Source organism: Miniopterus natalensis, chromosome 2 (genome assembly GCF_054644295.1).
Source record: "Miniopterus natalensis isolate mMinNat1 chromosome 2, mMinNat1.hap1, whole genome shotgun sequence".
Classification (NCBI taxonomy): domain Eukaryota; kingdom Metazoa; phylum Chordata; class Mammalia; order Chiroptera; family Miniopteridae; genus Miniopterus; species Miniopterus natalensis.
The window spans coordinates 101,557,572-101,628,829 of record NC_142082.1 but is presented as its reverse complement, the minus strand read 5'-3'; the positions used below and the strand labels follow the sequence as shown (position 1 = coordinate 101,628,829).

The window sequence follows — 71,258 nt, the reverse complement described above, 5'->3', positions numbered from 1 at the left end:
GAAATCATATGGTACTTGTCTTTCTCTGACTGGCTTATTTCCCTAAGCATAATACTGTTCAGTTCCCTCTAAGCTGTCCCAAAGGATAAGTGATCCTTCTTTTTTACAGCTGCATAGTATTCTATGGTATAAATGTGCCACAGCTTTTTTATCCACTCATCTACTGATGTGCACTTGAGAAGAATGTATATTCTGCAGCTTTGGGGTGGAATGTTCTGTAAATGTCAATTAATTCTATCTGATCTAGTGGAAACATTTAGGGTCACTGTTTCCTTATCAGTGGGGTGTTAAAGTCCCCTAGTATGACTGTCTTGCTGTCGATCTCTCCCTTAAAGTCCTCTAGAAGTTCTTTTTATAAATTTAGGTGCTCCTATATTGGGTGCATATATGTTTATCAGGGTTATATCCTCTTGCTGGATCAACCCTTTTAGTATTATGTAGTGACCTTTCTGTTCTCTAGTTATGGTCTTCATTTTGAAGTCTACTTTGTCCGATATGAGTATTGCTACCCCAGCTTTTTTTTTCTTTTTCATTTCCATGGAAATTTTTTTCCATCCCTTCACTCTCATCCTGTGTGAGTCTTTTGTTCTGAGGTGGGTCTCTTGTAGACAGCATATATTTGGGTCATGTTTTCTTATCCATTCAGCCACCCTATGTCTTTTTATTGGAGCTTTTAATCCATTTACGTTTAAGGTTATTATTGCTAGATACTTATCTATTGCCATTTTAATTCTTTATGCCTATGTTTCTCTTTCTCTCAATTTCTACTTTTTATTACAGCAGTTCCTTTAACATTTCCTGCAATGCTGGTTTGGTGGTGATATACTCCTTTAGCCTTTTTTTTTGTCTGGGAAGCTCTTTATTTCACCATCTATCTTGAATGACAGTCTTGCTGGATAGAGTAGTCTTGGTTTCAGATCCTTGTTTTGCATTATCTTGAATGCTTCATGCCATTCCCCTCTGGACTGTAGAGTTTATGATGAGAAGTCAGCTGACAGCCCTATGGGAGCTTCTTTGTAGGTAACAGATCACTTTTCTCTAGCTGCCTTTAAGATTCTCTCTTTGTCTTGAATTCTTGGCATTTTAATTATGATGTGTCTGGGTGTGGGCCTTTTTGGGTTCTTCTTGCTTGGGACTCTCTGTACCTCCTGAACTTGTGTGACTTTTTCCTTGACCAGGTTAGGGAAGTTTTCTGCCATTATTTCTTCAAACAGGTTCTCTAACCCTTGATTACTTTCGACCTCTTCTGGCACCTCTATAATGCGAATATTGTTATGTTTCATATTGTCCCACAGCTCCCTTGGACTGTCCTTCTGTTTTTTAATTGTTTTTTCTTTTTGGATCTCTGATTGAATGATTTTTTCTACCCTGTCTTCTAATTCAATTATCCGATCCTCAGCTTCCTCTAATCTGCTGTTTATTCCTTCCAACATATTCTTTATTTCTGCTATGTCATTCTTCATTTCCTTCTTAGTTTCCATATCTTTTTTCATGCTGTTGAGCATCCTTACAATCAGTATTCTGAACTCTATATCTGATAGATTGCTTATCTCCATTTCATTTAGCTCTTTTTCTGGAGACTTCTCTTATTCTTTCATTTGGGGCTTGTTTTTTTGTCTCCCCATTTTGGCTGCCTGTTTGGGTTTGTTTCTATATATTAGATAGATCTGCTAGGACTCTCAGTCTTTTTGGATGGTCTCTGGTGCAAGCCAATGTCAGAGGCAGTTTGTGACAAGCTGTGAGTACCCTGGTTTTTGCTATCAACAACCCTCAGTTTGAAGTCTCCTCTGCTGGAGCTGGGTGTGGTTGAACAGGACCCAGAAGAACACCAAAGTCTGCTTTTCCAAGGCCCTGGTCCAGAAGCAGATCAGGCAAAGACTCAAAGCACTCTGAGGTGTGCCTCAGGCTGTAGGCTGATTAATCTCAATCTCTTAATGTACCTCAGGCTGAAGAAACGCCACAGGGGTGGGGCAGCTGGTTGTTATCAGTCTCTTAATGAGCCTCAGGCTGTAGAAACTCCTCTGGGTATGGTGAGAGGTTTTCCAGCAGGTTGGGGCAATTGCCCCCCCCTCCGCCCCCAGGCAAAAGCAGCAAATCATCTGCCTGAGAAAGATGACCTCTACAGTATAGGGGAATCGCTAGGCACAGGAATCCAGATGAGTGCCTTCTGATCTCAATCTCCAGAGCCTGCAACCCTAGGTTCTCCTCACACAGCTCCAGTCCACTGTGCCCTCCCTCTGCTGAAGCCCAAGGTGAGTAGCTGCACATGAAACTTTGTACATTGGCCCTTTAAGAGGGGCCTGCAATTCCAGCTGCCTCTCCCTGGCAGACAGAAACCCAGCTGCTTTTCACAGCCAGATGTTATGTGGGCACCTTTCTCAGTTCTGGTGCTCGTGGCTGGGAAGCCCAGCCTGGAGTTTAGGCCCCAGAGTCCTCAGTGGGAACCCCCCCACAGCTGAGATATCCCTCTAGACCTTCAGCTGCTGCCTGTGGGAGCCCAGCCAGCCCTCTCATGCCTCCACACTTCCTACCAGTCTCTATGCAGTCCCCACTTTTACTCCTTGGTTGTGAGGGTGCTCTCCAGCTTGTCTTCAGTTGCAGTTGATTATTCAGGATGGTTTTTCTATATTTTAGTTGTAATTCCAGTTTGGTCTCAGAAAAGTATCTGTGTAGTTCCCACTCAGTCCGCTGCCATCTTTAATCTCAGTAAATGCTATTAACCTTATGAGCACTATAGCTAAAATCACCTCCAAACTACACATAGATAGCATCTGCTACAGAATGATGACAACTAAAACTGCCATCATTGAGCAACGTGCTATTTGGAAAACACTTCAAAAGCTAAAACTGAGTGATTCATTGAACCCAAATTAGAGTATCAGTTATAAATGTTCTTTTGGAAGGATATTAAAATAATTAGGCCAGTTGAATTACAATGTTCAAATATATATTTACTTTAAAGATTTTTAAAATTTAAAATAATAAAATATAGCTCTGGCTGGTGTGGCTCAGTTAGTTGGAGCACCATCCCATACACTGAAAGTTCGGGGGTTCAATTCTGGGCCTGGGCACATACCCAGGTGTGGGCTGTTGGGGTACACACAGGAGGCAGCCAATATATGTTTCTCACATTGATGTTTCTCATTCCCTCTCTCTCTCCTTTCCTTTCTCTAATATCAATAAACATATCCTTGGGTAAAGATAAATAAATAAGTAAATAAATAAATAAATAAACTATACACTATTTAAAAAATAAATCAATAAAAACAGAGCCTAGCAGCCATTTATAAACAGGGGCCTCTTGTGCAAGCTACACTTCAGGGAGAAGCCTGCACTGAACTGCCTGCAGCCTGCACCGTGTTCCTGCCATCTGAGCCAACACTCATAAAGGAGTTCCTGGAATCATATTCAACCAGCAGGGCTGAGACTCTCCCCATCCAATTGGAACTATGTATCTATCATCATTAACATCTTCACTGACCAAGTAGATCGGCTCCATTCCTACCAATCATGACAGTGCTTTTGGGACCAAACTGTGGGATTTGAAGTCCTCATTTGCAATGAAGAAGCACCAATCAGGGACCAGGAGCAGGGACTTCTCTCTCTATAAGTCAGCTCCACTGGCTCAGAGAGTGCACTTTCCTTTTCCATTGAACAACGAAGACTGCATTTCCCCAGCTGGATAGGAAACACCAAAGATGTCTCATTGGACCAGAGCAGAGCAGACTGAAGCAGAGCAGAGCAGGGGGAGTGGACCAGAGCAGAGCAGAGCTATTTAACCCGAGAGGGACCTTGCCCCAGGGCTGCCTTGCCCCAGGGCCACCTCACAGTCATGCTGTCCCATCACACGCTGCATCATAATTGAGCTGTAACACTACTGAGCCATGCTGTTTCACAGTTGTGCTGAATCACAATAGAGCTGTCTGCATTGAATAAATTTTTCTTCATTGGAAATTCCTGTTGGCATTGAATTGGCACCAACAGCCAGATGTGTCAGCCAGTTGACACATCTATCCAATGCTTTCAGAAAAGATGGTAGAAACATGAAGTTTCAATTTTTTTAAAAACATATCTTTATTGATTTCAGAGAGAGGAAAGGAGGGGGAGAAAGAGAGATAGAAACATCAATGATGAGAGAGTCATTGATTGGCTGCCTAGCCCGCAACCCGGGCATGTGCCCTGACCAGGAATCGAACCCCGATCTCCTGGATCCCAGGTCGATGCTCAATTGCTGAGCCATGCCTGGCCAGGCTGAAGTTTCAATCTTGCTATGAATGTCCTTATGGATGCCTTCTTATGCACAGGTGCAAGTTGTTGTAAGGGTACATTCCAGTGGAATTGCTGGGTTATAAGATATGTGAATGTTCAGCTATTAAGATATTACAAATTGAATCTAAAGTGATTACACAGTGGTACCTTGGTTTTCGAACGTCTTTGTTGATGTACATTTCGGTTTACGAATGCCATAAACCCGGCAGTAAATGCTTCAGTTTCCAAACACGCCTCAGAAGTCGAACATGCCACACGGCTTCTGCTGAGGACAAGATCCTGAGGCCTCACTGTCGGCTGTGGATCCCTTGGTTTTCGAACGTTTCAGAACTGGAACGGTCTTCCTGAATGGATCACATTCAAAAACCGAGGTCCCACTGTATATTTTATCATCCCATCAGCAGTAAGAGTTTCTATTGATCTGTGAGACTTGTGATTATAGAACTTAATTTTAGCCAATTTAATGGGTTTTATGTGGTATTTCATTATTGCCCTAACTTGCACTTTCTATATTACTAATGAAGTTGAGCAATTTTTCATGTTTATTCACCAATTATGTTTCTTCTTCCTGTGAAATATCTGTTTTCATGTGTTCGGGCAGGTTTTCCATTGGCTGTCTTGTTTTTTTCTGCCTTTTTTTTTTTTATAGGCATAATCTGAATACTACTTTCTTTGTCAGCTGTATGTGTTGCAAATATTTCTCTGTTTGTAGAATGTTTCTGCATTTTCTTGTTGGTGTCTCTTGATAAACAGAAGTTCTGAGTTATGACTTTGTCAGATGTATCAGTATTTCCACTTAGAGCTGTGTCTTGGTTAAGTCCTTCCTTATGCATACTTAAAAAAGATAGTCTCCTATTTCTAAATGCTTAAAGTTCTTACCTTTATGCATTTTAGTGTTTAATCCTTCTGGATTAGGTATCATAAGCCCACTCTTCAGGGCTGATTTACATGTGGAAATGATACCCACAAATTCCTCCCAGCAAAACTTGCCTGGGTATGCTCTGTGGTTTATGAAGCCCTCCTCTTACACATATTTTGAGTTTGTCATTTCCTTGCAGGCCACGGACGGTAGAAACACGGGGACCCACACAGTCATAGTTACTTCAATCCAGCCTTCCAGAGTAAATCAGTCTCTCAGTTCCCGGTTCTCACAGATATAAGGGCAGTAAAATACTTTTGAACATAAAAGGAAATGATAACCCTAAGGGCTTAATAAAGCCACCCCCCATCCCCGAAAGTATACTTTCTAGCCTCCATATTATGTGACTGCATTTTTTATAACCATTAAAAGGACTTTTTTGCCTCCCACAGCCCAAGACTAGGGAAGGAAGGAAGGCTAAAGGGAAGAGGGTGTCCCAGGCCCTGATGTCTTGAAGAAACAGGAGGCCAGGGAGGTGGTAAATCCCATTTGAGAAAAGGCCCAAGAATTTTGGCAATGGACAGGACATCCAGCCCCAAAGGGACCTTACCCGCTTTGTCAAATGTTCTCGCTACATTTGGCCACAGAGGCAAAGGGTTATTCTCTGTAGGCCTCTGAAAGTGCCTCCTGCCATTGCCCAGTTCCCCCAGGCCTTGGACCCCACACAGCCACTCAGCTGCTTGCACTGGGCCCCAGGGCAGACCAGAGAGGAAACCAGAGCAGCAGCAGAGATAGCTGGCCCTGGCTGAGACAAAAGCTGGGGGCAAGGGGAAGCCTTCACCAAGAGGCCGCCTGTGCTTCGAGCTGGGTTAACATGTCACCACGCTGGTGGTGGCTGTGCACGGTGTGGGTCCCAGCGAGCCGGTTGTCCTCCTGCTGCCCTGTGCCGTAGGAGGGGGTTCCCTGCTGCATTATCAAGGGGGAGGCCAGGCTGGGCATCCAGGCCACTTGAAGACTGGCCCCACCATTGACTTCACACAGGTTAACTCGGAAGACAGGATCTCTGGCTGAGCTGGTGGGAGCCACCCCACCAATCACAAGGGCAGGTGTGATGAGATCTGCGGCCCTGGAGGGGCAGCGTCCTGGGTCCAAAGTCAGTGGCTCGCGTTGCCGAGCCGGAAAAGGCCAAGACTAAAGAACTGGCCACTAAGATGGGCTATGTCTGCGCTGTTGAGTTTTCTGTACATAAAAGTAATAAAAATTCTCCTTAAAAAGAAAAAGAAAAAGGAATTTCTATTAATACAACTTTAGCTACTCCTATTAGTCAAATAACACAAAACACCATTTAATGATCCTGAATTTTAAGACGACAACAATTACAAGCCAAAGACACAAATAAGTTGAAAGTGGAAAGTTGGAAAAAGATTCTATTGTAATTAATAAAAGATATCTGGGTAGCTATACTAATATTAGATAAAATAGACTTTAAGAAAAATATTGTTACAAGAGACAAAGAAAGACATTATATACATTATTGATAAAAGGATCAAACGATCAGGAAGCTATAATAACTATATCTAATAAAAGGGCTACAAATAAAAGAACTTCAAAATATACAAGGAGCTCCAAATATAAAACCTAATAAAATAATTCCAAAATATATGTGGCACCTAATAAAAAATCTAATGAAAGAGCTGAGCATCGATTGACCTATGATTCAGAGGGCACATGCCCGGGTTGTGGGCTTGGTCCCCAGCAGGGGGCGTGCAGTAGGCAGCTGATCAATGACTCTCTCTCATCATTAATGTTTCTGTCTCTCTCTCCCTCTCCCTTCCTCTCTCTGAAATCAATAAAGACTTTTTTAAAAAATTTTTTAAGATTTAAAAAAAAGAGCTCCAAAATATATGAAGCAATAACAGACAATTAAATGGAGAAATAGACAATGCTGCAATTATAGTTAGAGATTTCAATCCACCATTTTCAATAATGGATAGACCAACTAGACAAAAGATCACCAAGGAAATAGAGGACTTGAACAACACTATAAACCAACTAGAACTAACTGACATATGCAGAACACTCCATCCAAAAACAGCAGAATACACATTCTTCTTAAGAGCACATGGAACACTCTCCAGAATAGACTATGTATTCAACCACAAAGCAAGTCTTAATCAATTGAAAAAGGTTGACATCAGACCATAGATAAGTATCTCCTTATCTGGTGATAATGGAATGAAACTAGAAATCAGTAACAGAAGAAAATCTGAAGAATTAAAAAATATATGAAAACTAACAGCACATTCTTTTTTAAAAAGTCTTCACCTCGGAGAGGAAACAAGATGGTGGTGTAGGTAACAACTGCACCCCCCGCCTCCCGCAACCACATCAAAATTACAACTAAAATACAGAACCACCATCACTCAGAGCCTCCTGAAATCTGGCTGAACAGAAGCCCCACAACCAGGGACCTGCAGAAGCGCCGAGACCAGTAGGAGGGGCGGAGACGCGGGTGGATGGGGCTGAATCCTGGAGACTTGGCCGCGGGCCCGCACCTGGTGCTGCTGTTTAAACCCAGGAGGGAATCTCGGGGTGGAGGTTTCCTGGAGGAGTGAGGGGTCCCAGCCCCACATCAAGCCTCCAGCCCAGGGCTCCAGGTCTGGGAAGACACGTCCCCACAACTTCGGGCTGTGAAACCAGCAGGGACTGTCCTGAGGGTCGCGGAGGCTGCGGGAGCCCCAGCAGCTCCTCTTAAAGGGCCCGGCACGGACTCACTCGGATGCGCTCCCTCTGAGCCCCAGCGCTGGGCTGCAGCTTGAAAGGAACCTGGGACACTCGGGGGGGGAACTAACCTGCCTGAAACTGGGGCAAGAGGTGGAGGGGCGGCTTCCTCCCAGACAGAAGAGCTGGCAGAGGCCATTGCTCCTTTGGTGAGTCCTCCCGGCACACAGTGGGCAGGCAGGTGCCATATTTGAATCGCCAGCACCTGACTCACACCTTTGGCCCCGCCCCGTGATTCCCGAAAACCCTGCCCCTCCCTACATGCAGGCTCAACCAAGCCATTTCCAGTGGCTTTTCTGGGCAAGTGGACTCTCCAGCCTTACACTTAGGACTTTCCTAAAATCTCTCAAACAAGCAACAGTGTGCCCCATACATCTTGATAAGTAGCCCCAGGCTTGACACTAGTAGCAGCTTGCATTGTTTCATAGCTGGGCCTCTCCTGAACAATGTCAAGCCCAGCACAAGTAGCAGCCAACTCTGGATTGCTGTGTAGCTCATGCTGGGTGGCCCTGGGCAAGGCACTGGCACAGGCTAACTTTGTACCTCCCTGGAGGCCCCAGAGACAGTGCACCTGGTGGTCAAACTTGACCACACTGGATTACAACCCTTCCACATCCTTGAGTGACACAATCTAGGGGCACACTTGGTGAATACCAAAGCTCCACTGAAGTAAATCCTGCTCCATAGGGGTGTCTCCAGCACAGCAACTCTTTGGCTGTAGTTGCAGCTGGTCCTCACAGCCGATTGGCCGGGGGATCAATTCCTCCCAGTGATGCCAACAGCAACCAAGGCTCAATTACAACAGGTCAGAGCACACAGTCCACATAGGGGAGCACCTAGAAGGCCCAGCTCTGGTGACTGGGGAGGCTAAGCCACTGGACCCTACAGGACACCTACTACACAAAGCCACTCTACAAATTCCAGGAGACATAGCAGCTCTACCTAATACACAGAAACAAACACCTGGAAGCAGCCAAAATGTGGAGGCAAAGAAACATGTCACAAAGGAAAGAGCAGAAGAAATCCCTAGAAGAGGAACTAAATGAAATAGATCCAAGCAAGCTAACAGATACAGAGTTCAGAATTTTGTTTATAAGGATGCTTAACCATATTAGTAAGAGTTTTACAAAAATGACTAAGAAAATCGATGACATAATAAAGTACAATTTGAAATGAAGGCTACACGAACTGAAATGAAGAATAATTTACAGGGAATCAACAGTACAGTACAGGACACTGAGAATCAAATCAGCAATTTGGAACATGAGGAAACAAAAAACACCCAACCAGAAGAGCAAAAAGAAAAAAGAATCCAGAAATATGAAGATAGCATAAGGAGCCTCTAGGACAACTTCAAGAGGCCCAACATTTGTATTATTGGGGTGCCAGAAGGAGAGGAAAGAGAGTAAAAATTGAAAACCTATTTGAAAAAATAATTATAGAAAACTTCCCCTACCTCGGGAAAGAAATAGACTTACAAGTCCAGGAAGCACAAAGAGTCCCAAACAAGAGGAACCCAAAGAGGCCCACAGCAAGACACATCATAATTAAAATGCCAAAGGTTAAAGACAAAGAGAGAATCTTAAAAGCAGCAAGAGAAAAGCAGTTAGTTACTTACAAGGGGGCAGCCATACAACTGTCAGCTGATTTCTCAACAGAGACTTTGCAGGCCAGAAGGGAGTGGCAAGAAATATTCAAAGGGATGAAAAATAAGAAACTATAACTAAGATTGCTCTACCCAGCAAAGCTATCATTTAGAACTGAAGGTCAGATAAAGAGCTTCACAGATAAGAAAAAGCTAAAGGAGTTGATTACCACCAGACTACCACTACAGGAAATGTTGAAGGGTCTCCTTTAAGAAGCTAATGAACAAAAGAATCTGATGAGCTAAATAGATGCAGAGACATTGATACATGTAACAGATGATCATTTTTCAGAGGAAAGAGGGAAGGGGGGTGGAGGGTGGGAAGAGATATACCAAAGAAGTTATAGGCAAATATGCATAACCCATGGACACAGTCAATAATGGAGTGAAGGCCTGGGGAGGGGGTGGGAGTGAGGAGGGGGGGGTCAATTGGGGGAAAAATGGTACACCTGTAATACTTTCAACAATAAAGATAAATTTAAAAAAATTTTTTTTCACCTGAGGATATGTTTATTGATTTTAGAGAAGGGAAAGAAAGAGAGAGAGAAGAGAAAGAGAGAAACATCAATCAGTGTGCCCATCCTGACAGAGGATGGAATCCTTGACCCAGGCATGCTCCCTGACTGGGAATCAAATCCACAACCCTTTGGTACACAAGATGATGCTCCAACCAAACTGAGCCACCCAGTCAGGGCTAAACAACACATTCTTAAACAACAATTAGGTCAATGAAGAAATCACAAGATAAATTAGAAAATATTTGAGATGAATGAAAGTGAAAACACAACACGCCAAAATCTATGGGATGCAGCTAACCAGTGCAAAGAAGAAAACTTACAGCTCTAAATGACTACATTAAGAAAGAAAAAAGATCTCAAATCAATAACCGTACACCTTAACAAACTAGATAAGAGCAAACTAAATCCAAAGTTAGAGGAAGGAAGGAAATAATAATGATTAGAGTGGAGATAAACAAAATTGAGAACAGAAAAACAATTTTAAAAAATCAAGGAAACCAAACGTTGGTTCTTTGAAAAGTCAACAAAATTAAGGAAAAGAAAAATAAAGTAGGTTCAAAGTACTAAAATCAGAACTAAAAGTGGGGGCATTACTACTAACATTACAGAAATGAAAAGTAACACTTAAAAAAAAATACTATAGCCCAGCTGGCGTCGCTCAGTGGTTGAGCGTCGACCTATGATCCAGGAGATCCTGGTTTGATTCCCAGTCAGGGCACATGCCCGGGTTGCAGGCTCAATCCCCAGTGGGGGACGTTCAGGAGACAACCAATCAATGACTCCCTCATCATTGATGTTTCTCTTTCTCTCTCTCTCTCTCTAATCAATAGACTTTTTTTTAAACCATCTTTTTTTTTTTTTTTTTTAAATATATATATCTTTATTGATTTCAGAGAGAGGAAAGGAGAGGGAGAGAGAGATATAGAAACATCAATGATGAGAGAGTCATTGATAGAGCCCACAACCCAGGCATATGCCCTGACCGGGAATCGAACTCCGATTGCCTGGATCCCAGGTCGACGCTCAACCGCTGAGCCACGCCCGGCTGGGCAATAGACTTTAAAAAAAAAAAAAATACTATGAACAATTAAAATCCAACAAAGTAGAGAACCTACAAGAAATGCACAAATTCCTTGAAATGCCCAAAGTACCAAAACTGATTCAAGGAGAAAAAGAAAATCTTTAAAAATCTGTAACAAGTGAAGATATTCAATTAGTGTTCAAAAATTTCCAAGCCCAGCTGGTGTTGCTCAGTGGCTGAGTGTTGATCTAGGAAGCAAGAGGTCACTGTTTGATTCCTGGTCAGGGCACATGCCCAGGTTGTGGGCTCAGTCCCCGGTAGGGGGTGTGCAGGAGGTAGCCAATCGATGATGTTTCTCTCTCATCATCAATGTTTCTCTCTCTATCCCTCTCCCTTCCTCTCTCTCTAAAAATCAATAAAAACTTTTTTTTTTTTAATTGCAAAGAAAAGGCCAGGAACAGATGGTTTCACTGGTGAATTGTACCAAATATTTAAAGAAAAATTGACACCAATCTTTCTTAAAGTCTTCCCAAAAAATAGTACAAAAGAGAACACTTCTGAACCCTTTCTTGAGGTCAGCATTACTTTAATACCAAAGCCAGACAAAAATATTACAAGGAAACGAAACTACAAACCAGTATATTTTATGAATATAGACACAAAAATCCTCAAAATGATAGCAAACATAACCCTGGATTTTCCCCAGGATTGCAAGTGGTCCAACATTTGAAAGTCAATCAATAAAACAGAGCACATTAATATAATGAAAAGGGGGCGGGGAACCCACGATTATCTCAGTTGATTCAGAAAAAAGCATTTAACACAATTCAACGCCCTTTCATGACAAAAGTACTCAACAAACTAGGAATAGAAGACAACTTCCTCAATATGTTAAAGGGCATGTTTGAAAACCCATAGCTAACATACTTAATGATGAAAGTCTGAAAGGTTTCCCCATATGATCAGGAACAAGACAAAAATGCCCATTTTCACTACCTTCTTGTCAACATTGGACTAGAGGTCCTAGCCAGAGCAATAAGGAAGAAAAACAAGGCATCCAAATTGAAAAAGAGCAAGTAAAAGTACTCATAGATGATATAATCTTTTATATTTTATCTCCTAAAGAATCCACAAGGAAAGTTTAGAGCTAATAAATTACTTCAGAAAAGTTGTAGGATACAATGTCAACATACAAAAAATTAGATGTATTTCTATGCACTAACAATGAACCATCTGAAAAGTAAGGAAACAATTCCACTTATAAAACCATCAAAAAGAATAAAATACTTAGGAATAAATTTCACCAAGAAAGTTCAAGACTTGTACACTACAAAACTACAAAACATTGTTGAAATAAATAAAAGAAGACCTAAATAAAAAGAAAGATGTCTAGAAAGATGTGTTCATAGATTGGAATATTGGTAATGGCAATAACCTCCCAAGTGATAAACAGATTCAGTGCAATCTATGTAAAATTCCAACTGCTTTTTACCCCCAGAAATAAACAAGATGATCCTAAAATTTATGTAGAATTCCAAGGGACTCTAAATAACCAAAGAAATCTTGAAAAAACAAGACCAAAGTTGGAGAATTCACATCTTCCTATTTTAACTTACTACAAAGCCACAGCGATCAAAACAGTGTGATACTGGTGTAAGGGTAAATATATAGATTAATGAAAAAGAACTGATAGTCCAAAACTAAACCCATATATTTATAGTCAACTGAATGCGTAAAGGGATGACAAAATCATTTAGTAAGAAAATAGTGCTGGGAAAATTGGATATGCATGTGTAAAATAATGAAGTTGGACCCTTACCTCATACCATATACAAAAATTATCCCTAAATATATCAAAGTTCTAAATGCCCTACGTATAGCTAAAACTATAAAACTCTTAGAAAACAGAGGTAAATCTTCATGACCTTGGATTTGGCAATGGTTTCTTAGATATGAAACAAAAGGCACAAGCGACAAAAGAAAAAACAGATAAATTGAACTTCATCCAAATTAATATTTTTTTACATCTAAGGATACTATTAAGAAAGTGAAAAGAGCCCGGCTGGGCGTGGCTCAGCGGTTGAGCGTCGACCTAGGATCCAGGCGATCAGAGTTCGATTCCCGGTCAGGGCACATGCCCGGGTTGCGGGCTCGATCAATGACTCTCTCATCATTGATGCTTCTATCTCTCTCTCTCCCTCTCCCTTCCTCTCTATGAAATCAATAAAGATATATTTAAAAAAAAAAAAAGAAAGTGAAAAGACAATCCAATAGAATGGTAGGAAATATTTCTAAATCATATACGTGATGAAGATCTAGTATCCAGGGTATATAAAAACCCTTACCATGCAACAACAAAAGACAACCCAAGTTTAAAATAAGCAAAAGACTTGAATAGATATTTCTCCAAATAAGATATACTAATGGCCAATAAACATATGAAAAGATCCTCAACATCATTAGTTTTTGGGAAAATGCAAGCCAAAATGGGAAACACAATAGTTGGCAAGGATATAAAAAATTGGAATACTTGTACATTGCTGGTGAGAATGTAAAATGATGAAGCTCCTGTGGAAAACAGTTTGGTGGTTCCTCAAAAACTTAAAGAATTAACAAGTGCCCCAGCAATTCCACGCCAAGGTGGAATTCCCAAAAGAACTAGAAACAGGAACTTGAACAGATACTTGTATGACAATGTTCATTGCAGCACTATTCATAATAGCCCAGAAGTGGAAACAGCCCAAACGTGCATCAAACTCATGAGTGGATAAACAAAAGTATATCTATACAATGGAATTTCAACCATAAAAAGAACTGAAATTCTTACTCCTGTTGCAACATAGGCAGACCTTGAAAACACCTTAAATTTTTTAAATAGGCTAAAGACACAATTCTTTGATCACTAAAATAAAATGCTACCCACTTAAAATTCTAAAATAGAATTTTTTCCCTTTGAAATGTGGATAAGAAAATAGAAAACAAAAAAGAAAAAAAAGGAAAAGGGAAAAAGAAAAAAACTGTGGATAAGGTAGGTACTGCTAAAAATTCTATAAACCCTTCTCTAAGCTTGTCATAAGAATTAATTAAAGTATTTGAGGGGGAAAAGGCAATGTTGAAATCCATTCCCCTGCTGTCATAAGATTCGGTCAGTCTCCATGGTCTCAGTGGTTACATTGTGCCTCAGTATCATGTCTCACAGTCGCTCAGGGCAAAGGCTTTCCTGGACAAGAGCCAGTGTTTGTTTTAAATAACTTTATTGAGATATAATTTACATTCTACAAAATTAACCCATGTCAGTGGTCTTTACTATATTCACAGAGCTGTGCAGCCATCAGTACAATCTAATTGTTTACCCTTTGCATCATCCCCAAAATAAACCTTTTGCTCAATAGTCGTCAATTCTCTTCTCCCTCTCCCCTCAGTTTTAGGCAACCACTAATCTACTTCCTATCTCTATAGGTTTGCCTGTTCTGGATATTTCATATAAATAGAATCATACAATATGTGGTTTTTGTGTGTGTGTCTAGCTTCTTTCACTGAGCATAATGTTTTTGAAGTTCATTCATATTGTAGCATGTATCAATATTTCACTCATTTTCCCTGTCAAATAGTATTCTATTATATGGATATGCATTTTGTTTATCCATTCACCAGTTGATGGACATTTGAGTGGTTTCCACTTTTTGGCTACTTTGAGTATTGCTATTCTGAATATTCAACATCAAAATATTTGTGTGAACATGTGATTTTATTTTTCCTTGATAAATACTTAGGGATAGAATTGATGGGTCATATGGTTATTTTATATTGAAACTTTCGAGGAACTGCTAAACTATTTTCCAAACTGGCTGTGCTATTTTATATTCTCATCAGCAGTGTATAAGAGTTCCATTTTCTTCATATCCTTGCCAACTCTTGTTAATACCTGTCTTTTTTATTACAGCCACTAGAGCACATGTAAAGCAATATCCCATTGTGGTTTTGATTTGCATTTCCTTAGTTACTACTAATATGAAACAACTTTTGCCCTGACCAGTGTGGCTCAGTGGTTGGAGCATCGGCCCAGTCATGGGTTCACTTTCTGGTCAAGGGCACATACCTGGATTGCAGGTTGGATCCCAGCCCAGGTCAGGACACTTGCGGGAGGTAGCCAATCAATGTGTCTCTTTCACATCAATGTTTCTCTCTCTCTCTCTCTCCTTTCCTCCCTCCTTCCCTTCCACTCTCTAAAATTAAATAGAAAAAATATCTTCAGGTGAGGATTAACAAAAATAAATAAATAAATTAATTAATTAATAATAAATAAACATCTTTTCATATGCTTATTGACCATTTGTATGTCACTTTTTAGAAATATATATTCAAACCATTTGCCCTTGAAATAAATTTGGTCTCTTTGAATAGTTAAGAGTTCTTTATAATCTAGATATAAATTCCTTATTGAATACAAGATTTGCAAATATTTCTCCTATTCTGCAGGGTTTTTTTCACTTTCTGGAAAGTGTTTTTGAAAAGCAAAACTTAATTTTGAAAAGTCTAATGTATTATACTTCCTTTTCTACTGTGCTTTCTGTGTTGTTTCTAAGAAATCATTGCCTAACCAAAGACTGCAAAGACCTTGTTTTGTACTAAAATTTAAAATTTTAGCTCTTATATTTAAGTCAGTGATCCATTTTGAGTTAATTTTTGGGTATGGTGTGAGTTTGTTTTTTGGCTTGGTTTGGTTTGGTGTTTTTTTTCTGCGTACATGCATATTCAACTGCCCCAGAACCATTTTTGAAGACTTCTATTTCTCCATTGAATTTTCTTGGTACCTTTGACAAAAATCAATTGGCCATAAATGTTAGAGTTTATTGGTGGGCTTCTTAATTCTCCTTTGATCTATATTCTATCCTTATGCCAGTATCACAATGTCCTAATTACTAGAACTTTGCATTAAGTTTTAAAATCAGGAAGTGTAGGGCCTCAAACTTTATTCTTCTTTTTCAAAATTGTTGTGACTACTCTGGGTCCCTTGCATTTCCAAAAGAGTTTTAGCTTGTCAATATCTACCCCCCCCCCCAAAAGATGCCAACAGAGATTTTAATAGTTTTTGCATTGAATATGCAGACTATTGGTTTGGGGGTTTTGTTTTTGCTATCGAACAATATTAAGTCTTTCAATCTAAGCATATAAAATGTCCTCCCATTTATTTAGGTCTTCTTTAATTTCTTTCTATAATATTTTGTAGTTTAAGTGTAGAAATCTTATGCTTTTGCTATATTTATTCTAAAGTATGTTATTCTCTTTGGTGCTATGGGGAGATTTTAGGAAAGTCTGAGGCATAAGCCAAGACAGGTCATTCGTTTGGAAAAGCCTCTTGAAAAAGCTTGGGTGGGGCCCCAAGTTGAGTGAGGTGAGGGTCTCAGTGAATCACCAGGGCAGAGCCAACAGTGACAGTCAGTTTGATGGAGATTCAGGCAGGACTCCTGCCTGCAGGCTCTGTGAAGAAAGAACTGAGCAAAGAAACAATGCCCTCTGCCAGCACTTCTGTCTGGGAGAAAGCCACCCCTCCAGCCCTCACGATGCCAGACAATTCATTTCCTCATCATATGTCCCTGGTGCCCTTCAAGCTGCTGCCCCTGCCTTGGATCTCAGGGGGAGTGAGTCTGAGTAAGTCTGTGCATGGGCCCTTTAGAAAGAACACCTGAGACACTGGCAGCCCTCTGTCTCACTTGGCCAAAATCCTCGCTGGTTTTTACAGCCAAAAGTTGTGGGGGCTTCTCTTCCTGGCACTTGAACCCTAGTCTGGGAGTCTTGGTGTGGGACTCAGGGGGCACTCCCACAGCCAAGCTATCCTTCCCAGTCCTGGCCATTGTTGCTCAGTGGTTAGAGTGCTGGCCTACGCACTGAAGGGTCACAGGTTTGATTCCTGGTCAAGGGCACATAACTGGGTTGCAGGTTCAATCCCCAGCCTCAGTCAAAGCTTATGTGGGAGGCAACCAATCGATGTGTCTCTCTCACATTGATGTTTCTCTATCTCTCTTTCTTTTCCACTCTCTCTAAAAAGCAATGGAAAAATATTCTCAAGTGAAGATTTAAAAAGAAAAAAGATATCCCTCTCAATTTTTATCCACCACACATGGGTGTGGGACCAGCCCATCCTACGTCTCCATCTCTTATACCAGTCTCGAATGGGCTTCTTCTATGTATCCTTAGTTGTAGGACTTCTGTTCAGCCAGATTTGAGGTAGTTCTGATGGTTGTTCTGTAGTTTAGTTGTAATTTTGATGTGGTTGTGGGAGGATACAAGTACCACATTTACCTATGCTGCTATCTTGACTGGAAGCCTCCCTCAACTTTGATTTCTTTCTTGATCTCATTGTTAATCCATTTGTTGTTTAGTAACATGTTATTTAGCCTCCGTGTGCTTGTGCATTTTTCAGTTTTTTTTCTTTTAATTCATTTTAGTTTCATGCCATTGTGGTCAGAGAAGATGCTTTACATGATTTCAGTCTTCTTAAATTCATTCAGACATATTTTGTGTCCTAACATCTGATCTATTTTAGAAAATGTTCAATGTACACTTGAAAAGAATGTATATTCTGTTGCTTTGGGATGATATGTTCTGAAGATATCAATTTAATCCCTCTGGCTCAGTGCGTCATTTAAGGCAACTATTTCCTTGTTTTCTGTCTGGAAAATTGATCTATTGATGTCAGTGGGGTGTTAAAATCCTCTACTATGACTGTATTACTGTTGATCTTTCCCTTTATGTTCATCAAGATTTGTTTTATATATTTAGATACTCCCATTTTGGGTACATAAATGTTTACAATGGTTCTATCCTCTTGTTAGCTGATTCCTTTATCATTATGTAATGTCCTTCCTTGTCTCTTATTGTATGCTTTGTTTTAAAGTCTATTTTGTCTGATATAAATATTGCTACCCCAGCTTTTTAATTTTTTTCATTTCCTTTTGCATGAAATATCTTTTTCCATTCCTTAACTTTCAGGCTGTGTTTGTTCCTTTTGTTCTGAGGTGAGTCTCTTGTAGACAGCATATACATGGGTCTTGTTTCCTTTTCCATTCAGCTACTGTATATAATTTGATTGGAGCATTTAAGCCATTTACATTTAAAGTGACTACTGATAGGTATGTATTTATTGCCATTTTATTCTTTTTTTTTTTTTTTTTTTTTTTTAAATCCTCACCCAAGGATCTTTTTTCCATTGCTTTTCAGAGAGAGTGGAAGGGAGGGAATGGGAGAGAGACAGAAACATCGATGTGAGAGAGACACATCAATGTCTCTCCTGAAAGAGACCCAACCGGGACCGGGGATCAAGCCTATAAACGAGGTACGTGCCCTTGGCTGGAATTGAACCCAGGACCCTTCAGTCTGTGGGCTGATGCTCTAACCACTGAGCCAAAGTGGCTAGGACTATTGCCATTTTACTCTTAATACTATGTTCTTCCTTTCTTTCTTCCTTCTTAAAGAATTCCCTTTAACATTTTTTGTAATACTGGTTTGGTGGTGATGAACTCCTTTAGCTTTTTCTTGTCTGGGAAGCTCTTTATTTCTCCTTTAATTTTAAGTGATAGCCTTGCTGGGTATAGTAGTCTTGGTTGAAAAGTCCTTGCTTTTCATCACTTTGAATATTTCTTGCCAATCTATTCCGTCCTGCAAAGTTTCTGTTGAGAAATCAGCTGACAGTCTTATGGGAGCTCCTTTGTAGACATCTAACTATCTTTCTCTTGCTGCTTTTAAGATTCTATTTTTGTCTTTAATGTTTGCCATTTTAATTATGATGCATCTTGGTGTGGGCTTCTTTGGGTTCATCTTGTTTGGGACTCTTTTCAGTTCCTGTACTTGTATGTCTTTTTCTTCACCAGATTAAGGAAGTTTTCAGTCATTATTTCTTCAAATAGGTTCCTGATCCCTTGCTCTCTCTCTTTCCCTTTTGGTACCCCTATGATGCAAATTTTGTTACACTTCATGTTGTCCCAGAGGTCCCTTAAACTATTCTTATTTAAAATATTTTTTTTTATTTTTGCTGCTTTGATTGGTTGTTTTCTGCTACCTCGTCTTCCAAATTAATTCAGTCTTTTGCTTCATCTAACCTACTGCTGATTCTTCTAGTGTGTTCTTCATTTCAGATACTCTATTCACTTTTGACTGGTTCTTTTTTATTGTTTCTATGTCCTTTGTTATTCTTTTGGCATTCTCACTGAGTTCCTTGATCATCCTTATAACCATTATTTTGAACTCTATATCTGGTAGATTGCTTGACTTCATTTCATTTAGTTCATTTTTTTGAGATTTCTCTTGTTCTTTCATTTGGGGCATGTTTCTTTGTCTCACCATTTTGGGTGCCTCTGTGTGCTTGTTTCTGTGTATTAAGTAGATCTGCTATGTCTCCCAGTCTTGGTAGGCTGTCCTTATGTAGTAAGTGTCCTGTGGGAGCCAGTGGTAGTCTCCCTGATCACCTGAGCTGGGTGCTCCCAGAATGTCCCTTGTGTGGGTTATGTGAACCCTCCTGTTGTAGTTGAGTCTTGATTGTTGTTGGTTTGTCTGTGCATGGGGTCAACATTCAGGTTGACTGACTGTGAGGATAGACCTCTACCACAGTGTACAAGTTGCTGTGTAAGTGGTGACCACACAAAGCATAATTCGCTTAAGCAGAATCTGGTGCTTGCCACAATCTCTCTTTAGATATGCTGCTTGTGGAGCCAATTGGGTCCTGTTCTGATGTTGTCTGAAGTGTGTTCATTCTGGAGCTTCTTGTGAGGGTCACTGGTGCAGGTCAATGTCAGACACTGCCTATGATTGGCCTTGGACAACCTGTTTGGAGCTACAAAGCAATCCATAGTTTGTGGCCGCTTCTGCTGGGCCTCAGTGGTGTGGGCAGGGCTAAGCTGTGCACCAAGGCTGGCTTTCACCAGCCCTGAGACTGGGAAGCAGATTAGCAAATGGCCCAAGGCACCCTGAAATCTGCCTCTGCCTGTTTCCACCTGCCTGTTGCCCTTTAGAATCAGTGACTGGAAGATCCTCTGGTGGTACTCGAGTTGTATGAGGCAGGTCCTCAGCAGGTAGGGGTGAGTGGTGTTTACCAGGTTGATACAGATTCAAACTTGGTGCCAGTGCTGGGTCAGAGGCCACTCAGTAAAAGTCCCAGGGTACACAAGGCCAGCTGGCACTCCCCATGTACCCACAGACATTTGTGGTGGGGCAAGATCTCAGGGAGTCATCAGGGTGAGGCAAGCAGTATTTATCAGGCCCAAATAGAGCAAGATTTGGTCATGTGAAGGTAGGGCTCTGTGCTGGTCAGATGTGCATAAGAATAATGGTCCTCACCCTTGAGCCCCACATCTCAGTCTGTCCCAGATGCTGCCTGGACCTCCTAAAGAGCCCAATATTGGTAGGGCAGGGACACTGGGGAATTGGGGGGTGGGGCCAGTGAATTTTACAGGGGTGGGGGGAGGGAGTACAGGTCAGGCTCAAAGGAAGAGGGGAAAATGGCCTCACCCCAGAGCGACACAACTCAGTCTCTGACACTCTCTGAATCTGCCTGGATATCTGCATCATGGGCCCAGGCAGCTGACTCCTCTGCAGGGTGTGAGCTCCTCAGGACAGGGCAACAGTGAGTCAGGATGATGAGTCTACTGCATTCCATATTGATACCATAGGGAGGGCAGTACTTGATCCAAAAGAGATGGCATCTGTGGGAGGTGTGGGAGAGGGGCTCAGCACAGGGACCCTGGCAGCTGTCCACTCAGTTGCCTCCCCAGAGCCACACAACACAGTCTCTCCTTGATTCTAGTCAGCTCTAAGCCACTCTCTCTCTGCTAGAGCCTAGGTGAGTGACTTCAAATAAGATTTTGTGCACTAGCCCTTTAAGAAGGTGCCTGAGTTTCTAGCAGACTCCTGTCTCTCACTGGCAGACAAAATCCCAGCCCCATGTTATGTGGGCTCCTCTTCCTTGCTGTGGTGCTCTTAACTGGGGTCCCCAGCATTGGACTGAGATCTCACACTCCTCAGGGGGGACCTCTGGAGCTGAGATATCCTTCTTGATTCTCAGCTGCAGCACATGGATGAGGGGCCAGCCCTTTTTACTTCTTTTTCCTCCCTACCAGTCTCTATGTAGCTTCTTCTGTAAATCCTTGGTTAAAAGACTTCTGTTCAGGTAGTCTTCAATTGGTTAGTCAGGTTAATTGCTCTATATTTTAGTTGTAATTCCAGTTTAGTCCTGTGAGGAGGTGAGTGTAACTTTCACCTAATCTGTTGCCATCTTAGATCCATTCTATTTCTTCTTGAGCTAGTTTCAGTAGTCTATGTCTTTCTAGTAATTTGCCCATTTAATGTAAGTTATCTAATTTATTGGCATACAGTTGTTTATGGCATTCCTTTATAATCCTTGTAATTTATGTAGTCAGTAGTGATGCCCCTCTTTCATTCCTGGTTTTAATAATTTGAGTTTTCACTTTTATATTTTGGTCAGTGTAGCTAAGCTTGTTAATTTTGCTGATCTTTTCAAAAAACCAACTTTTGGTTTCATTTATTTCCTCTGTTGTTTATCTGCTTTCTATTTTATTTGTTTCCTCTCTACTCTTTATTATTCCTTCTGCTTACTTTGGGTTTTGTTTGTACTTCTTTTTCTACATTCTAAGTGTATAAAGATAAGTTACTTATTTGAGATTTTTGTTTTCTAATATAAGACTTACAGAGCCCGGCTGGGCATGGCTCAGTGGTTGAGCATTGACCTAGGATCCAGGAGATTGCAGTTTGATTCCCGGTCAGGGCACATGCCCAGGTTGCGGGCTGGATCCCTGGTCGGGGTCGTGCAGAAGGCAGCCAATCAATGACTCTCTCATCATTGATGTTTTTCTCTCTCTCTTCCCTCTCCCTTCCTCTCTCTGAAATCAACAAAGATATATTAAAAAAAAAAAAAAAAAGATTTACAAGGTTTGGTGGTGGGCAAAATGGGGTAAGAGGGTAAAAATGTACAAGCTTCCAGTTATAAAAGAACTCATGGGGATTTAATGTACAGCATGGTGACTATAGTTAATTATATGGTATTACATATTTGAAAGGAGTAGATCTTAAAAGTTTTCATCATAAGAAAAAAATTATAACTGTGTATGGTGATGCTTGTTAATGATTTAGTGTAGTGATCATTTTGCAATATATAAATATCAACTCATTCTGTTGTACACCTGAAACTAACATAATGTTATATGTCTTTTATACCTCAATAAAACTTTTACAGCTATAAATTTCCCTGTAAGCACTGCTTTCACTGCATCCCATAAATATTAGTACATTTCATCTTCAATCATCTCAAAGTATTTTCTAATTTCTATTAAGATTTCTTCTATGATCCATTGATAATTTAGTGTGTCATTTAATTTCCACATGTTTGTGATTTCCAAAATGTTTCCATCATGGTCTAAGAACATACTTTGTATAAATTCAATTATTTTAAATTTTTTTGAGACTTGTTTTGTGCCTGGTATATGGTCTATCCTGGAGAATGTTCCATGTACACATGAGAAGATACGTATTCTGCTATTGTTGTTTAAATGTTCCATAGATTTCAGTTAGGTCTAGTTGGTTGATAGTATTGTTCAAGTGTTCTATACTCTTGCTAACTTTCTGTCTGGTTTTTCTATCCATTATTGAGATGGGGTATTAACATCTCCAATCATTATTTTTGAATTTTTTATTTCTCCCTTGAATTACTTTCTGTTTAATCTTAACACTAGCCTCAGAGTAATCTTTTACAAAAACAAGTCAGATTATATCACTCCTCTTCAAAATCTTCTAATGCCTTCCCACCTCATTCAGAATCCAAACCAAAGTACATACAATGCCTAAAGGTCCAACAGAATATGTTCCTCATTAATTCTTACTGCATTCCACACCATCCTGTGACTTCTCCTGTTCTTTGATCCAGCCCATTGCCAACACCCCAACCACAACATTCCTTAAACATGCCAGGCACTCTTTGTCCACAGGACGTTTACACTTGCTGTTCTCTTTGCCTGAAATGCTCTTTTTTCAAATGTCTGCATGACTCCCTTCCTCATTTTCTTTGGCTCTTTGCTCAAATATCCTCAGTGAGGTATTTTCTGATCACTGATCACTCTATTTTAAATTGTAATGTCTCTTCATTCCCCCTTTCCTGCTTGATTTTTTCCCTCCATAGCACTGGTCTTCATCTGTCATAATATTTAAATTGTAACATAATAATGCAAATAGTATGTTATTTATTATGTCTTTTCCTACTGAAATGTAAACTTCGAGAGCACAGGGATTTTTGTCTGTTTCATTCCTATCTCCAGCACTAGATCAATGTCTGTCACATAGTAGGTGCTCAATAAATGTATGCTCCATGAAGGAATGAATGCTCTGAGCACTGCTTGAGGAAACTAGTCAGCTGGGCAGCAGACTAAGTTGAGTTCATTGTAAGTCAATGTATTTAAGTGGACTCTAAATACAGATTCATTTTGTTAACATAAGAACTCTACAACTGTGAACAATCATTTTCTTAGAATTCCATTAATGCTATTAAAATTACCAATATTAATACTGATCCTGTGGGGCCAGCTTGATTCTGTCTTCCATTTCCATCTTTTCCATCTCTGTTTCTAAATATTTTTTGAGCATTCACTATATGCTAAGCATTTAATATAAAGTAGTACACCTATAGTGACAAAGTCCTTACCTTTATGAAGCTTACATGATAATTTTCTGAAATTCGCTGTGCAAACTTAATCAAACCATTATCCCTAGAAGTTCCCTATTCAGTTTACTCTTCAGTTTCAAGTTATTTTCTCCTAGATCAACTAAAATTAAATAGAAGTTTAGCATATAATTTAAATTGAACCTTACCAATTTCATGCACATAGATCATCCTTCAAATACTGCAGAAACCAAGTTTTAAGCAGCACAGATATTTGAAGAATAGCTTGAAGAAAATAGTTGGCATTGGAAATGCATTTTAAAAATTTGAAAGCTTAATGCAAATTAGCAGCATTAAATGGAGTCAACATTAAAAATAAAATAAAAATAAAAAACACAGTGGACCAGCTGACGTGGCTCAGCGGTTGAGCATCAACCTATGATCCAGGAGATAGAGGTTTGATTCCCAGTCAGGGCACATGCCCAGGTTGTGGGCTCGATCCCCAGTATGGGGTGTGCAGGGGGCAGCCCATCAATGACTCTCTTTCATCATTGGTGTTTCTATCTTTCTCTCCCTCTCCTTTCCTCTCTCTGAAATCAATAAAATATTAAACACACACACACACACAAATGTCTGACAAAGGCTCTTCACATAACATTTTATGCTTCAGCTACAAATCCCAGTGCTGAAACTTTTAAAAGCATTTTGTATCAATTATTTTGAAGGAATATTTTTATGTCATTGTGGTTCATTATAATGGTTAAAGCTATTGTCAGTTTTCCAAAAGAGTCTATTTCAATAATTCCTGGCATATATGAAACTGTAGCCAGAGTAATTTTTCTAATGGCTAAAAAAAGTTTTTGTCTTTTGTCAGCAAGTACCGTAGTCAAATTATTTCAACCACAGATTCTTCTTATTTCATCAGAGTACTCAGAGACAGAGAAAGGACAATGCCAGTTAGAAGAAAATTCTGAATCTACTCATAGGACATTTGCTCACCTCTTTCATTTGACAACCAGAAAGACTGTTTTGAGAAAACTTTTGTGGGCTTCTTTTTAAAGTGTCTCCAAGATAAATTTTAACAAACATAACAAAGTGCTAGTTCCCTGTCTGATTTTCCCACAAAATTTGACCTGTTTGACTAATAAGCAGCTACACTAGAAATCTAAGGACATGACAGAATAACAGTGAAGCAAAATCATCCTAATTACAGGATAACTTAAAAACTGAAGCCCTGTCCCGGCCGGGCGTGGCTCAGCGGTTGAGCGTCGACCTAGGATCCAGGCGATCGGGGTTGGATTCCCGGTCAGGGCACATGCCCGGGTTGCAGGCTCGATCAATGACTCTCTCATCATCGATGTTTCTCTCTCTCTCTCTCCCTCTCCTTTCCTCTCCCTGGAATCAATAAAGATATATTAATAAATAAATAAATAAATAAATAAATAAATAAATAAATAAATAAAAAGTAGTTGCAATGTGCCTGGCCGGGTGTGGCTCAGCGGTTGAGCATCGGCCTGGGATCTGGGAGATGGCGGTTCCATTCCTGGTCAGGGCACATGCCTGGGTTGCGGGCTGGATCCCCAGTCAGGGGAGTGCAGGAGGCAGCCAATCAATGACTCTCTCACCATTGATGCTTCTATCTCTCTCCCTCTCCCTTCCTCTCTCTGAAATCAATAAAGATATATTTAAATAAATAAATAAATAAATAAATAAATAAATAAATAAATAAATAAATAAATAAATAGTTGCAGTGTGAAATCTGAAATGCTATCAGTGAAGTTTTCACACCGTTACAGTAAAATTTATTGGTGTACTTACACTTCAAATGATCTTTTCCCATTCCTTATTTTGTAATGTTATATGTTGGTCATTTGAAAATATGATTCACCACAATGAAGAAAATCCAAATGCTGACATGCTTAATTATATAATATAAAACAAGCCACATTGGTTCATATCACCAATGATCTCATGAGAAAAGGATTTAAGTTGTAGGAAGCTGTCATGCTACAGTGAATATAAGTTTTCCAAAATTCTAATTTTTACTTAAAAACTCAAACTTTCATTGGCAGCAAACACTGTCAGCTGTTTTCCTTGAAGTAGCAATAGTCTGGTTTAGTTCATTTTTCAGAAAATGTCTGCCAAATACTCAACTCTAAATAACCATAGTTTGTCTGTCATTTTTTCCAGTAAAAATTGTGTTCAGTGGGAAAAGGTGATGGTTAGTTCAGCTTTCAACTCAAACATCTCAACTCAACCATCATACTGGTTACACAGCACAAGTGTTTTATGCACACTCCCATTTTGTCACACACAATTTATTGAAAAGATGTATTGAAAAGGGTGGAAATTTATTGAAAAGGGTAGAAATTCAGTAAAATTAATGATTCGTACTGCTCTTATCTAGCATGTTCTTAAGTGAACTGACTTTTTGTGTCTTAACTGTGAGTGCATGGTGGTGAAAAGTACAATAATGACCAGTACAATTTGTTGCCACTGCCTCGAATCATGATAAGGCACTGGGCTTTTCCCCCCCACTATTGCTTTTGCACTGCCAGACAAATGTCAACACAGGGAAAAAGGCAAATAATGTCTTAGCATTATTATGAAAATTGTTTTGTTTGTTTTTTCTTAAATGTTTTTATCGATTTTATTTATTTATTTATTTATTTAGAGAGAGAGAGAGAGAGAGAGAGAGAGAAAAGAAAGGAGGATGAGAGAGAAACATGGATGCGAGAGAAACATCTGAGAGAAACAGTGACTGGTTGCCTCCAGTACATGCCCTCACTAGGACTTGAGCCCACGAGCCTCCAGCGCACAGTAGGACGCTCCAACAGACCGAGCCACATTGGCCAGGGATCACTTCTCTGAGTTATGACAGTTGTTATCCGCGGCTATGCCTTTACATGAGCTAAAATACTTTCTGCCTAGAATACCCTGGCTTCTTGTTCTCCAGTGAAAGTGTTACTGTTTCGCTGAGTTCCACCTCCTCTGTGAAGCCTGTTCCCAGGGCTTCTTTTCTCCTCCACTCCCTCCCTCTGACCTCAGCGCAGCGCCATCACCCACAGAGCTGCCATCCTGCCCACGCTCCGTGTCCTCCGTTAGGCCACTTAGAATATTGTAGCACTCACCTTTCTCTTCCCTGAACACTTTGTGGACTCCTTCAGAGCAAGGACCATGTTTTATTCATTTTTATAGTCTCAGTACAGTATCTGACTTAATCTAGATGCTAATAAATATTGAATAAATTTTGAGTTTTACTACTTTCCACATTTAATTTACTTCACATTTCTTTTTTAAAATTTCAATGTTTTCTTATTCTCTTTACCTTAAAGATCTCAAAGTGGAGACAAATAAGCCATTAGAGACTTACGAAACCACTTTGGTTTCAGATCTGTATGATGGAGCTAGATACACAAACCTATTTTAAAAGCCTATAGTAAAAATAAATGTCTTACTCTCTTCAGAGGAAAATACTAAATAAATAAAATGGTGGTTCACTTTGGAAAATCACTTTGCAATTTTTAATGAAGTTAGGTATTGTCGAATGCAAACAAAAATGGCCAGATATTCTTCCAGCATAAAAAAAACTTAGTTGGGAAAAAGGATTGCAGTTCTGTACATACAGCCACCGCGAGCAATTCGCAGGAAGAATGCGGAACAGACAGGAGGCTCCTTCATAGAGGGGAAGAGGAAAGGGGGGGTGGGGACTGTGACAACCATCGAATTCCATTAGAACAGTAGAGGTCTTGCCCCAGCCAGTCTGGCTCAGTGGTTAGAGTGTCCGCCCAGGGACTGAAGAGTTGCAGGTTCCATCCCCATCAAGGGCACGCACCTGGGTTGCAGGCTTGATCCCAGGCCAGCATGTGTGGGGAGGCAAGCAATTGATGTGTCTGTCTCGTATTGATGTTTCTCTCTCTCTCTGTCTCCCCCCTTTCCTCCACTCTCTGTGAAAGGTAAATAGAAAAAATATCCTTGGGTGAGAATTAACAAAATAAATAAATAAAACCACAGAGTTCTTCTGGGGGCCTTCACAACTGACATAGGGTGTGGAAGTTCCTCCCAATTCCTGTCATACACCTACCTATGATCAAGCAATGCTAATCTTAGGCATTTTCCCCAAATATGAAAACATATTCACAAAAATATTTCTGGCCACTTTATTTATAGTAGCAAAAAATTGTAAACAACCCACATTTTCATCAAGAGAATTGTATGAATAAATTGTGGTATATTCATAGAGTGTAATACTACTTAGCAATAAAAAAGGAATTGAACTATTGATACATGCAACAAAATGATCGAATCTCAAAAACATGAAGCTAAACAAAAAAAAGCCAGAAAAAAAGAGTACATATGGTATGGTACTGTTTAAGAATAGGTAAAACTAATCTATGGTTATAGAAATCAGGATATTGGATAGTTCTGGTGGGAAAGGGGATTATCTGGAAGGGAGCATCCGAAATTTTCCATGGGGATGGCAATGTTCTATATCTTGATTGGAGATATATGTCAAAAGTCACCCAATTGTACAACTTAGGATCTGTGCATTTTAATTTATATATTTTTAAAAATCTCTCTGAATCTCTGTGTGTATAAACATACACACACACACACACCATACTGGGATTCAATTATTTACATTAAATCAAGAACGATGTACAAAGTTTAAAATGGTAGGCCACAGCAAAAATACATTTAATTTTGGAATTCATTTTAGTATACTGTTATTTTTTTTATTTTCTTAATTATGGTTTTCTTAGGATAATTGTAATATCATTTTGGCACACTAAGCTTAGATCAACTGATAGCATATAAATAACAGATTATACTAAAAAAAAAGCACAAGAAAAATTGACTTAGAATTGAGTTTTTCCTATGAAAAAGACTTTTTTTTGTTTTGTTTTAAAATACATCTTTATTGATTTCAAAGAGAGGAAGGGAGAGAGAGAGAGATAGGAACACCAATGATGAGGGTCGTCATTGATCGGCTGCCTCCTGCACAACCCTGACTGGGAATCGAGCCCACAGCCCAGTCATGTGCCCTGACCAGGAATCAAACCACGATCTCCTGGATCCTAGATCAATGCTCAACCACTGAGCCACACCCAGGTGGGCTAGACTTTTAAAAAATTAACTGAAATGGATTGCCAGTGCCAGCCTGGACGAGCTGAGCTTCGAGTTCCTGCTGGCTAGGGGTGGAGGAGGCAGGGCAGGGGCCTTGCCTAGACCACATCTCCCTGTACAGGGTTGGTGCCTGGGGATCCCATCCACATCCACTGCAACATCACGGAGTTATACCCTGCTGTGTCCCCCACCTGGTCAGTCGAGTCTGATGACCCAATCTTGGCTGCTGTCTTGGAGATAAAGGGAATACTCTGCTATTACAGCATCTGAAGACAATCATCTCTGACCTCCCAAACTCTATAACCTCCCTCAGCATCCAGATTTGGAGATGCTGGATCAGCCCTTGCCAGCAGAACAGTGCACACAGGAAGGTGTGTCTTTGGAAGGTGAAGATCAGGAGATGCCCTGGGGACACAGAAGACTTAGTTCACTATGAAATGAAAGGAAGAGCCAGCTGAGGGCAAGAAATCTGAAGATGATGGCATCGGAAAAGAAAACTTGGCTATACTAGAGAAAACAGAACCAGAGGCAAGATTGCTTAAATGGGGCAGTGTCTAGCTTGGTGCAGGCCACTGACTGGCTAATGAAGGAGCTCAGAGATGTATATTGATCACAGAGTTTCAAAGGTGCAAACTATGTAGTGGAACTTACGAATGACAGTCTGTATGACTGGAATGTCAAACTCCCCAAAGTTGAGCAGGACAGAACTTTGCACAATGATTTTGAGATCCTCAAAGAGAAAGAAGGCACAGACTTCATCCTACTTAACTTTTCCTTTAAAGATAACTTTCCTTTTGACCCACCGTTTGTCAGGGTTGTGTTTCCAGTCCTCTCTGGAGGGTATGTTCTGGGCGGAGGTGCCATCTGCATGGAACTTCTCACCAAACAGGGCTGGCACAGTGCCTACTCAATAGAGTCCCTGTTCATGCAGATTAGTGCCACAATGAAGGGAAAAGTACAAGTGCAGTTCAAAGCCAACAAATCTCAATACAGCCTGACAAGAGCACGGCAGTCCTACAAGTCTTTGATGCAGATGCATGAAAAAAAACAGGCTGGTACACCCCCCAAAGGAAGATAGCTAACTCTGGAGTGTCCTCCCTGTTCACCTTCCCCAGGCACCCCTGGACCAATTACCTCTGAATGCTGTATTTGGAGTTTACACTGCCTCTGTGGTTCCCTCCCTTTTTGCTGGATTGCAGGACAATGATGACTATTCTAAATGCTAAGGAAAAAACACCAAACTGTTTCAAGTGCTCAAAACTGACTTACAGACCAAGCAACTACCTGGCTGGAACCCTTGCTAGCAGGCGTTACTTAAAAGAAACTTTCAAGCCTCTTTATGTGGATGAAAAGGAGCCACATGCTAACCTGACTAGCTCAGGGAAGGCTTCCAGGCTCAGAGACCACAAAGGATGGTCTGAAATTAAAACTTTTTAAACTGGAATCAGTTTATGGTGGGTAGTCATGTGTTGAGGCAGTATTTTTCCCTAACTTTTTCACCTTAAGTAAGCCTGTCTGGTTGTCTTTTTGCATCCACGATAACACACCTGATTAACACGCCTTTGCAAAAACGAAGTAATTTCCCTGTTTCTGGACCCCTCAAAGCAGAGCTGAGACCACAAATCCCCTCATTATCATTGTTTTTGTTAATTGTCCTGCACCCACCTAAGTAGTGTCTATCATTTTACTTTTTATCCAATCCCAGAAGCACCTCCCCTTCCCTTTCTGCTGCCTCCCTAATCTATCACCAGTGGATTTCATGTGACCCACTTACATCCCTTTTGATTGTAATGTACAAAACATGGTGCAAAACTGCCGTTCTCCAGAGCATTATTTCAATCCATCGAGATTCTGCTTCCCGGCAATTGTCGACAGCTTGGCTCAAATACAAAAATTCTTCACAGGTTTGAATGTTTCTTACGTTAACACTTATATTGCTGGAAACTCAGCTGTGCTTGACTAAAGCCTCCTTACCTATGCTACTGATTTTTAATTTATTTTCTTTTATCTCATGTACACTGCTCTTTTTGGTAACAGTGTATGATGGATGTGTATGAAAAAAAAAGTATCTTTGGGAAAACAATTACAGCTCTATAATGAAGACATTAAATTCCTAGCTATTTAGATATATAAAGCAATGTATATATTTAGGAAGCAAAAAAGATGAGAAAGAATGAGCCATTTGAAAGGCAAAGGGAAAAAGCATGCATAAAGCCCCTGAAAGAGCTAGAAAGAGCTTGGTAATGAAACTAAAGAAGGGCAGTGGGAGCTACAAGGAACTGAAGAAACCAAGTAAACCTGAAAAGATAAGCAGTAACTGGTTTATGAAGGACCTTGTAAACCAAGATAAGTTTATAGATTTTCTTGTAAGAGCAATAGAAAGCCTTTGGAGGGCTTTAAGCAAGGACACGATATAATCAGGTTCACATTTTTAAAAGATCACCCTGACTACTATGTAGAAAGTGGATAGACCCCTGGCCTGGTGGCTCAGTTGGTTGAGTGTCATCCTGTGCAGGTTCAATTCCAGGTCAGGGAACATACCTAGGTTGTGGGTCCAATCCCCGATCAGGGTGTGTACAGAAGGCAACTGATCGATGTTTCTATCTCACATTGTTTTTCTCTCTCTCCCTTCCTCTCTCTTTATAATCAATACAAATAGATCCTCAGGTGAGGATTTAAAAAAAGAAAGTGTATAAGCAGAGGCAAGAGAGAAAAAGTGACCTTAATGGAACCATTGCTAGTTCAGGTGAGAGATTCCTGTGGTAATAGTAGACATGGAAAGAGGTAGGCCATCTGGAGATATATTTCGCAAGTAGAACTGGGACAAAATTTGCAGATGGATTTGATATAGAGGGAGTAGGGGAAAACTTAAAGATGAAAGCAAGGTGTATGGCTTATGCCACTTACTGAGATGGGAAAAACTGGAGCAAAAACAGGTTTGGGGGTGGAAATAAAACATTTTATTTTGGACTTGTTAACTTTGAGATGCTAGAGGGTATCCAAGAATAGGTGTCAGGATGAATAGAATTTTTGAGGAGAGGCCTGAATTAAAGAAATAGATTTGGTAGTAAGTAGGATAGAAATGACCTTTAGAATTATGGGTGTAAATGAAATTCCTAGGAAGAGAGCAAAGAAAGAGAAGAACAGGGGAACTACAGTCATACACCACATAATGATGTTTTGGTCAAGGATGGACTACATATATAATGCTGGTCCCATAAAATTATAATGGAGCTGAAAAATTCCTGTCTCCAGAGATGTCATAGTTGCCATAATGTTACTGAGAAACCCCGATGGAGTTCAGGTTGCCTGTTGCTGTATCCAATTCAACGGAGGCAGGGTTGAATCATATAAGGCGTTTATTCAGAAGGTCAGCCAACCAAGAAGACAAGGAGCATATGAGCATCCAAAACCTGTCTTCAGGAATGGCCCGAGGGGTAGGGTTATATAGGGAAATGGAGTAAACTGAGGCTGGGAACGGAATGCAGCTATTGTGCAGCCCTGGAGGTCTCCAGGCATCAGCTATTGTTCTTGGTCATCTGATGATGTCTTGAAAAGATGATATCTTGATTCATTGTTGGGTCGGCCTGACCATGCATCTTAGTCTGGCGACGTCGGCGTCACCTCCTTAATTGCTTCGTCCGGGATCAAGGGGAGTGTAGGGTACAAAGGCCTAGGAGAAAGAAGCTTAAGGAAAAAAGAAACTTAAATCCCTGTTCACATAAGTATATGTGTTCTATAATTTTATAAGTAATATAATTATATTTCAGATTAATTCAGATGCTCAATCTTTGGACATTGTAAGTGCCCCTATTAATAATATCATAGAGTTATGACAAACTTGTGTTTGTGGTGATACAGGTATAAACAAACCTAGTGTGCTACCAGTAGTATGAAAGTATAGCACACACAATTATAGTAGTAGGCTATATCACCTAGGTTTCTGTAAGTGCACTTTATGATGTTCCCACAATGATGAAATTGCCTGATGACACATTTCTCAGACTGTCTCCCCTTTGTTAAGCAGTGCATAATTGTAATTCCCAGTCCTGAGGAACTGTATTACTTAGAGGACAGGGAGAGAAAGGGAAACCAGTAAAATAGCTTGTGGAGTGTTCAGAAAAGGTAGTGTTTCAAGGAGGAAGGAGTGGCAAACAGAGTCCAAAGCTACTGAGAGATTAAGAAAGACAAGAACAGGGAACTCTTTTGGTTTTGGCAACATGGAAGCAGTTGATAACCATGGCAAGAGCAGTTTTAGCGGCATGACTGAAGCAGAAGTGAGATTAAACTGAAAACAGAATGGGAGATGAGGAAGAGTTAACAGTGTTCATGTATAGGTAAAACCACATTGCTGAAATATTACTGTTTTCAATGTACAAAAACAGTAATTTCATATGATTCTTTTTTTAAAAGCTTGATGGAGGAAAATATGGTGCAATAGATGGAAGGGAAAATGAGGTAAATTAGGACCAAGAAGGAGAGGGGGGTAGGTTTAGATGGAAAGACCAGAACACTGATAAAAATGAGGCAGTCCAGCTGAAAGAAAGGTGAAAAGAGATAAAAGATTTGATAGTCAAAGAAAAATGTGAAATAGTCTTTACAGATAGTAGATAAGCAAACTAACTCTGGGACTGCAGTGGGGAATGCTAACACTAATGAATGCACTTGAGAATGGTTGATCATGAACTTATGGCAGGGACTAAACTAAAAACTCAAATGCCTATGGGGAAAGGCAGGTAAACAACTGAAGCAGGCTGAGTGGACACACAGAGACTGAATGTAAAGGGATGAAAAAGATATTTCATGCAAATGGAAACAAAGAAAAAGCTGGACGAACAATACCTATATCAGAAAAAAAAAATAGACTTTAAAACAAGGGCTGTAACAAGAGACAAAGGGCATTGCACAATGATAAATGGACACAGCCAAAGCACTTCTAAGAGAGAAATTCAAAGTAATACAGGCCTACCTCTAGAAACAAGAAAAATCTCAAATATACAATCTAACCTTAAACCTAAAGAAACTAGAAAAAGAAGAACAAACAAAGCCCTAAGTGAGTAGAAGGAAGAAAATAATAAACACCAGAGTGAAAATGAACTAAATACAGACTTAAAAAAATCCCAGAAAAGATCAGTGAAACTAAGAGCTTGTTCTTTGAAAGATAAACAAAACTGATAAAAGTTTAACCAGACTCATAAAAAAAGGAAAGAATCAAATTTAAAAAATCAGAAATGAAAAAGAAGAAACAATGGACACCACAGAAATATAAAGGATTGTAAGAAAATACTATGAACAGTTATATGTCAAAAAATTGAACAAACTGGAAGAAAAGGATAAATTCCTAGAAACTTATAATCTTCCAGGACTGAATCTGGAAGAAACAGAAAATATAAACAGACTAATAACTGCTAAGGAAATTGAATCAGTAATCAAAAAACTCTGAACAAAATTCCTAAACCATATGGCTTCACAGGTACATTTTACCAAATATTCAAAAAAGAATTAATACCTGTCCTTCTCAAACTATCCCAAATATCTAAAGAGGAGGGAAGAGTCCCTCATTTTACAAGGCCAGCATTACCCTGATACCAAAACCAGACACAGACCCTACAAAAAAGAAAATTATAGGCCACAATATCCTTGATGAACATAGAAATCCTCAACAAAATATTAGCAAATCTAATTCAGCAATACATTAAAAAGATCATATACCATGATCAAGTAGGATTTATTCCTCTAATGCTAGGCTGACTCAATATCCACAAATCAATTAATGTGATATATCATCTAAACAAAATGAAGGATAAAAACCATACGATCATATCAATAGGTGCAGGAAAAGCATTTGAGGAAATCCAACATCCATTTATGATAAAAACTCTCAGTAAAGTAGGGATAAAGGGAACATACCTCAAAATAATAAAGGCCATATATATGACAAACCCACAACTAACACACTCAATGTGAAAAGCTGAAAGCTTCTTAAGATCAGAAACAAGACAAGGATGTCCACTTTTATGACTTTTATTCAACACAGTATTAGAAGTCCTAGCCACAGCAATCAGACAAGAAAAAGAAATAAAAGGCATTCAAGTTGGAAAGAAGTATAACTGTCATTATTTGCAGATGACATGATCCTACATCTAGAGGACCCTAAAGATCCCCATGAAGAAACTATTAGAATAAATGAATTCAGTAAAAGAGCAGAATACAAAATGAATATTCAGAAATCAGTTGCATTTTTATATACCAATTACAAACTACCAGAAAGAGGAATTAAGAAAACAATCCCATTTACAATTGCATGAAAATACATTAAATACTTAGGAATGAATTTAACCAAAGAGGTAAAAGACCTGTACTCAGAAAACTATAAGAAATTAAAGAAGACACAAATAAATGAAAGGATATACCATGCTTGTGGATAGGAAAACTTAACATTGTTAAAATGTCCATATTCCCCAAACCAATCTACAAAGTCAATGCAACCCCTATTAAAATACCAATGGCAGTTTCACAGAACTAGAATGAATAATCCTAAAATTTATATGGAAACACAAAAGATCCAGAAGAACCACAACAATATTAAGATAGAAGAGCAAAGTTGGAGGTATCATGCTACTTGATGTCAAACTATACTACAAAGCTATATTAATCAACTGCATGGTTCTGGCATAAAAACAGACACATAAATCAATGGAACAGAATAGAGAGCCCAGAAATAAACCCATGCCTATACGGTCAATTAATCTATGAAAAAGAAGGCATGAATATACAATGGAGTAAAGACAGTCTCTTCAATAAATGGTGTTGGGAAAACTGGAGCGATATATGCAAAAAAATGAAACTAGACTGTCTTACACCATATATAAAAGCAAACTCAAAATGGATTAGAGACTTAAGTGTAAGACCTGAAACCATAAATCTCCTAGAAGAAAACATAGGCAGTAACCTCTTTTACAGTGGTCTTAGCAATATTTTATTGGCTATGTTTCCAAAGGCAAAGACAACAAAAGCAAAATAAACAAATGGGACTACATCAAACTAAAAAACCTTTACAACACAAAGGAAACCATCACAAAACAAAAAGGCAACATACCGAATGGGAGAAGATATTTGCAAATGATATACCCAATAAGGGATTAATATCTGAAATATATAAAGAATTCATAGAGCCCTGGCCAGTGTCGCTCAGTGGTTAAAGCTTCCACTTGCACATGGAAGGATAGCAGGTTCTATTCCCAGTCAAGGGTGAGTACCTGGGTTGCGGGTTTGGTGTATGCAGGAGGCAACCAATTGATGTCTCTCTTTCACATTGATGTTTCTCTCTCTCTCCCCCTCCCTCCCTCCCTTCCTTCCACTCTCTCTCTAAAAAAAAAAAAAAAAAAAAATCCTCTGGTGAGAATTAACAAAACAAATCAAAAAAGAATTTATACATCTCAACATCAGTAGAACAATCTTATTTTAAAAGATGCGTAGACAACCTATATAGACATTTCTCCATATAGATGGCCAACAAACATATGAAAAGATCATCAACATCACTAATCATCTATGAAATACCACCTCATACCCATCAGAATGCCTATAATCAATAAATCAGCAAACAAGTATTAGCAAGGATGTGGAGAAAAGGGAACCCTCATGCACTGTTGGTGGGATTGTAAATTGGTGCAGCCACTGTAGAAAACAGTATGGAGTTTTCTCAAAAAATTAAAAATGGAACTACCATATGACCCAGCAATTCAACTTCTGGGTATTTATCCGAAGAAACTGAAAACACTAATTGAAAAAGATACATGCACCACTGTGTTTACTGCAGCATTATTTACAATAGCCAAGATATGGAAGCAACCTAAGTGTTCACCAAATAGATGAGTGGACAAAGAAGATGTGGTACATGTATACAATATTACTCAGTTATAAAAAGAACGGGCGGAGGTGTGGGGGGAGGTAAAGAGGGCCTAATGGTGATGGAAGAGGTAAATGGTGACAGAAGATAATTTGGCTTTGGGTGGCGGGTACACAATGCAATATACAGGTCTTGTAACATAGAAGCCCACACCTGAAACCTGTATGATCATATTAACCAATGTCACCCCAAGAAATTTAATAAAAAACAAATATTTTTTAAAAAATAATGAAATCTTGCCATTTGCAATAACATGGATGGATCTAATGGATCTATAGGATATTATGCTAACTGAAATAAATCAGATGGAGAAAGGCAAATAACATTATTTTACTTCTGTGTGGACTCTAAAAAACAAAGTAAATGAACAAACAAAGCAGAAACAAACTCAGATACAAAGAACAAATTCATAGTCACCAGATGGGAGGGGGTTGGGGGAATAAGTGAAAATGGTGAAAGGGGTTAAGGAGTACAAATTGGCAATTACAAAAATAGTCATGAGAATGTAAAGTCCAGCATAGGAATATAGTCAGTAATATTGTAATAACTATGTATGGTGTTTAATGGGTAGTAGACTTATAGTGGTGCTCACTTCATAAGGCATATAAATCTAATCACTATGTTGTACACCTGAAACTAATATATGTCAATTACAATGGAAAAATAAATAACAAAATAATAATACAAGTGGTACCTCGGTTTTCAAACGTAATCTGTTCTGGAAGGCCGTTTGAGTTCTGAAAGGTTCGAAAACCGAGGTGTGGTTTGCCATAGAAAGTAATGCAAAATGGATTAATCCACCCCAGACCTTTAAAATCAACCCCTAAAACAGCAATTTAACATGAATTTTACTATCTAATGATACCATAGATCCATAAAATGATACACAATGAAAACAATAAACACAATATACTATACTGAAAAAGCAATAATAAACACAATGTAAAAACTACTGTAGGTGAAAAAATGAAAATGTAATTTTTTCTTACCTATGATGATAGTCATGGTTTGGATGGGGGCGGGGGTCCCCTTCAATATGCCATTCCTTCCCTAGATTTTTTTACACCACTGATACCTGCCTGGTTCAGACTCACTGGATCTTTTCCTCATTAAAAATTTTTCAATTGGCATTTGCTTTTTCTGATGTTTTAAAATTTGTCTAAAGTGAGACACAGTATTATCACTGAAAGTGTTAGTGGCATGACTTATAGCAGCTGTATCAAGGTGATATTTTTCAACAAAAATTTGCACTTCAACCTATTTTGCATACATTTCTTTGATCATTGCATTTCTTTCTCTTCCCTTCTCCTCTTCCAAAGACAATTCCCACCTGTTGCCGCTCCATCAAAATGTTTTGAAGGTCTTCTGTGGTGAGTTCAGGCTTGTGGTCGTCCACTAACTCCTCCACATCATCACTACTCACTTCCAAGCCCATGGGCTTTCCCAGAGACACAATATCCTCAACAACAGGAGCTTCCTCTTCAACATCCTCAAATACATGTTCAGGGACAGCTTCTGGCCACAATTTCTTCCATGCTGACTTCATTGTTCTATAAGACACATCCCTCCATGCTTTGTTTATGAGATGTAAGCAATGTAGGATATTGAAATGATTCTTCCAGAATTCTCTGTTACCTCTATGTCCAAGGTCACCTCAAAGCACCTTTGGAACAGTGCTTTGGTGTTAAGCTTCTTAAAATTAGATATGACCTGCTAGTCCAAGGGCTGGAGGAGTAGAGTCATGTTGGGAGGCAAAAACTTTACATTGATAAAACTGAACTCTTCCATCAACTCGTCCTCTAAGCCTGGAGGGTGAGCTGGAGCATTACCCATAACAAGCAGGCACTTCACTGGAAGATTTTTGTCTTAGAGGTATGTATTTTTTCTTTTTTTTTTGTATATTTTAAAAAATATATATCTTTATTGATTTCAGAGAGAGGAAAAGAGAGGGAGAGAGAGAAATAGAAACATCAAGGATGAGAGAGTCATTGATTGGCTGCCTCCTGCACACCCCCATCGGGGGATCGGGCCCGCAACCTGGGCATGTGCCCTGACCGGGAATTGAACCCTGATCGCCTGGATCCTAGGTTGATGCTCAACCGCTGAGCCACACCCAGCTGGACAGAGGTATTTTTTTACACTTGGCCTGAACACTTTATGAACTGACTCAATAAAAAATTGCCTGGTTACTCAAGCTTTGCCATTTGTTCTCCACATCACATGCAATTTGCTTTTGATGACAATGTTTTTCTTAAATAACCTGAGGGTCTCAGAATGGTAGACTAGCAAAGGCTTCAACTTAAAATCCCCACTTGCATTCCCACAAAATAAAAGGGTTAGCCTGTTTTTCATGGGCTTGTGTCCTGGCAATGCTTTCTCCTTCTTTGTTATGTAGGTCCTCTGGCATTTTCTTCCAAAAAAGTCCTATCTCACCACAGTTGAAAACTTGTTGGGGAAGGAAACCCTCCGCCTCTACATAATCTTTAAATTCTGAAACAAATTGGTCGGTGCCTTCTTTGTTGGCACTGGCAGCCTCACCATGTCCCACCACAGTATGCCACTTCTCCTCTTAAACTTTTCAAATCACCCTCTATGGGCCTTGAAAATAACACTCTTAGCACTTGCTCCAGGGGTGTTTTTGATAAGCTCAGCATGCAAATGTAAAGCTTTTTCACAAATCATGCTCTAAGAAATGCTGTCACTGGCCAACTGATTTTCATTTATCCATACGAAAAGCAATTTTTCCACTTCTTCAATTGCCTGTGTTCTTTGTCTTGTGTTTTAACACCTTGCAACACTGGCTCCTTTAATGGCTTCTTTATTTTTTAAGATGGTAAAAATTGTAAATATGGCCATACCAAACTGTGTTGCCAGATCACATACATGGACACCACTTTCAGGCTTGGAAATAATTTCCTTCTTCGCCTCTATTGTTATGTTAATGATTCTCTTGGCTTTGCAGCTTTTATCCATTTCTCACAGCAAGGGGTGAGTGGCAGAGGGCCCCTGAGATGACATGAACGCAGACTGATTGCACAGTCACAAAAACAAATTGGTTGCAAGAGTGTTCCTGAGATGAGATGAGCACAGATTGATTGCACAGTCACCAAATAAGCCCAAATATCACCTCCGTGTTGCACAGGTGTGCAGAACTCAACAGCCAACAGCTAGGCCTCAGGATCTTGCACTCAGCAGAAGCCACGTGGCATGTTTGACTTCCAAGGCATGCTTGAAAACCGAAGCATTCACTTCCGGGTTTACGATGTTCGTAAACAGAAATGTTCAGCAACAGAGACGTTCGAAAGCCGAGGTACCACTGTATACAGTTATGAAAAAAAATCAGACAAATTCCATTATTGGGGTATCCTACAAAATACCTGAGTGGTAGTCTTCCAAAACTGTCAAGGTCATAAAAAACATAGTCTGAGAAACTGCCACAGCATAAGGAGCCGCAATAACGACCTAAAATGTGGGATCCTGGATGGGATCCTGGAATAGAAAGACGATATTATAAAAGTTAAGGAAGTCTGAATATACTGTGAGCTTTAGTTAGCAATAATGTACAATATTGGTTCATTAACTTTTATAAATGTAGCATACTAACATTAAAATGTTAATAATAGGGGAAACTAGGTGCCAAGTATATGAGAATTCTCTGTACTATTTTCTCAAATTTTTATAAACCTAAATATACCCTAAAAATAAACCCTATTTAGAAAATAATGGCCTTCCACATAGTCAATATCCAGATTTAAAATGCTTAACACTTAAAGGCTCCCTTATATCTTTCTTTATAGTCCTCTATTTTTTTTCTAAATTTTGATTTTCCCTTGTATTCCTTGAATTTCACTACAGATGTGTATGTACCTAAGCAATATATTGTATTGTTTTGTTTCCAAATTGTATGTATATAAATTGTCATACTACATATATTCTACATCATCCTTTCGCCTGGTCCTACTTCTGGGTTTATTCTTAACTCACTGGCATATAATATTCCACCATATGACTATCCCACAATGTTCCTTACCCTCTTACCGATGTATGTTTCCTAATTTTTGCTTCTACTCACAGTGTTGTTGCGTACATCATTGTCTCCATATCAAAGTTCATATAAAATACGTACTTTGGATGGGATGCTGGGATTTGGCATTTGAACATTTTCATGTCCACTAGATTTTGCCAAACTGCTTTCCAAAGCGGTTGTGACATTTACGCACACACCAGCAGGCGTGTAGTGTGTTCTGACGCACTTGAGGAAAACAACTTTTGAGAGACATACGAATTGGATACTAGCCTCGCCTTAACCATAGCTTGACTTTTGTGCCACGCAGTCACGTCTACAAACAGCAGTCAGGGGCACGTAAAGCTCCTTACGCGCTAGGACCAGAGACACTCCTGGCCGCCCGGACACAGACACACCCGCTTCCGGCGTAGCCTTTGACGCAAGGACGGCCGTAGGCACGCTCGGGGCGACGGCGTCGTTTTTGACGTCCTTGAAAGCCCCTTTCCGGGCTGTCTGGCAAGGTCCAAGTGTCAGCTTATGGTGGTCGATTGATTCTTTTTCATAAGAAAGGAAAAAATCCTGACAGGCTCTTCTTGTTCTCAGAGACGATTCCCTAAGCCCGGAAGATTAGGCTGGCGTTTCCTTCTGGCAGTGCCGCGGGCAGCTCTCAGGCCCTTGTAAGGCGCGCGCCCCAGCTCCGCCTCCTTCCTTTCGGCCGGAACCGCCATCTGCCAGGTAGGCCTGCGCGTGGCTCTCGGCGACCGGGGCTCCACAGACTTGAGTCCTAAGCCAGAGGATGCTGAGGACGCGTGTTGGGGCTATAGATAGACTGTCTAGACTACCTGGGTTCCTGTGGTCTGGGTGGTGGAGCTCTGCCTATCCAGACAGGGAGCGGCGTGCGGCTGGCAGTGCCAGGCGTGGGGCGGGGGTCGAGACCAGGCTGCGATGCCGCGGCCTAGGAGGGGCCGGGCTCGGGAAAAACGAGGCCGACTCACCTGCATGAGGCTTCTCGGGTCAGCCTGGAAAGAAACTCGCCTTGTGTCCTCACGGCTTCGCTCTGCTATCCTGGGCCTTCTCGGACAGGCTCTGTGGGGCCGGGCCCCGTTGTTTGATACATTTTAAACTTCTATCAATGCGGCATTTTTACTCCTCGTCTGACATCCACATTTGTGATGCTGTCGAGTTGGGACTTCGGGGTAGTAGGAACGGGGCTAATACTAGGAGCCGGCTTTAATCTTCGGCGAAGCCTGGTTGTGGGTGAAAGCCTCGTGGTCGGAGAACGGAGTAAGTTCGCACTGTGTCGACCTGGATAGTGAACCCTAGACACTAGTTTTTGGTGCATGAAATGATTTCCCGTTTTTAAATTTTGGCCCCGGATCGCAGTTGGGCAAAAGGAAGACTTTGTTTTGGGCATTGTTTTGTTTAATGCTGGGGCATCTTGTGTTAAATGAATTGATTCCCGGATAGCTGTGTGTCTGATTTAGAAGTTCAGGGGAAAGGTTTTGAATAACCACTTAATCTTAGTTTATTATCTTTTTGTCTAGTTTGTAGGTAGTAGCTGCCTGCCACCAGAGTTGACCAAACTGCAGGTTGCATCCCATAGTGGTTTCCAGTTTTGGAAATAATAGAAACTTTATGTGTATTGGGTTGTGTTGTAAAATGATTTCTTATTCGGAAAGATGGGTCTGGTGCAAGGAGCATGAGCTCTGGAGTCAGAAATGGCTCCAATTACTGATTCTGTCACTTGACACAAGTTACTGGGACCTGCAGAGCATCTTTCCATGTTTATGAATTTAACACAAGTTTATGTGAACTTAGTATTTCGAGGATGAAAACAGGGCACCTGGCATTTAATAATGGGTACTTAGTTGCTTTTAAAATAAAGGGTGCATTTGTTGTAACAGTGGTTTGTTTGGCTTTGGTGGGTTAGGTTAAACATTCTTGTGTCTCCTTTTCACAAGTTATATGAAAAGGGTACTTGGTGGAGTCACTTTTCTTTATTAAGGAGTGTTAATTAAGAGACCAGTTTATGTTAGAACTCTTGTCAACAAGTTCAGCGAGACTTAGGTATATTTTGCCTTGTACTAATTGTCAGCAGTGGTGGTTCCGCCCTTAGATGACCTGAAACAGTTGAAACCTTTTGGGAAACAAAGTGAAAGATTCCATTTTAAATGCCTATAATAGGTGAATGCTTAGATAAATTAACTATTATTTATTGGTAAGCACTTTGCATGTGCTAGGAATTGCTTAGTGCTTTGTAGCCATTATCTTAGTTTTAACCCTGTTTTAAAGGTGAGAACCAGGGATTAAATGTAGGTCTCCCAGCAAGTAAGTGGCAAAACCTATGTCAGAATTAGGTCAGTGATTATAAAACTTGTTTTCCCCCCTTCTATCCTACATATATTACCTAGTAAACAATTGTGTGAACAATCAGAAATATGAAGAGAGCTGGGGATTTTTGACAGTTAATAGATTTTTGTACAAGAGATACACTGACACCAAAAAAAAATAGGTTTTTAATAAAATGGGTTTAATCCACCATATAAAAATTCAAGGCTGAGTTTTGTTTTGCTTTCTAACAATATATTATAGTTAGTAATTCCAGTGCCCTTGGCATTCTAGGCTGAGTTCTACAGGTAAGAGTGTGGTAGAGGTTCTGTTGTGTTTATATTCTAATAGGCCAAGTACTGCTTGGGATTCTAAAATCCAGTTCTGCTCCTTAGGAGTTTTAATGTTATAGAACTTAGGCAGGTTTGGCAAAGATCTTACTTGCTAAAATGATGGTTTTTACCCTTTGTAAGAAATATTTGCTGGTGAGCCAGCTTTTTAGGTTGTTTCCCAATTCTGGCATTGCTACTGAGATGCAGACATTTGAAATTATGGGGGTTTTATTGTTTGGTTGGGTTGTTTTGTGTGTGTTTTTGTTTGTGTTGTGTGTTTTTTTGTTAAAGGGACAAATAACCAATTTTGCCATTGTGTTTGACTATTTTATACTTTCTGATTCCAGTAATTAGCCAAAATGACCAACACAAAGGGAAAGAGGAGAGGCACCCGCTATATGTTCTCTAGACCTTTTAGAAAACATGGTAAGTAGGTTTACTCTCTTTGAGAGCAAGCATGGCATACATTTGTGTTGCAGTTCATTTAATGTATTCTTTTTTTTAAAATATATCTTTATTGATTTCAGAGAGAGGAAAGGAGAGGGAGAGAGAGAGAGATAGAAACATCAATGATGAGAGAGTCATTGATCGGCTGCCTCGAGCCCACAACCCGGGCATGTGCCCTGACCGGGAATCGAACCCCGATCGCCTGGATCCTAGGTCGATGCTCAACCTCTGAGCCACGCCTGGCTGGGCCATTTAATGTATTCTTAATCATGGCAGTTAACCGGCACCTACCTAACTTATTTTGTAATAACAAGCATGGATTTTATATGGTAGTTCTTAACTTGCCAACTAGCAAGATTTTAAAATGTACACAACTGTCACTAGTTGAAAGCTAGTGAGGTTATATTTCTTTGACTTGACTTTTTAATCTCAATACTACTTTATTTTTTAGGAGTTGTTCCTTTGGCCACATACATGCGCATCTACAAGAAAGGTGATATTGTAGACATCAAGGTAAACTATAAAATTAGGGAAATACCATTAGAAGTCAGAAAAGTTGTATTTAATGCGACATAGGAATTCAAATACTAGTGTATATTGCACCTATTGGGTCTTTTTATCTTCTTGAATGGGGAAAATCCATTGCCTTTGCAAGCTAATTTCATTAACTTTTAAAACAAGTTTCTGTAGTGCTATTCTTGAGTCTAAGAACTTTCTCATTGCTTGTTAGCAGCCAGTGGAGAAATACAGGAGAAATAATCATGAGTTTGTTGAGGTGAAAAGGAATACCTTAGTGCAAAATTTCATTATTCGTGGTGATTACTAATAAAACCAGTGAAAGCTGTGTTCTTTGTGACCAATATTTGAGTGTATCCTGGTACTCTAGAGCTTAATGATGATTGTCTTTTTGATTGCTTAAAGCAACGTGAAAAATGCATTTCACCGGCTCTGAAAGCTCTTGAGTTGCTATTTAAAAGAGAAAAATCTTAAGAGTCTCTCACTTTAATAAAAGGGTTTAAATGGAGGGGGAACTTGCTGAGATGACATTTATCTCCTTTCTTAACAGGGAATGGGCACTGTTCAAAAAGGAATGCCCCACAAATGTTACCATGGCAAAACTGGAAGAGTCTACAATGTCACCCAGCATGCAGTGGGCATTGTTGTGAACAAACAGGTCAAGTAAGTAATGTCATATTTCTTGGATTTGTATTCCCTTATACCCCCTTTTCACTTTGCCAATTGGACTTATGTCTTTATTGGTCATTCGAGTGGGGCAAAGGAAATAATCCTTTTAAAACTCAAGCAAACTGGGTGTTTGTTTTGTATCCTGTCAGAGGAAACAAACTGAAATAGACTTAGTGGAAAGTCTTATGGGATTTGGTATTCAGTAGCACTAGTTGTCAAAGTACAAAAAGTTTAATAGTTGTAAATGTTATTACCGATCTGGTTTTGGTTAAATTAGTGTTTCAGGGTCTGTTACTTTATCCCTGTGGGTAAAAGGTTCATCACTTACTTAATAAATGAAACTGCCAAGGGAGTTTTGAAAATTTTGGTTACGTATTTTATGGAGTATTTATAAGAATTTCTGCTTTGCTTTCTGCAGGGGCAAGATTCTTGCCAAGAGAATTAATGTACGCATCGAGCATATTAAGCACTCTAAGAGCCGAGATAGCTTCCTGAAACGTGTGAAGGAAAATGATCAGAAAAAGAAGGAAGCCAAAGAGAAAGGTACCTGGGTTCAACTGAAGCGTCAGGTGAGTGCTTGACAAAGGGTTTTTTGGTTGATCATGGAACCTGAAACTTGCTCCGTGATAATTTTCCTTTTTATGAAAGTAAAGTTAAACTAGTATATATGTTATTTCATTGTTTCTGAGAGCACTTTGAAATTAATTACAGTTCTTTATGTAATTATTCTCTCGCCTTTTTTTTTAATAGCCTGCTCCACCCAGAGAAGCACACTTTGTGAGAACCAATGGAAAGGAGCCTGAGCTGCTGGAACCCATTCCCTATGAATTCATGGCATGATAAGTGTTAAAAAAAAAAAAAAAAAGACCTCAATACTGATAAAAATGTTTCTCTTAATTGGGTAGAAGTGTGGTATCCCTTCCCCCCAAAAAATAATTAAAGAAAACTTTGTGCCCTGATTCATTGGGTGATGTCCTTACTGTTCAAATTTAGTGGGGTTTTTTGTTTGTTTGTTCCTGAAAGGTGGGGTGGTTTACTTTGCAACAAAGAATGTACTCCTTTGGTTAGGAAATGGCATCTGTTGCATTACAGTTAAAACTCAAGGAAAGTTGACTAAATTAGATGATAAGTAGCCATATTTTAAGGTTCAGAAACTTGCCTTTGAAGTCTGCTACTTAAAAATAGATGGTTTAAAGCCCAGCCAGGCGTGGCTCAGCATTTGAGCATCACCTATGATCCAGGAGATTGCTTTTCAACTCCTGGTCAGGGCACATGCCTGGATTGTGGGCTCGATCCCCAGTGGGGGGTTTGCAGGAGGCAGCTGATCAGTGATGTCTCTCTCTCTTTCCCTTCTCAATGAAGATAGATTTTTTTAAAAAGTAGATTGTTTAAAGTACCCTGTTCTTTGTGAGTTACATACTAGTTCTGAGTTACTTCCACTTGGCACATGTTAGAAAATAATAGTGTTCATGATCATTTGGAAGTAGAATACCTTTTTTATTTCAACCAAGGATAAACATTTATATAGCAGTTAATATGTTGTGTTGCATTCTGAGTACTTGTTTTGCCCATTTTACATTAAAAGAAGCTGAGACACAGTTAACTTGCCCAAGGCTGCAAGTGCAAAGTGTTAGGCAAAGATTCAAACCTAAGCAGTCTGGCTCCATAATCAGGCCTTAATCTGTAGTGTTATAATGCTCCATATTTGGAACATTTTTTAAAATATGTTTTTATTGATTTTAGAAAGAGGAAGAGAGAGAGAGAAATACCAATGAGAGAGAAACATCGATCGGCTGCCAGGGATTGAGCCTGCAACCCAGGCATGTGCCCTGACCATGAATCAAATCAGCAACCTGCCCAGCCGGGCGTGGCTCAGCGGTTGAGTGTCGACCTAGGATCCAGGCGATTGGGGTTCGATTCCTGGTCGGGGCACATGCCCGGGTTGTGGGCTCGATCAATGACTCATCATTGATGTTTCTATCTCTCTCCCTCTCCTTTCCTCTCTGAAATCAATAAAGATATATTTAAAAAAAAAAAAATCAGCAACCTCTTGGTGCATAGGTCAACACTTAACCACTGAGCCATACCAACAGGGCTTAATGGGAACATAAGTTACTTTGTGTATAGTTGGAGCACATTTAGGTTATTCTGTTTCTTCCTGGATATTTACTTGGATGTGGCAAGCAACTCAAATATCCTGAAGAGAAATCCTAGTTGCCTTCAATATTCTGTGATCGCTGTAGCAAAAGTATCAGTTTATTTGAAATGGAAACCTTGACACTTCTCATAGTATTCTCTTCCGCACTAATAGACTCAAGGACGAGAACCTATTCATTTTTATAATTCAGTGAATGGTTAAGTAAACCCAGTGTTAGTGGCGTTCAGTTTTCTCCAGTGAAGTGTGATGATAATAGGTCTGCTTTGGGATCCAGCAAACCTGGTTTTGAATCTCGGTGAATGCCTAACATAACTCAAGTGGTATTAACTGCCCTTAAAGGTTCACATTTAGTGATAGAAAATTGTGTTTAAACATGCTTTATATTGGTCAACAATTCACTGTCACACAAAGCAACTAGGAAAACATGAATTGCTTCATATTTTCTAATCTTAGTTGATGGCACCACTGCACCCAGTTGAAGTCACTAACTCTTAATGTGTCTCTCACTTTGCATATTTAAAATTGCATTTCCTAAATATCTTTCTAGCCATTTTTAAGGCAAAATAAGGTAAGGAGTATAGGAGGACAGCAGAGGGGAAACAGTTGGTGCTAACAGGGCTCTCATTTCTGCCCTCTTTTTTCACTGATTTTTTTCCTGGTTTCTTGTGTCTTTGACCCTTTCCACTTGCTGCTTCCTTGACTAGCCTATAGACCTCTGAAAACCAGCAAATAAAACAAGCCGCTTCTCCTGTGCCTTCTCTTATAGCTTAATTTCCTAGTCCCACTGCAAATATGGCTTCTGCTTCCACCACTCCAGTGAAACTACTAAAAGTTAACAAAACACTTGATAATTAAATTTAGATACTATTTAATTTGACTTTATCTCCCTAAATATTTGACAGAATCAACTTTTTTCTCTCTCTTCCAGAGGCTTCTGCCATTATACTTTTTCCCAGTTCTTAATCATACCTGACTTCCCCCTCATTCTGGCTCCTTGATGTTCCAAGGAGTTTGTTCTGGGTAGAGTTGTAAGCCAGTGGTTCACAAAGTATGGGTCTCCAGCTGGCTGCATCAACATCTGGAAACTTGTTAAAAATGCAGACCTACCAGAGAACAACTTGTCAAATTCTGGGGGTGGGGCCCAGCACTCTTAAGTTTTAGGTGATTAAGGTGCATGTTCAACTTTGAGAACTACTGATTCTGTCAGTCATCCCTAATATACTTGACACCAGAGTTCAGAGCTCACTTTTTCTGAAGCTCTAGATCTGATATTTACAACTTGGGCGGCTCCATCTGGATGTCCTTCAAATATACAGATTAGTTTGGAAGGTTTTATTAGATGAATTAAGTTGAAACCCCTGAGCCTAGAGGAATGTATGTGTGCTGATAAGATTATGTACATGCCTCGAAATTCAGGTCCTTTTAAATAATAAGCATGACAGATTGCAAATTTGTAAATTAATCCTTTACAGTTCCCTTTTCTTAACATATTGAAAGTAAGTATTCTAACTCAAACTTTTCACCCTGTTCTTCCTAAGAGTCAAGATCGGAAGTGAGGTTGCATGGTTACTTGAACTTTTAATTCTGATTTAGCCAGGTATCTTAAGGCTCCTGCTTTTATTCAGTTGAACCCAGCCCCAAGGATTGAATAAAATATAGCACACTCTTTGAAGTCCTCTGAAAGTTGTGGCAAAAAAACCCACTCAGTTTCCTGTCTTTCCTATATTTCCACTAGTGTACATTAGCATTTTCTCTACTGGGATGGAAAAAATGCTAACGTAAAAAATTGCTAAAAATTAGCAATAAGAATTGCTAAGATATAAACAAGATAGGTTTGTCAATTTTTTATTTTTATTTTTTGAGAACGAGAATTTAAAACTGAATTTGACTTAATTGAAATATGTGTGTTTACAGCATTCATTCCAGCCCCACAGAGGGGAAAAAAAATGTTATTTTGCAAAACATCAAAATAACAGCGAGGCAGCTGTTGCTGCTGAGGTGGGAAGTATGTCAAAGAATGGATAAGCTGTCAGCCAAGGTTCTGTGCTGTGAGGCTCTTCAGACAGTGAAGGTGCGGGACAAGGAGCAATTGGCAGCCCTCACAAAGCCCCTGGGGGAAAAGGCAGAGCCAAATGCTTTCATACACCTAGCAGGAGTAGAATTCATGGAAATCGTTTGGATCGGAAAGAAATAGCTAGGGGTACTCCACTGTCTACCAAATGAGGTGACGTCTTAGCTGAAGTGAAGATGTGATTGGATTTTTTTGCTCCTGAGAAAGAAAGTTCCACCTGCTTTGTCATTCTATGTACATGACCAGAGTACTCTCCTTCCTGCTGTCCACACTAGTGGACAGCACCAAGATTTGGAATCGGGTTGGACTGTCCACTACTGAATGGCTCTGACTGGATAAGTTCCTAAACTTGTCTGAACCTCAATTTAGAAGATATTTTACCAATTTCATAGGGCTAATTAAGATTAAGGAAGAATTAAGATGATTTAGAATTTTTTTGTTAATTCTACAGTGATTTATGAATGATCAACTTTATGGGGATGTCTGTGAAGGCAGGTGGGAGTATCTTATGTACTTTATTGTCCTCTCAGTAAATGTTTCATAATAGAACTTAGCTGTCCTTTGTGTTCTGTACCCACACTTAATAGCCTTACAGAGTAGATTTTCAGTTATTTTGACTGTTGAAATAAAGTAGTAAGTTGGTAGGAGACAGAAGCATTAATTCCTATTCTGGGGAAAGTACTGAAAGTCAGCGTCTGAGTCTCCAGTAAGCACAGTAGTATTTATTCAAGGATTTAGGCTATACAGGAAAGGTAACTCATACTGAGCAAAGGCTGGTGGTGGGAGGAACTTTTTTTTCATTCTCGCCTGAGGATATATTGAGAGAAAGAAACACTGATGTGAGAGAGAAACATCACTTGTCTCTGGTATGCACCACGACCTGAGATCAAACCTGCAACCTAGGTATGTGCCTTGATGGAACGGAATCTGCAATGTGTGTGTGTGCGCGTGCGCGCGGGATGATGCTCCAACCAACTGAGCAACCGGGCCAGGGCTGGGAAGGATGTTCTTGAACTAGTGGAGTACAGCCCCTTGGCAAAGTTTTGCCTGAGGCTACACATTAAGCTTATTTAGCTGGTAAAGGGTTAATAACTCTAAGCCTGGTGATATTTGCATATTCTAATTCCTGTCCTTCATTCTTTTTCTAAACACCCTCGGATTTGTGTATCCATATCTGCCTACACACTTCTATTATCTTTCTAAAGCCACTTCAGCTAGTTGCACCACAGTTTTACGTAACTGGATACAGAAATCCAGATGAAAAAAACACCAGCAGCAACAATTTACGCAAGGCTATATAATTCCACAGTTTAGTAATATGTTATCTGCAGTAAAAGGTCATGGACTCTCTTGTGTATCTGTAAATGCAAAGAGCTTTCCAAGGAGAATGGGATAACATGTTGATCTCACTGAGCAAAGATGCTATGTAAATGCAAAATGGGACGTAATTGCCACAGGGCAGAGAACAGTCTTAGAAATCTTCCTTATTGGGTGACCTTAAACGTAAGTGATCTTATACCTGACTGGGAATGTAAGGTGGAGTGAGGTGAAGAGGTGAGCCCGAGATTCAGCCAAGAAAGGGCTTTTCCCTTGAAAGTTCTGCATTTAGACCCCAGGAAAGTGAAGCGTTTGTGGCAGATCCCATTGACAGCTGCTGTTCAAGTTAGTCACAGCAATTCCAGTCGTCTTTGCTAGATACTTACATAAACTCCCAGCATCTCAGTTCTGGCCAGTGAGATATAAGAGAAAGTCTGCTCGGTTCTGAGAATTATTTTTACAGTAAGACAAAGGAAGAGAAGCCCCCCCCCCCCCCATTAAGGACAGGATGTTTGGTGAAGCAGTAGCCATTGTGTGTCCAAGAAGGAAAGGCCAAGAGTCTGAGAGACAACAAACCAGACCCCTATTGCTGAACTGCTCAAGGACCCCTGGAGCCTAATAGTTGCAAAGTTGTTCTGTAAATAGTCACTGTCTTTATGGCGCCTTTTCCCCAGTCAGGAAAGGAGGTGCCCTGCTTCAAGTCTTTCCAGTTAGACTGAAGTTTAACAGAAGGGGATTGCCTTCTGAACAGCCGAAAGTCAGTATAACGGAAATAACAGCAGCTCATCTCAGGACAGTTCCTGAACCACTTGCTCCTGAGAGCAGGTTGCTCTCAAAACTAAGGTACTGGGATAATGGTTACATTTCCATCTTTTCCAGTTCACACTGAAGACACCATTCATTGTCCGTTCAGAAAGTCAATCAGTGAACAGACATTTATTCAAGAACTTGTAAGTCCCAGGAACCACTATGTGCTGGGTAATAAAGACACAAGCTAGAGTAGTCCCTGCTCTCCTGGAGACAGACATGAGGAAAATACTCCACCAGAAAGTAGCGGCACTTGAGTGCTGTCAAAGTTACCCTGAGAGTAACCGGGAAATAGCAATGTGGATGGCAGCCGTGGTCAGAGGAAGCTTTCCCAAGGGGAATAAGTAAACTAGTCAAAACCCATTCCTGCAGGATATTCAGGATTCTTCAAGTGAGAAGTGTAGAGAGCAGTAGGGGTGGATAGGAGGAGACACCAAGACAGAGGTAGTAGAAACAATGGAACTTCGGAATTGATGTGGAAGTGAGCGTGGTGGGAGTCAAGGAAGGCTACTGGGTGGAGGCACATTCATTAGCATGGTCAATTGCAAAAAGTGCGTGTGTTCTCTACCGCTCCCTGCGTCCCAGTCCTTTCAAATGTGTCTTTGCAACTCCCTCCACTGAGAAGTGGAGTGTATTTCCCCGCCCCTTGAATTTGAGTCGGCATTGTGACTTGCTTTGGCCAACAGAAAGCAGCAGAGGTGATGGGTTCCACCTCTGAGCCTAGGTCTCAAGAAGCCTTTTCCACTTCCAGTCACCATGAGAACAAGCCTAGCAAGCCTGCTGAATGAGGAGAGGGGTGACCCATCACAACCGACTGACAGCTGCAGGGTGATACCACTTCCTCACCCTGCCAACCCTCTGCAGATGCTTGAAAGAGCCAGGCAAGATCAGCTGAGCCTGGCCCAGAGTAGGATAACCACCCACTGACCTTCAGACATGTGAGCAACTGTGAGGGTTATTGTTTTAAACCAATTGGTTTTGTGTGGTTTTTCATGCAGCAAAAGCTAACTATACAACCAAGAGAGAGGGAGGGGTGGGGGGGGGGCTGTCTAATAGGCAAGTGGACATATGAGGCTGGACTGCAGGAGGCCAGAAGCATAAGGTCCTCTAACCTGCAAGGAAGGGTAAACTCCCACGGCTCTGCCTTGCCAGGGTGGGCCCAGAAACCCAGACCAGGCCGGATGTCTGTCTTGTGCCCCCCTCCTCCCGCTCCCCGCCCCACCCTAAACTCCACTTGGCACGTGGGAGTCAGCGCTGGAAGAGTGAAGCGCACGCGTGACTCAGGGGCGCAGGTTCCAAGCCCGAGCTCCCAGCCAACGGGGTGCCTACTGAGCGCTCTCTCCTGAGTCAGCCGACAAGTGCCAGCTGGGGTGCAACGCTTACTGCCCCCGGGGCGTCGCAGGTCTGGAGCCAGGCCAACTTCCCTTGTATGGCCACTGTCTCGGGGCTCTTTCCTCTCCCTCCCCGTTTCCCCATTATTGTCACCTCTCAGCACCTTTTGAAAACAAAAGGCGACATTCGACAGGAGTTTCCCCTCCCGCTGTCGCAGAGCCCACCGGCTGACGGCACTTTCCCCCTTCCATTCGTCCCCCGGCTCCTAGCTCTGCCCTCAGGCTCCCCCGCTGGTCTAGTGACTCAGGATCGTCTCCGCGGGACGGAGGACGCGGGGCCCCGCGAGCACCGCGGGCGCGAGCCCGCCACGCCCCCCTCGGGACACGGGTTGCATTTCCAGCGTCTGGTCCCGGGCAGAGCACGTCAGGCGGCGAGACAGGGCGCCCCCAAAGGCTGGTGGCCCCTCGCTCCCGGCTCGCGCCCGTCGCTGCCGCCGGGAGGGGGGAAGAGGAGGAGCCGGAGGCGGCCGCTCCGCCCCGCGCCGAGTCCTTTAAAAGCCCGGGCGCCGCGGGCTCCGGGTCCGCGCTCCGGTGCCGAGCCCGCGCCCCTTCCCCGGCCCAGGCCCCCCGGCAGGCTCGCGCTCCATGCGGCCGCCCAGCATGTCGGGGCACTTTCTGCTCGCGCCCATCCCCGAGTCCTCCGACTACCTCCTGCCCAGGGACATCAAGCTGGCCGTGCTGGGCGCCGGCCGCGTGGGCAAGAGCGGTGAGCGGCGGGGGCCGCGCGGGCGGGGCTGGGGGGCTGGGGGCCCGGAGCCCGCGGCGGGGGACGGGCCGGGGTGGCGGGCGTCGCCTGCCCCCCGGCGCCCCCGCTGCTCCCGGCGCACCCGCTCGCGGGCTGTCGCCGGGCTGGGCGTCTGCGGGGGGCGGGCTGGAGCCGCGGGGCGCGTACCCGCAATCATCCCGCCGCAGGAGGCACGGAGACCGCCGCCGCCGCCCCTGGGTTTTGTAGAGTCCGGGGCCCATTCCTCCCTCCCTCCTTCACCCCAGGAGTGTCAGCGTTTGACTGCCCTGTCCGAGCCCTTCAGCTGATTTCCCTATTTCATTTTCAGCAATGATTGTGCGCTTCCTGACCAAGAGATTCATTGGCGATTACGAACCGAATACAGGTGAGAATAATTACGTGCCCCCCTGCTTTTGCGGCTGCATGCTCCGATTTTCTTTGTCCCGCTGAGAGTGTAAGAATTTAAAAGCAGACTCCCCTTCCTTCTCCAGGCAAGTTGTATTCAAGGCTTGTCTGCGTCGAGGGAGACCAGCTGTCCCTGCAGATCCAGGACACCCCCGGGGGAATCCAGGTAAGGCCCGGCAGGCTGCCCTTCAGACTCCGAGGGCGCTGGGGGAGCGCGAGCAAGACGTCTTAGCACAACTGCTGTGCATTTAGATGGAGCAGTGGGCTGTCCCCAGGAGAGGCCGGTCAGTGGGGTGTTAGAAACCCTGCGAGGGGGCGAGGACTGGACGGTCAGAGGCAGCTTCCTCCAGCGCCACCGCCCCACCTCGGAGAGGGGAAGAGGCGCGTCTCTTTACCCAGCTGCGGGCCGTGGCTGCTGGGATGGGTCTCACCACCTCTTCCAGAGCCGGCCGTGGAACCATTAACAAAGCTGCCTGGGCTGGATTCTGCAGAGGGTCTTCCTAGCAAGGACTGTGGAAGTGCTTCTGTTTCTAGCTGTTCCCTGGTCACTAATTGCTGTCAGAAACCCTTGGCACCTGGTCAGGAATGTAACTTGATTAACAAGTTACTTAATTGCTCTCCCTTCTAGGGAGGAAAGGTCTTGTGGAAGAACAGAAAGAAAGAATTTGTTTCTTGCAACATTCTCAAGAAGGACATGCTAAAAATATTTTTATGGGTTTTGGGAATAGATGTTTATCTTGGCTTATTTTCAAAGTTTTGCTTTTTCTGAGTTAGTTCCCTAAAAATTGCGACATTTCTGATTTGGAAGTTCTCATTGACGTCATTCTCCAGGCAGCCTCGGTCCTCCACAGACTACCTGCCGGGCAAGGAGGGGAAGCACAATGCATTGGCAGCAGCTGGTAGAATTACCCAGGCAGGGAGCCTGTCTTTCTGCATCAAAAACCTCCTTCTGCAGAAGCTGGGCAGAATCTGAAAACTATATTTAGTGATTTCTTTTTCAGCCATTGCTCAAGGGTTACTTTGATGTTATTTTGAGTCCTCTCCCACTGAGGGCTTCCTTGATCAGACTCCCTTTGATCTTTTCAGGTCCAAGACAACCTCATGCAGGTGGTTGACTCCCTGTCCAAATGGGTGCAGTGGGCAGAGGGCTTTCTGCTGGTCTATTCCATCACAGACTATGACAGCTACCAGTCCATCCGCCCCCTTTACCAGCACATCCGGAAGGTCCACCCTGACTCCAAGGCCCCTGTCATCATCGTGGGCAACAAGGGAGACCTTCTGCATGCCCGGCAGGTGCAGACCGATGATGGTGTTCAACTAGCCAATGAGCTAGGCAGTCTGTTCCTTGAAATCTCCACCAGTGAAAACTACGAAGATGTCTGCGATGTGTTTCAGCATCTCTGCAAAGAAGTGAGCAAGCTGCACAGCCTCAGTGGGGAGAGGAGAAGGGCCTCCATCATTCCTCGGCCGCGCTCTCCCAACATGCAAGACCTGAAGAGGCGCTTCAAGCAGGCTCTGTCTCCCAAAGTTAAAGCCCCCTCTGCGCTGGGGTAAACCCACGTCAGACAGACTGCCTCCTTTTTATTGTGCAGCTGAGAAGACTGGTGGGGGGAGGGGGGGTGTCTTCGTTTTTAATCACACAGAGTTTATTTTTATACAGACTATTGGTTTGCAAGTGTATGTGTATTTCTGAAAATTCAGTATTGCCTAGAAGCTGAAGAGTTGTTTTTTTAATAAAACTTTTCTTTTTTTACTGTAACTGCTAGCCACCTTTCCATTAAAGGCAAAATGGCAACATTTCGCCTGTTTCTTAAGTGTCTTTTTATAGAAATCATACTTGCACCAGAGCCCAGAACGGCTCCATGCTTGCCCTTAGTCTGAACTCTAATTGGTGTCTCTCTGTTAGGAGGGGTTTAAGTGGAGGGAATCTGTTGTGGGAGAAAGAAAAATATGTGGAGGAGGAAAGAGATTTGAATAACTGCAGGATGTGTTTAATTAGGGCATTTGCCACAGGCATGAAATTGACATCATGTGATTTTCACTGTGCACTGATGCTAAAAATTACAAGCATGAATAACATTATTATTTATTGGTACAACTGGAAGTTTATCTTCCCATCCTTATTTTAAAAACAAAACCCCACCTTTCCCTGTATGTCTTAGATCAGTAACTGTACTCTACCATCCAGGAGTAGCCTAAAAATTCTCCTTCCCCCTCTGTCTCCCTGACCCTCACTCTCAGTAAGGTATCTGATCTGTGAATTCTATTTGTCTCTAATACATCACTCTGCCGTAATTCAGGCCTTTATCTTGGCTTCTGGAATGACACCTGTCTAATTCTTTCTTCACACCAGAGCAAAATTACTAACACCAACCCTAATCACTATTTCTATGATTGAAAGACCTCAGCTAGTTTCCCTTTATTTAGTGGATAAAATATAAAGGAGGCATGGCATCGATTTTATTTACCACCTCTCCAGCTTCATCATCGCCCTCTGCCAAAACACACACACACACACACACACACACCCCGCTCCATTCCAATAGACCAGTCTGCCATTCTCAGTACACACAAGGCTCTTTCACACCTCCCTGCTTTGGCATGAACTATTCCCTCTGCCTTGAATATTTTCCCCTCTTCTCTACCTCAAAGATGGCCAACTCATCTTCCAAGACCCAAGTCACATGCTCCATTCAGCCTCTGGGGTGCCTTCTCTTGAGCATCAATTTTCATTACATTTGTGCTACAACCCAACCATGTCATGTCACCTTTGGAAGGAGCACTGCTCAAGGGCAGTGACTGCATTTTATGACTTTGTATTCCAAGCTTCTAATCTTGCACATGAAGCGATAGGTTTTCAGTAAAAATATGATGAATAAATGACTATTATTTATTGGTGCCAAGGAACAGTAATGGGAGATTACAATGACAAGACTTGTGATTTCTGCAGAACAAAGACAAAAGACATTCTGAGTAGTTAAAAGTTCTTTATTAGCAGAGACAGAAAGTGACACATATGCAGCTTCTGGGCATTGCAGCCCATCACCCTACCTCCCAAGGACACCTCTGTCCAGACCTGTGACAATATCACCATCCTTTCCTATAGTCTAGGGGCATTGAACTATGCAAAATGGCATAAAGGATTTAGAAAATTAGATAATTTATGTCTAAAGGAATGTCCAAATATTTAAGAAAAAAATATTATTTTAGATTCCATTATCTCTTAAAGAGTGCATTTGCATACCTCAGAACATACCCTATCACCCTCCATGTCTGCTTCCTACCATATGTAAGCACGGACACAAGAACAACTGATCCACAGTATGCCCAGATTGCCACCCAGTGCCAGGGGGCCCTCTGCCTTCAAGAAGCTGAGATCAAACATCCCATGGGGAAAAAGTTCTATCATAATGGGACAGCTAAACAATACAAGAGATGTCCCAGTGCGGCCCATGATCCAGTTCCAAGTGGGAACAGGAAGTGCCCTCATGCTCTCCAGAAAGGCACACTGTGGACCAGAGGGGTCAAAGATGAGTCACAGGGCAGTTCCAAAGGGATCGACAGCCTCCAGGGGCCCCAGCAGGCTGGGGGTCAAGCAGAAAGCTCCAACCAGTATTTTTCCTGTCCTCAGCATCACAAATAACTGACTTCCAGGGCCTCATAGCTTCCTTTATTCTCTGGTCCCAGAACGGGTCTAGCACAGGACCTGGCTCCCTGATGCCTGCTGGTCCTTTCCTGGGGGGGGGGGTCTCTTGGGGGATTGGGTGCTTAGGGAACACCTGGAAAGGTCCTGGGATCATAGTCCTGGGGATGGAAGAGGGGAGCAGGGAGTTATCAGGAGGTGGTTAGGGCAGGAAGTTGTCGGATTTGTATGTAGGGAAGAGGGCCTGAGGATCTGGGCTTGACTGGGCGCAGGGGACGCCCTAGAGAGGAAGCTGAGCCTGAAGCCCACCTCCCTTCCCCTCAGGAATAGGGAGGGCAGGGTCGTGGGCGCACTGATGGGCACAGAACCCCTGAAACATTGGGCAGAGCACTGGAAACTTGGGGGGGGGGGGAGAGGCCAGTGTCTACACATTTCTGCCTGGAAGTTTTGCCTTACCCCTGTGTCCTGGTCCGTGTGCCCATCGCCACCATCGTTCTGAGGGAGGTGGAGCTGAGGCACCCCTGCTCCCTCTTTGCTCCCCCGCCCCCGCCCCCACCCCCGCCCCCACCAGGGCCTCTGTTTTTGAAATCCCCGGGTCTCCATCGTCACTCCTCCTCTGGCCAAGGCTCGGTCTAACTGCTCTAAAGCTGCAGCATGACCTAAGGGCACGCTGTCAGTGTGGCCCTGCAGAAATGGGCAGGGCCCAAAGGCTAAGCTGTGCATCCTGCAAGTGTTCCGTGCTTCGCATGCAATTCACGGAAAGCAGACCTGAATAATGGAAAAACACATCAATTCTAGGGGAAGAAAATGCACTTGTTTTGCTTGTGTTGAGGTGAAGGGCTCAGCAGAAGTGCTAAAATTTATTAATATCTATTTGGAGATATGGATTAAAATAAAGAGCTGTGGAAGGCGGCAGGGAACAAACAGCAAACAGAAAAGACAAGACGCTGGGTACGTCACAAACTGGGGGCTCCCGTCGCTTCCTCCCCTTATATGTGTTGTAGTTTCAACTTCTCTTTATGCAAAGTTACCAATTCAAAGTTATGATACAAAGGTATTTGTATGATTAATAATTTATTCTTACCATTTCATCTGTCTCCAAAAGGTGAAGTATTTTGAAAGAGTTAGTCTCAAACTGCTTTGACACTCAATAAGAAAGACGTGATAGAGAGAAAACTCCAAAATGCTTGTTTTCCAGGCAGCATTAAGTCAGCTAGGGCTCTAGGAAATCTTAACCGATGCAAGCAATGACTAGCTGGCAATAGCAGAACAGTTTTCAGCATACAGAGCAGAAATTTGCGTATCCTAGAAAAAATGCAGTCAGCCCTCAGGCGCTTCCTCCGCCCAGTAGAAACGAGCTCCCTTGGGGTGGGATGGGTCTCGTTCCTTTTGGCTCCACAGCACCTGCGAGAGTGTCTGGTACAAAACAGGACCCTCAGAACTATTTGCTAAGCAGGAGCATTAGAGAAATTAAGGAGTCCGTAAGGTCACTTCTGTATAGCTCACGAGTGCAGTGGTGTATATTCCTATATTCCGGGTTTCCACTGTTAAATGGTCAGAGGTGGCCCTTTCCCCATTCTCAAAAGCAGGGCTGCTTGAACAAAACAGGTGTCCACAATAGTGATTTGCATGATTTCAAATCACATTTATTGAGAACCTACTTCATGCAAAGCCTTGTGCTAAATGTTGTGGTGGGGACAACTTTCCCTGCCTAGGAGCTCTGGCTGCTGGGAGTCCTGGGGGCCTGGCCTTGAAGTCAGGACTCCGTGGAGTGAAAAGTGAACAAGGCTCTGATCCAGATCTGAGGGTGTTGACAAAATTAGTGGAGGGTGCAGAGCAGAGCAGAGCAGAGCAGGGAGCGAAGGCAAATGCCCTATGGAGTGTAAAACCACTCTTATCAAGAAAATGATGTGTTGCCCTGGCCGGCGTGGGTCGGTTGGTTGGGCGTCATCCCCTGCACCCCATCCCCTGCACCCAAAGGTTGCTGGTTGGGTTCAAGTCCCAGGTTCAGTTCCCAGTCGGGGCACGGGCCTGGGTTGCAGGCTCAGTGTCCGGTAGGGGCCATGCAGGAGGCAGCCGATCAATATTACACTCTCACATCAATGCTTCTCTCTTCTCTCTCTCCCTCTCCCTTCCTCTCTCTAAAGATCAATTAAAAAAATCTTTAAGAAAAAAAGAAAAGAAAGAAAATGATGTTTCTTACTTTATAAATCGTAAAGCATTTGTTCCTTCAAGCATGCTTATGTTCAGTTGAGGATTAATGAGTTAAATTTGGGAAATATTTCCTGCCATTTCTTACTGGCATTCTCTACTTAAATTAGAAGCACATTGTTAACTACAAGACTTACTTATGTAAACAGATTTTGCCTGGAAATACTAACATGGATTTATTACTCTGGAGAAATAGGGAAGTTTCGGGAACTCCTGCTGATGAGCAGACAGCATTGCATGGGTTCTAGAGTGAGATCAGGGTCACACCCTGCTCTGCTATTGAAGGACACGCGACTTTGGGCATAGTACACTGTAAGTTTCCTTATCTTAAAATGGAGATAAATACTACCCACCGGGCAGAGTTATTGGCAGAGCCTGACACATATAGGTTGTGGTTGTCTTATTTTTTTTTAAGGTACATTGGTACATTAGGAGGTGGTTTTTGGAAAAAATGTGCCTCTTGAGCTTGCTTATACACTCTAAAAGATGTAATAATTGCTTTGAAAGATGTGACTTTTCCCATTTCCCATTTGGGAAAGAGAAGGGGAGTAGTTATTCCTTCAGTAATAACACCTAACAATTATTGGTCCTCAACTGTTGCAGTAATCCTTTGAGGTCAAACTATTACCACTCTCATCTCTCAGATGAGAAAACTAAGGCTCAGAGAGGTCACCTGGTGGCCTACAGTCACATAAGCCAGGGAACCAGGAGGCCTAGCTCCAGGAAGGGACAAGAATCCCCTTCAGCTCAGGGCTGTTGCCCCTGGCCAGGTCTGTGCAGGCCAGCATCTTTGAGGAGTTTGTGAAAAGGAGGAATCAGCTATTCAAGGAGCTTCCTGAGTGGTACTGGGACCCGATGTCTCATGTTTGGAGCTTTCCAGACAGATCACAGCCTGGGCTCACTCCAGGCTTCCTGCTGACCTGGTGGGAAGTCAGACTTGCAGGGAGAAGCAGGTATCCACACAAAGTCGGGAGGGGGGAGCCCTTGCGTTTTGCCTGGTGCTGTTGCTGGTGAGGCTGTGTCTGGGGTGAGTTGACCTCGCTGAACTTCATCCTGTCTCCTCAGAACCACCTGATAGAGCCATGTCCTTCTCCAGGACAGGTTCTTTCCTAGTCTTTCCCACCACTCTGAAAGCCATGGTGTGGTGGGGGCAGTGGGTAGGAGATAGGGGTGGTGGGCATTATCAAAGTCAGCGTGTCCCAGGGACACCCTCCCACTGGCCAAATCTCTCCTCAGTCTCTTCTCTGACCACCATCCTGAGAAGCAGCCTGCACCCAGCCCCCAGGGATGCAAGCCTGCTCTTTTCTTCTGGAGGCAGCAGGTTAGCACCTTGCAGGGTTTGGGAGTTAGGGGCTAGGGAGTGAGTGATTTACTACAAAGGGAAGGTGCAAGATGCACAAATTCACCATACACCTTTGGGAGCTAAAAGTGCTTCCCCACCCTAACTCAGTCTGGTCCAGGATGTCACTGTGTGTGTGTCAGTTGTACTCATGAGCACATATTTCCCAGGCAGGGAAAATATGAGGATGCTGCCGTAATGTTTGAGGGGCTGTCACCAGGGACTGTTGCTATTCACATCATTTGTGGAATAATAATAAAATTAATGACAACCACCATTAGCTACTATAATTGTATTTCTCAGTTTTCCAGAGAAATGGAACCAAGAGGATATACTTCTATATAAAGAGATTTAGTATAAGGAATTAGGTCACTTGATTATGGAGGCTGAGAAGTCCCAATATGTGCAGTCCACAAATTGGAGACTCAGGAGAGCCAATGGCACAGCCCTAGGAAAGCTGGCATGCTGGAGGCTCAGGAAGAACTGATGTTTGAGCGGGACTCCAAAGGCAGGAAGAGACCGACGTTCCCACTCCAGGCAGGCAGTCAGGCTGGAGGAGCTCCCTCACTGGAAGAATGGTCAGCCTCTCTGTTCCATGCAATTGAGACCCACCCACATTTGGGAGGGCAATCTGCTTCATTTGCTCAGTTAACTGACTTGAATGTTAATCTCATGCAGAAGTATGACACACCCAGAAGAATATTTGACCAGCACAAATCACAGCGAGATCCTCTGCCTGGGAGGGATGTGGTCAGACAGAACAACAATCTGATGGTCAGGGCCATCCTTATTTGTAAACTTGAGGAGCTTAGAATGGAGGAAATTTAAAAAATGGCAATTCATGGGGTGGGTCCTCTCGCTGCTGATGAGAAAGGAGTTGGGTGTAGTGGTACAAACTGGACTTCTTGTCTGTGCCAGTTCCATGGCCTCTGGTCCCTTCCCTCTAGGCTGCCCACAAGACAAAAGACCCCTGGGTGGGGAAGGCATCTGAAAGTCAAACTGGGTTGGTGCTACTTGAGCATGTTCAAGTTCGTGATTAATTAAAGGTAGACTAGCTAGTGGATTATGCAAGTCCTTTTTGAATTTGGCTAAGTCATTTCACTTCCCTGGTTCTCAAGTTCCTTCATTTATAAGATAAAAGATTCAGATGACATTAGCAGTCCACAAAACCTAGTGTGCAGTAGAATCACCTAGAGGGACTAATTTTAAAAGAAGACTCCTGGGCCCACTTCCAGAGACCCTGGTACAGCAATTCCAGGTGGGGCCCAAGAATAATAGTACCTAAAATCCATCGAGTATGTGGCATGTGCTGGACACTGTTCCAAAGAGTTTTTTGTGAATTAACTCATTTTATCTTGTAATAATCCTGTAAGGTATGTAGTATTATTATCCCCATGTTACAGATGTGGTAACTGAGGTACATAGCAGCTAAGAGATTTGTCCCAGGTCACGCAGTTGGGGAGAGGCAGAACTGAGATCCAGGCCAGGCCGTGGCTGCAGAGCCCAAGCTCTCAACTACTGTTTTACCCAGAAGCTGTTGTAAACTACAAGCCAGATGGTCTGCTGGCTACTTAAATAAACATTTGTCCCTAAGGAACTGGCACTTTAGTCAAGAAGCTGAGACCCACATCACAGAGGACAAGGCAAACACAGACAGAAGCCAGGAGGAAGGGACCAGCAGCGTGCTCTGGGAGCAGAGTGGGTGGCTGGCGAAGGGACTCCTGTCAGGGTTAAAGTCAGCATCAGAGAGAAGCAGGCAACTCAAGTGAGGAGCCTGTCAAGGGTGGAGGGAGGTGGGGTGTCCAGCCTGAAGGAGGGGCCAGGGCGGAGAGTTCCAGGTGCAGAGTCCTTTGGCCGGGCTGGGGTGTGGGGCTCAGGCAAGGGGGCTCCAGGGGCAGGTGAGGTGAATCTGCACGCACGCGGATTGTGAAGAGCCTGATGGCCTGACAGGAAGGGGGAGGCTCTGTTGTCCAGGCCGCAAGAGCCCGCAGAGGACCTGAGGGGGCGCAGGCAATGGCTGTGGCAAACCCGAGTCCCCCGAGCTGAAACCAGGAGGCTATGGCCACCCCGAGTCCCCTGGACCGGAGCAGTGGCGGGGCTGGACAGGAGGTAGTGGGTGCAGTAGGGACGGCTCAAAAGCAGGGCCCGCAGAGAGCAGGTGGCTTGGAGGCTTAGATCAAAGGAAACAGAGGTGTTGAAGGTGACCCAGCCTTTTTAATGCAGGAGAACTGGAGGAAAAGAAACCTCAACAGAGGGCTCGATGGAGGAGAAAGTTGAATTAAGGAGATTCAAAGAGGCCCTCAACTCACAAGATAACTCAGGGAGGGAGGAGTTCGATCCACCTGAGCAGCACCGCTAGATCTTTCTAATGAGGTGGTATCTCACCCACTCCTTTGGCACAAAGCAGACCACTCAATTTTTTCATACTCCAGAAGGGAAACAATATTTTACCAGTTTCCCTTTACTGGTTCTTAGGTGCACTGAAAACTTGGAATCCTACGAGCAAGCAACAAGGAGTTTGCTGATTGACAATTTTGGACAGGAAGGCCCTAGCTTATTCAAATGACCCAGCTGTGTTGAACAGTTAGGACTAGCTCCCCAGACCCCATCAGTCCTCTCAAACTTCCTGCAGAAGGGACAGTTTGGCAGGGCACAGACTCCTCGCTTTATTGTCCCTCTCCCCATATACTATAGGAAGCCAACATGTTCACTTGGAATTCTATTTTAGGGGCACCCGGGGGTGGGATCTTGCAATAGGCACTAGCTCTGGTCTCAGAGGCCTGTCATGCGCCCCAGCATAAGCCTCTCTTGACTCCCACCCATCCTACTTTGAAAGGAAATACCTGCATGAGCATCCTGTGAATGGTATACAAACAAAATCATTCAACTGGTGACAGATTTAAATGCTCAAAAATAGACAGTCAAGTCACTTTCTCACATTGACATGCAAATCTGTACACCCACTAGAATGGCCAGAATCCAGAGCTGCACTACCTTCCAGCTGAAGAATACATATGCCAAAGCAAGCTGTCATCATCACTGTTTCCTTCCTCTCTCCATTGTTTCCCGGAAAGAAGAACGATCCGCCTTCCTCCAGTTCCTCTGCCTCTTCTCCTTGATCTCTGCAGGCTGACTTCAAGCCTCTAGGAGGTGTAGGGCAGATGGCCAGGTGGAGTTCTCCCCCTCAGGCGCAGTCAAATCCTACCTACCCATCTAGGCCGGCAGCTCACCTTTCGCTGGCACAATCCTCTCTAGGTTCCTACCAGACCTTATCTACTCATTGTCTCTAAGTATGGCTAGTCTCTCCTGGCCTTTATTCATGTATTCCTTCTACCTGGAGTTCCTTCTGCCCACAAGGTCTTAGCCTGTCTGCAAGGCAAACTCAAATGCCACTTTCTTCATGAAGCCTCCTCTCACCTCTTCACCCTTCTACCCTGAGCACTCAGCACACAGTAGGTGCTTGATCAATACTCACTGAGTGAGTGAGTGAGTGAAAGCAACAACAAAGCATTCATTGCTTCTGTTGCTTTCCGTGACACAAACTAGAGTCACAGAATATTTGAGCACACGTGTTCTTGGGGGACATCCAGGCCACAGGACAGGTCAGGCTAAATTAATCTGAATGTTGTATGTTCTTATTCCGTCTGTGCTAGGTAGCTGGGGGCTGAGATATGTTGTACAAGGCCACTTGTCCTTGACTCTTCTGATTTTTACAGACAAGCCTGTGGTCTTGCCAATGCTGAGTTTGTTCAGGAACCAGAAGCCTGGTGTTTGTTGTAAATGTTCTTTAAATGGAAGCATTAAGTGTAGAGGTGAGAGTGTTGAAAGCCCAAGTATAACATGACTATGGCAGAGGGCAAATCCAAGCTTCTCAGATCCAATAAGACCTACCTTGCATGGTCAATGTCACTGGCAGTCATGCCCACCTCTTGCCACCACCTTCCAGCCCCTATCACAGCCACCATGCTGCTGTGGAGGGTTATGCCCATGATGTGCTAAGTTTCCTTCATTGTGGATAATTACATTGGACACCCACAGTGGTGTGGGTGTATTCTTCAGAAATGATGCCCTCTGTTAGGGGCTGAATTGTGTCCCCCTCAAATCCATATGTTGAAGTCTTAACCCTCCAGCACCTCAGAATATGAGTATTTGGAGATAGGATCTTTAAAAGGTAACTAAGTTAAATCAGGTCAGATAATTGGGTCCTAATCCAATCTGACTGGTGCCCTTATAAGAAAAGGAAATTTGGACAAAAACATACACAGAAGGAAAACCACATGAAGACACAGGGGGACACAGCCACCTACAAGCCAAGAGGAGAGGCCTCAGAAGAAACTAACCCTACCAACACTTTGATCTCAGACTTCCAGCCTCCAGGACTGTGAGAAAATTTCTGTTGTTTAAGTCCTCCATGTGATACTTGGTTATGGTGGCTCAAGTAGACTAGTGCCACTTCTATGAGATTTATTATAGAGGTTCACATATATGCTATCTCCTCAGTAAGACTGACAGACAGGCATTCTCTCTTCCCCTTCCACAAGGCCATAATCTGGGAGACCTCATGAGTGTGAAAACACCCTATTAGCTGTGAAGGGTCATACAAACCCAAGTTGCACACCTGTGGTGATCAGGAACCATGTCTACACTTCTTTGGGATACTCTTAGCACCTCCTAGAGGATGAGGCCTACAGTAGGTGCCTGGTAAATTCTACTTGTTCAACTGAAAGGCATTAACAGTAAGTAGATTGTTTATCACTAATTTTCTTGTACTGCCTAGGTTGTGAGGGACAATTCATCTCCTTCCTGGGTGTGGCCAGCTGACACCGTCCTTAGCTGGGTATCAGTCCTGACTCTAGTCTCGCTGTGTAGAGAACTCCATCTTCATTGATTCATGTCATAGCTCCAGCAGGGAACTGAGGAGGATGAGCTCTGCCCCTCAGTCACTGCATTTCTGTGGGCAAATCACCAACCTGGCTGACCTCTGTTTCCTCACCTGCAAATGAGGAAGCTTGACTAGATGGTCTCTACAATTTATTCCAGCTCTAGAATTTGATTCCCTTCTTGTATCAGTTAACATGCATTTAGCTAAAAACCTGATTCCAACTACTTTTAATAATGTAAACACTTATAATCTTACATAATAGCAAGCCCAGAAGGTCCTTCCATTTCTTCATTCTGTCATTGGTTTCAACTTCATTCTAAAGCAGTTTCTCATCTTGGTCACAAAATGAGAAGACTGAGGCACAGAGAAGTTAAATAACTTGTCCAAGGTTGCACAGCTGGTAAGAGGTAGACAAAATTCACACATAGGCTTTCTGGCTTCAAATTCTACTCTCTTAGCTGCCAAGCTCTGCTGCCTTTCATAAAGAGCCTTTGCTGTGGTCAGGAGCATATGCAGGCTAGGAAGGTCACTGCTTGCCACACCTCTACTTCTTGGAGAGGAAGAGAGCATTACAGGACCTCAGGGGAAGGAGTTTGTGCTCCATAAGAGAATCAGTCACTGAAATTTTTCAGCTGCCGTCCCTCCCATTAGGATTGGCTGTTCTTGTGTCCCTCAATCTGGTGTGGCTTAGTGTCCCCAACACAGTGAGCACTTGGTCAGCAACAGTGAGAGTGGGTGGCCTGAGCTTCCTCACGCTTCCTGAGCAATCTGGTCTGCTGCTGACAACAGGATCTTCTTATGCTGCTGAAAGGCTCAGCTGACAGGAACGGTGATTCAGGCTGGTTTCCTTGAGGCATAGAACAGGCTGAGTGCATTTTAATGGGTCTGCCTGCTCTGTATTTGTGTGTCAGAGACTGTTGATCTGTTGGTGAGGTTTTATCAAGCTCACAGAAACAGTTGCTGGTGGATATCTGATTGTTCTTAGAACAGACTTGCACTCACCAGAGGCAAGAGGGGCCTGCGTGGCTGGAGACAGGGCTCTTAGGAGGTGAGTGGGAACCTGGAGTATGCCAGGCCCTGTAAACAAATGGCCATTGGGCAGAGCAACAGCAGAGAGAAGCTTGGGTGTCAAGTTAAATAAGCATGTTTCAAACTGTTGGCTCTCACCGCCTATATGATCCTCATGAGTAGTAATAACAATAGCATTTATGGCTCAAGGCCATACTGAGCATTTTACAAATATTATCTCATTTGATCCTCAAACAACCATGAGTTGGTGCCTCGTTTTACAGATGAGGACATTGCAGCTTAGAGACAGGGAAGCTCAGTCATTTGCCAAGGTCATATATTAACTAAATAGCTGGGTTTTGAGTCTAGATCATTTCTTTCTTTGTTCCCCTACCCCCTGCTCTCCCACTCCCTCTCTCTCTTTCTCTCTCTCTTCCTTTCTCCTCTTTCTTCCTCTCACCAAACAGATAGGTGTTAGGTGCTGTGTAAGCTGTGGGTGATACAGTGCTGAATACAACACATAGATTCCTACCTTTCTCTAACCTATGATCTCCTGTGTTCAAGGTCATTTAAGTCTGGTCCAGCACAGCCCCAGATAGGGAGAGCTCCCTTCATGTGGCCCAAAAAGTGTTCCCTTGGCTTTTAGGTGCATTCTACAGCGGGCACTTTGAGACTGAGAAGCCCTCAGGGTATATGAGCTGAGATACTGGGGCATTTGGGTACACATTTTGAAGTTTGGGGAGAGACTTGAGAGTGAATGCATTTGTCCAAAATAAGGTGTGCAGGGGGAGGACAACCACAGATGAAGTCAGGGTCGATGACAGAGCTGTGGGTAAAGAGAGGCCAAGGACAGGGCCAAAGAAGAACATCAGATATGAGAGGAGAGTCATACTGGAAGTGCACTGTCCTGGAAGTCAAGGAAAGCTAGAAGGCCAAGTTGTAGGGTGTGGTCAACAATATCACCTGTCAGCAATAGTTCAGCCATTCTTTGGCAACATTTGTTTGCTAGTACACATAATTCCTCCCCTTCTTTCTTTCTTTCTTTTTTCTTTCTAAATATATTTTTATTGATTTCAGAGAGAAGAAGGGAGAGGGAGAGAGAGATAGAAACATCAATGATGGGAGAGAGTCATTGATCAGCTGCTTTGGCCCCCCACTGGGGATCAAGCCTGCAACCTGGGCATGTGCCCTGACTGGGAATCAGACCTCAATCTCCTAGGTCATAGGTCAATGCTCAACTATCAAGCCATGTCTGCCAGGTCCCTCCCCCCCTCCACACACACACACCCCCCCCCCCCGTATTTCTACTGAAATCATTTTCCTTTTTGATACAAAGTGAAAGTTCAGTCTCTCTCCTAGGTCTGACTCTCTAGTCACCTGGACCCACTCTCCTGAAGCCAACAGCCTTTTACCTGTTCCTTGTATCTCCTTTAAGAGGTATTTTCTCCAGTTAATTTGTTTTGAACAGCAAAATTATCAACTTATATACCAATTCATCTGCTTAATACAATTGTGTTCAAGTTCAATTAACACAAAAGTACCCCACACTCCAGTTTTTGTGATTTTTGTGTCATTCTTCACATACTGTTTTATTTATGTATTTTTAAATTGATTTTAGAGAGGGTAAAAAGAACTTATAATAGCAAAACAATCCTGAAAAAAAAAAAAAAGGCAATAATTACTATAGTGGTTTCAAATTGCAAAACTCCTGAGGGGATGGTCAGTAACGTTTTTCTTTATAAGGTTGATTTGCATAGTCTTCTCCAAGAAGTTTGGACACTCATTTGGACCTAAGAATCTGCTATCTACAAGATCCCAACTTCTCATGAAAGAAGCAAGAGGGAGCAGCTGATGGCTCACATGTAACAGATGAGAGAAGTGGGGACTTCCAGCTGTCTCACTGAGGCTGTGCCAGTGAATTGTCCTGGGCCTCAGACAGAGACCACACACCATTCCTCCCATATATATATTTTTTTCTAGTTCTAAGTTGCCACCTTATTGGATGACGGGTCCTTCAAAAGAGCCTCCAATATAAAGCTTTTACAAGTATTAATCTCTGGGGGAAGAGTGGCAGCTGTTTTATTTTTTTTTTAACTAGGTGGAAATTTATTGTACAGTGTCTTTCTTCCAGAGAGGAACACTGGATGCCTTAGTTCTATTTGTGAAGTATAATTTTCTCTTTTGGTTATTTAGTTGCACAAAGGAAGAATTTCAGTGGTGCTAATAATGACTGGGAAATATCAGCAAAATCAGGTAAATAAAACTATTGCCCCAAATGCACCACAAACATTGCTGAACAGAAAAACAGATTGTAACTAGTGCTAAGGCTCCTTCCTCGCTAAGTGATGTCTAGTTACAGAGAAGGCTATGACTTTCAGAAGGGAAAGGTTTTAGCCGCAGAGCTGAAAACCATGCTGAAGGGTAACATAAACAGCTGACAGATACCAAAGCCATTAGCACACCACAGAGGCAGGAACCAAAAAGTGTGTGTGAGAGTGTGAGTGTGAGTGTGGACGCACATGCACGCTCCCCTACCTTCCTCATCTCCCGACACCTCCACCATCGGCTGCAATGATACCAGCCCCCCTCCCCCCATCATCTTGTGAGCTGCTGAGCTGCACCCTACACAGGGTCAAGGTGGTCTTGTCTGTGTCATTTCAGTTCATACGAAAGACTCTCTCTCATTCTCCCTTTTAGCCCAGGGTTAAGAAGGATTTTAGGAGAATCTTTCATCAGCTTTCAGTCTATAATTATATCCTGTGAAACTGCATAAAGGGAACCTCATTTAAAATGGAGTCAGGAGGTTGGAAGGAGAAGGCTCTCACACACTACCACCCAACATTAATTACAGACTCCAGCAGGAAAAGCCTCAGTTACAGACTCCAACAGGAAGAGACATACCTTGCATTCCCAAAAAGAAGAGTCTCTACTACCCCAGCAGGAGGAAGGAAGATTTTCTCCTTGCCCAGCAACAAGGCCAGCCAATGGGAGCTGTCAAAACTCAACTAGTAGAAGCCATTGCCACGCTGACCTCTTGCTTTCCTCTAGTGGACTTTCCCTCAAAGCACCCCCTCCCAACTCCCTCCTTTTTCTCTATAAAGAAACATTTCTCTCTTTTGTTTGCTGGACTTTCCTATAGTTTTTGCTATACCATGCTTGTTCTGAATTGCAATCTTCTGCTATTCCCAAATAAACCAATTTTTGTTGCTTAGAAATAACTGGCTGTTTTATTTTTAAGGCCAACACTACAAACAGATCCTTTGAAATGGCCTCTTCTCACTTTACATGCAGCACCAGCATTAACAGAGACTTGGGTGCCCTTTACAAAGGAATAATAAACTTATTACATATAACACACTGGGAAGGCAGGGCAGATATAACTCATTTAGATAAGTTGGTGAGAAGGAAGTCTATTAATTTTTTAAAAAGTCCAGGGTAGTTCCCTGGGCTGAAATGGTAGTTCCATGACCTTTGGAGACCCAGAAACTTGTAAGCTTTTTCATCCTCAAGGTCTCCTCGTGGTGCAGGACAGCTGCTGAGCACAAGCCATCTAAGTTCCAGGCAGCAGGAAGGAGCATTCCAAATGACCTAGTTTTCATTAATTAACCTTTCCAAAAGTTCTACCCAACGCTTGCATTTATATCTCATTAGTCAAATGGCCACACATAGCTGCATAGGAAGTTGGGAAATGAAGTCTTTACTCTGCGTGCATTGACACCCCTAGTGATGTTGCAGTTTTATTTCTAAGGAAAAATAGAAGAATGGGTATTAGTCAGTAACTGCCTGTCTCTACCTCAGGAAGGCACCTCCATTCTTGAGAGCATAGGGTTTGGCCTTTTATAGAAGCCTACAGTTTCTCAGTGACCCTGCTCAGGGACACTGCTGAGTCTTCCCTGGCCTATAGTGATTCCAGAAAGAATTCCTAACTGGTGGAAACTTGTGCGGTGATTGTTCAACTTGGCAGGTGGCTGAGAGGAACACTGCCCACATAATACCCTTTCTAGTGAAGGCTTACTGTGCTGCCTGCTGACATCATGTTTTCCTTTTCTTTTTTATTATGTATTAGTTTGGGGTGTACAGACTAGTGGTTAGACAATCATGCACTTAATATGCACTTACTCTCAACATTTCCAGCACCCAACTGGCACCACACATAGTCATCACAACATTATTGACTATATTTACCATGCTTTACTTACTTCCCTGTGATT

General features: G+C 42.2%; 2 protein-coding genes, 2 non-coding genes and 3 pseudogenes across 5 annotated transcripts; all 7 read left to right on the top strand.

Moving 5' to 3' along the window:
* The window catches only part of LOC107546443 (protein SPO16 homolog pseudogene), a 3,504-nt pseudogene extending 630 nt beyond the window's left edge, over positions 1–2,874 (top strand).
* Positions 2,875–5,225: 2,351 nt separating this feature from the next.
* LOC148093767 (large ribosomal subunit protein eL8 pseudogene) lies at positions 5,226–6,399 on the top strand (annotated as a pseudogene).
* Positions 6,400–20,587: 14,188 nt separating this feature from the next.
* Positions 20,588–29,959, top strand: LOC107546407 (ubiquitin-conjugating enzyme E2 Q1 pseudogene; annotated as a pseudogene).
* Positions 29,960–41,429: 11,470 nt separating this feature from the next.
* RPL21 (ribosomal protein L21) lies at positions 41,430–46,050 on the top strand. Its single transcript, XM_016224893.2, has 6 exons — positions 41,430–41,534; positions 43,807–43,885; positions 44,358–44,419; positions 44,973–45,085; positions 45,510–45,660; positions 45,842–46,050. Exons 2-6 carry the CDS (start codon positions 43,819–43,821, stop codon positions 45,929–45,931), a joined length of 483 nt encoding a protein of 160 aa, XP_016080379.1. The 5' UTR covers positions 41,430–41,534; positions 43,807–43,818; the 3' UTR covers positions 45,932–46,050.
* LOC148093766 (small nucleolar RNA SNORD102) lies at positions 44,793–44,863 on the top strand. Its single transcript, XR_015714127.1, has one exon. It is a non-coding gene; the product is annotated as a small nucleolar RNA SNORD102 (small nucleolar RNA).
* LOC148093765 (small nucleolar RNA SNORA27) lies at positions 45,124–45,251 on the top strand. Its single transcript, XR_015714133.1, has one exon. It is a non-coding gene; the product is annotated as a small nucleolar RNA SNORA27 (small nucleolar RNA).
* Positions 46,051–51,918: 5,868 nt separating the features above from the next.
* RASL11A (RAS like family 11 member A) lies at positions 51,919–55,764 on the top strand. Of its 2 annotated transcripts, none has more exons than XM_016224807.2 (4): positions 51,919–52,382; positions 53,888–53,944; positions 54,051–54,130; positions 55,051–55,764. In XM_016224807.2, the coding sequence occupies exons 2-4, from the start codon at positions 53,890–53,892 to the stop codon at positions 55,516–55,518; spliced, it is 603 nt and encodes a 200-aa protein (XP_016080293.1). In that variant the 5' UTR covers positions 51,919–52,382; positions 53,888–53,889; the 3' UTR covers positions 55,519–55,764. The 2 variants fall into 2 exon arrangements, with proteins under 2 accessions (XP_016080293.1, XP_087669982.1); XM_087813856.1 differs by lacking the exon at positions 51,919–52,382 and adding an exon at positions 53,382–53,541.
* Positions 55,765–71,258: the final 15,494 nt, after the last annotated feature.

Coding starts and splice junctions, on each gene's coding strand:
- RPL21 (XM_016224893.2), top strand. CDS start 43,819: ATGACCAACACAAAGGGAAAGAGGAGAGGCACCCGCTATATGTTCTCT. Junction 44,420..44,972: donor GTGATATTGTAGACATCAAG/GTAAACTATAAA, acceptor CTTTCTTAACAG/GGAATGGGCACTGTTCAAAA. Junction 45,661..45,841: donor GGGTTCAACTGAAGCGTCAG/GTGAGTGCTTGA, acceptor TTTTTTTAATAG/CCTGCTCCACCCAGAGAAGC.
- RASL11A (XM_087813856.1), top strand. CDS start 53,421: ATGCGGCCGCCCAGCATGTCGGGGCACTTTCTGCTCGCGCCCATCCCC. Junction 53,542..53,887: donor CGGCCGCGTGGGCAAGAGCG/GTGAGCGGCGGG, acceptor TTTCATTTTCAG/CAATGATTGTGCGCTTCCTG. Junction 54,131..55,050: donor ACACCCCCGGGGGAATCCAG/GTAAGGCCCGGC, acceptor TGATCTTTTCAG/GTCCAAGACAACCTCATGCA.